Raw genomic sequence first — 72089 nt, 5'->3', positions numbered from 1 at the left:
CGACTCCTAAATCTCTCTGTAGCCATAGTCAAGACACCTCATTCTCTCTCTTAATCTCTCTCTCTCTCTCTGACAACTCTTATGTTTTCCCTCTCTGTCCTCATCCCACTCATTCTCTCTCTTAGTTTATCTGAACTCTCTCTTTCTCTCCCTCCCATGGCGGCTAAGATTTTTCATTCTCTCTCTTTATCTCTCTCTCTCTCCCTAGGATTTGTGATTATTTCTCTCTCTCTCTCTCTCTCCATCTCTCTCCTCTCTCTCTCTCTCTCCTCTTCTCTCTCTCTCCCTCTCTCTCTCTCTCTCTCTCTTACCCTCTCTACCTCCCTACCTCTATCCTCTTGGCCGCTAGGATTTGTCATTCTTTCCCTCTCTATGTCTCTCTCTCTCTCTCTCTGAATTCTCTTTCTTAATCTCTCTCAGCCTTCCTCCCTCCCTCCCTTGGCGGCCACGGCCGTGAGAAGTCTCTCTCTCTCTCTCTCTCTCTCTACCTCCCTCTCTTGGCGGCCCTCCCTCCCTCCCTCCCTCCCTTGGCAGCCACAGCCGTGAGAAGTCTCTCTCTCTCTCTCTCTCTCTCTCTCTCTCTCTCTCTACCTCCCTCTCTTGGCGGCCACGGCTGCTAGAAGTTTCATTCTCTCTCCCTCTCTCTTTATCTCTCTCTCCCTAAGTCTCCCTCCTCTCTTCTCTCTCATCTCTCTCTCTCTCTCTCTCTCTCTCTCTCTCTCTCTCTCTCTCTCTCTCTCCCTCTCTCCCTCTCTCTCTTTCTCTCTCCCTATGTCTCCCTCCTCTCTTCTCTCTCTTTCTCTCCCTCTCCCTCCCTACTCTCTCCCTCCCTCTAGCATAGAAGTTTCATTCCCTCTTTCTCCCTCTCTCTCTTTCTCTCTCTCTCTCTCTCTCTCTCTCTCTTTCTCTCTCTCTCTCTCTCCCTCTCTCTCTTTCTCTCTCCCTAAGTCTCCCTCTTCTCTTCTCTCTCTCTCTTTCCCTCTCCCTCCCTCTCTTTCTTTCCCTCCCTACTCTTCTAGCAGAGAAGTTTCATTCCCTCTATCTCCCTCTCTCTCTTTCTCTCTCTCTCTCTCTCTCCCTCTCTCTCTTTCTCTCTCCCTAAGTCTCCCTCTTCTCTTCTCTCTCTCTCTCCCCCTCTCCCTCCCTCTCTTACTTTCCCTCCCTACTCTTCTCTCTCATTGCCGCCAGGAGACTCTCTTCTCTCTCTCCCTCTCTCAGCTCTCTCTTTCTTTCCCTCCCTGCTCTTCTCTCTCATTGAAGGAGCCCCTCTTCTCTCTCTTAATCTCTTGTCTCTCTCCCTCTCTCTCTTTCTCTCCCTCCCTACTCTTCTTTCTCATTTCTCATTCTCTCTCTCCCTTTGGCGGCCATGTCTCAGCTCTCTCTTTCTTTCCCTCCCTACTCTTCTCTCTCATTTAAGGAGCCCCTCTTCTCTCTCTTAATCTCTTGTCTCTCTCCCTCTCTCTCTTTCTCTCCCTCCCTACTCTTCTCTCTCATTTCTCATTCTCTCTCTCCCTTTGGTAGCCACGGCCCCGAAGAGCCCCTCTTCTCTCTCTTAATTTCTCTCTTTCCCTCTCTCCTCTCGCCACATTTCATTCTCTTAAACTTCTCTCTCTCTCCCTCTCTCTCCCTCTTAAACTTCTCTCTCTCTCCCTCTCTCTCCCTCTCTCTCTTTCTCTCTCTCTCCCTCTCTCTCTCTCCCTCTCTCTCTTTCTTTCTGTCTCCCTCTCTCTCCCTACTCTCTCCCTCCCTCAAGGGGAGGTAGCAAGCTAAGGGTGTCCACTTCCGGACCACTTTCGGGTGAGTGTGACACCCGCTCGAGTGAAAATACAAAGGTTTTGCTTCGGTCTCCTATACCTCGATCGAGGTATAAGCTCCAATGAAAATCACACACGAGCACAACCGAGCCTAGCCCATACCTCGATCGAGGTACGTATCTTTTTTGCCGAACCGAGCCTGTACCTCGATCGAGGTTTGCTGGCAAGCCAGCTACACATGCCACATCTACCTCGTCGAGGTATTGTGGCCATCCAGCTCAACCTCGATCGAGGTCACGTGGCATGTCCAGCATACCTCGATCGACGTATGTGCCATCCGAAAGGGCAGCCAACAGGGCGGATGACATACCTCGATCGAGGTAAACAATATTGTGGACACATGACTTGGCATCCCGTTTCTGCCAACACACCACGATCGAGGTATCGTGGCATGTCAAAACCTCCATCGACATGGATGTACCGAGATGTATGGGCATGTCACAATACCTCGATCGAGGTATCGTGGCATGGCCATACCTCGCTCGAGGTATTTGTGCCGGGGTGTATGCGCATGGAAAGAATACCTCGATCGAGGTATTGTGGCATGCCAACGAGATGCATGGTTATGTCAAGAGTACCTCGATCGAGGTATCGTGGCATGCCAATACCTCGATCGAGGTATATGCGTCGGGATGTATGCGCATGGAAAGAATACCTCGATCGAGGTAGGTAAACCCTAATTTTTATTATAAAAGGAGAGCGACCCCCCTCATTCCGCATACCTCGATCGAGCTCTGCCTCATTCACCGATTTCGGATTTGTCGGACTTCGACGGAAGAGCGCGAGCGACGGAGAGCGACGAACGGACTTCGACGGAGATGGACGCGGGAGAGTCCAGGTTGGCATTTTCTTTTGTGTAGCATTTTCTTTTATGTAGCATTTTCTTTTATGTAGAATTTGATTTAATTTTAGTTTAAAAGAAAAATTATAAAATGCATTTTAATGTTTTTCTGAAATTTTAATGTTTTTCTGAAATTTATGAATTACGGGATTTTTTATTTAAAATGTGAAAATTAAATTTTTTTTTTAAATAGAGCTTTTTTTAGTAAATAAAAAAACGTTGATATTATTAATTATAAAATATTTATAAATTTGAAATGTAGTTGAAATTTTTTTTTTTAATTTTTAAATTACGACATTTATAATTTAAAATGTGAAAATTTTAATTTTAAAAAACGTAATTTAAAATTTTAGTTTATAAGAAAAATTATAAAATGCATTATAAATTTAGTTTTTCTTAAATTTATAAATTACGAGATTTTTTATTTAAAATGTGAAAATTAATTATTTTTTCTTTAAATTGAGCTTTTTTTAGTAAATAAAAAAACGTTGATATTATTAATTATAGACTAAGCATGCATGATAAGGCTATAGCTTGGAAATGCCTAGATAGTGGCTTAGTCCAAATCTTCAATATCCCTTAAGAAGACATGAAATAGTGGCTTAGACCTTAAGAAGACATGGAGTTGCAAATGTCTAATTCTTCTAAGTTTTATGCATAGACTCTAGCATAACTGAAAAAAGAATATTACAAGATTGAGAATATTTGGATGGGTCTTCAAGAACTCGAATATTATGGTCTGTGCCTATAAACTGTTTGAGATTCTTATGCTATCACTATGGCATGCTTTAGATCTAGCACTTTGATCATGTTTGTTGTCTAGTTCCATAATTCATCTACTTCTCTTATATGTATAAGAAGAAAGAAATACGCCATAGAGAAACTGAAAGTTTAACTAGAATACCTAACATTCATTGCACATGGGACTCTAGTGGATCTATATTCATTCCACATTCATGCTAATATATGCAAGTGTTTTGATCAACTATAGACCTAAGTTCAAATAGAGCCTGTTAATGACTGAATCTCTCCTAATCATCCCTTAATGATCATAGATAAGAGACTTAAGAGAGAGAGAACTCCATAACCTTCAAGAGTCGACATTTGAAGCATCCCATTCCATGTTGTTTGCTACATGGCAGCTCGCCATGTGGCACACATACATCCCTTTTTGCACCGTAGGGAAACCTATGACTAATGTTAACAACATTTATCTTGTCTTTTACAAACGACTAAGATGTTTTCCCAAAAAGACTTTGTATCAATAATCACGTGAACCACCTCATAACCAAAATAGTGCGGATGCTACATATCTCCTTTCCCTCGTTGAAACTATGTCACACATGGAATGTCAACCACATGCTCAAGGAATTATATGCTAGTTTCATTGTAAGCAAGGGTGGTCTCTTTCTTGCTAGTCCAACCATAGGCAACGGTGACGCTTATTACTTGAGCTCAACCAAAATTAACATTAGTTATCGTATGCAACCCTTCCCATTGCATAGGGACATCCAAGGATTTAATTTTCAAAGTTTTTGAATCCTCTTCTAGGGATCTTGTGCCCTTTGTTGTTGCTACGTATGTGGATGATCTCATTCCAAAACTATTTTTACAACTAGAAGTCGAGTGAGTCTTATACAAAATGTCTTGAACCAAGTGATGATCTATAGGAATGGCCAGTAGTTGAGGTGGATTGCCCAACCAAAATAGATAATATTGAGAAGGCTTAATTATTTTCTCAAAGTTCTCGCTTTAAAAGGTCTGTAGTGTGAACCCGCTCTCATTTTTAATGTGTAGTCCGAGAAATACTAGATGCGCCTTGCTTGTGTATCGTTCAAAGTAATGTATTAGGTATCCTTCTATCTCCTCCATATCTATTGCAAACCCAAGGCAGTAAAGCATTCAAAGAAGGTCTTATTAACCAAACCTCTCCACTATCTGTCCTTAGTATAGGGGCCATTAGTGGACAATGTGGTCCTTACACCACATGTGGAAAAGTTTTATATTGGATAAAAAGTGAAAAAAGGGAAACATATAAGGAGAAAATATTTGAGACATCTAAGTTTTAAAATGCAACGACTAGAGTGAAAAAATTCTAATCAAAATTAAGAATTATTAATAATATTGATTAATATTGAGCCACACATTTGGCCCATCTACCGGTCGGTAGGTGCATAGGATCTACCTCATCAAGGAGTACGTACAAATAGTTTTCATTGCGTAAATAGATTATAAGTCATATTGAATAGAATATTATTTTCATTACCCAAATAGAATATTAATTTCCATGTGTTTTTTTTGTGCATGCGCCAGCCAGCGCACAGGTTCTAGCACCACTATTCGTATGCAGATAGAGATGCTGAGAGCTGAGATGAGGGCACTGCAGGATGCTAGGGCACCCCCTCACTTGGTTGCGAGCCTGGATTCAGTTATTGAGGCTCTGAGTCGATTGGAGACAGTTGAGGATGTTGTGGATAGCTTTCAGGCACAGGCCGAGGCGGAGATCACTGGTGGTGGCTTGGATTGGAGAGCGATTCGACAGTTGTTTGAGCGGGAGTCACATCACAGGGAGGCCTTGGACGACATGTTTTGGGATGGTCACACCGAGGGCCAGCGACCACGATCAGGGCTCCCCTTGCATATTTTACGGTGTAGGCACCCCATCATAGCAGCACACATTTATCCGAGATATCTTGCTGCGAATGGTGGTCGGTTGCCTCACAACCGTCAGATAGCGAGGTCGTTTGCCATGCAGCTTTATGCTGAGTTTGTCCTTGGTCATCGGGTGGACTACCTCAGTACCCGTCCAGGATCAGGAGCGAGACGTGGTAGGATGGGGCGCCAGGAGCGGCAGATTCGGCGTCGACGCGAGGGACCAGAGTTGCACACCATCCCTGAACCGGCATTGCGAGCGGTGGGAGGACAGATTAGGGGGGATGTTCATTCAGTGGCATCATCCTTGTAGCACATGGTCTCAGCCCTATCGAGATCTATTGCGATTCCACCTCCCCCACCTCGATCATCGATGGAGCGTCCCACATCTACACCACCTCCCACATCTACGGCGCCTCAGCACGAGTTGGAGGCTCGAGACAGACGGATTGCAGAGTTGGAGGCTGTGTTGGCCGAGTCTAGGGACGAGGTTAGTTATTTTGATTATGTTAGTTTATTTTTTTGTAGCGTGTTTTGAACTGAAGTTTTTTGGTTAATTCTCACCATGTACGCGACATGTTTGCATTGCAGGCACATCTATTGCGTCAGGAGATGGAGTCTCGCGTGTACGACTCTTGCGTCAGGAGATGGAGTCTCGCGTACGACTCTTGCAGACAGATTTGGAGGAGCAGAGGATTCGGACACGCATAGCATACCATCGCGCAGAGCACTATATCTTGCAGTTGAGGCATATCAGTCGTGATCCGTCGCGCCATAGGATCGACCCCAGTGTGGCCCTATACCCTGCTCCTCCTGTAGATGTGCCGACTAGGACACCGATAGACGCAGCAGTCGTAGCGAGGCTTCCTACCTCCACTTGTGTCCTCTGCCACGAGGACTTTGACACCGTAGGGTGGTTTGGACTAGGGTGCGGCCACATCGCACATCTCCACTGCATGACCCGCCACATGGTGGCACGTTCAGTGTGCCCGGTATGCTTTGCCGACATTGATGTGGCGACATACAGAGGACTGGGCATGGATGATCTATATCCTGGTCATCGTCAGGCTGTTGATCCATTTGCCCGTGTAGTCCTGACAGAGCACTACAGGGAGGAGGCACAGAGAGCATTGCTGATGCAGGAGCGTGCGGATACATCAGTGGTTGCATCATGCGTTCCACGCCGCTTTTCGTACGGTGACTTCATGCCAGGTGACGAGGCACGAGCGGAGGAGGCACGCCGGATTGAGCGAGAGGCAGAGCTGCAGACATCATTGCAGCAGTGGGTGGAGCAGCAGCTAGGGCGGGGCCGAGACCAGCGTATTTCACATGTAGAGACGATTACTCGCGTTGGATTTGAGGCACGAGTATTCGCAGATGCACGGCTATGGGAGCTGAGACGCGCGTACATAGAGGAGGCGAGGGATGCAGAGATGGCAGCAGTGGCGCGTGCAGCATGCCCTCCTCCTCATCAGGATGAGGCTGGCCCATCTCATGCAGATGATGAGGCTTGCCCATCTGAGCCGGCATTGCCTGAGGGCACACAGCAGACGGTTGGGCAGCGAGTCATACAGGAGCCACGTCAGCGTTCCACTAGAGGATCATATGTAGAGTTATCAGATTCAGATTCAGATTGATTGTTTAGGCTTCACACGTTTCTTGTATAGGGATGCACTTTTGCAGCATGATGATGATGATGTACAGATTCATTTTGGTACTTTCATGATATTGTTCCCACTTTTATGATGTATGAGCATTTTCGTACTTTCATGATGTTCTTCACACTTTGTTTATCTCAGTTTATCTCAGTTTATAGTTTGTTTAATACATAAGGTATTTAAAAAAGAATGCCATGTGAAGTAATTGTAAACATTAAACATTAATTGCAAACATTAAACATTAAACATATCAAAATTCATCTTATTTTGGATGAAAATTTTATTTTGCGGATAAAAGTTTTTCATTTTTTAAACAAAAATTTTATTCTATTCATGTTTGTCAATAAAGTGTGTTTCAAAATCCAAATTTTCATCAATTTTTCAAAAAGACAACTATTGTCATATTCATGCTTCCAAATCTAGCCTTCCGATCTTGAAATCAAAATATGTTGAAATTCAACCATTTGATAAACTAATTTGTATAAAAAGAAAATTACTTTTTTTAGACAATGCCATAGCCCAATGTAAAATTGTTTCATCAAATGAAATTAGATATTAAAGTAACATCAATTTTACCAACTTTCAATTTGATATGGGCACTTGCATAGAAAACGATTGGTATTTCAAAGAAAAAGCTCTAGCAACTCTCTTAGTTGAATGAAGCAGTTTCTTCTCCTTTGCAATTTGTCATGTTTTTTAAATTAAAGGAGAGAATACTTTTTGCAAATGGTAATACTAGACATTTTTAGGTTCTGCAATAAAATATAAGTAATATTTTATGCATTCTTTTTTCACAATTCTAGTTTTTTAATATTATTGACATGAAGCGTATATTTTGTCCCTACAATTTTTAAAAAATATAAATTTTTAGGGGATTTTTTTCAAAAATGGAGTTAGACTTGTCCTCTGCATGATTTTGCTGTTATTTATTATGACTCAGTGTTTAATTTGTCTGTTATTGTTAACAATACTTGTGCTAATTGGTGATCAAAGAAAACAAGACCTAATTATTTGTCATATTCGAACCACAATCACATGTGCCTTCCAAATCACAATCGCATATGCCTTCCAAGTTTCTAAGGACTATTTCAATTTCCTTAATATGACATTTGCCAATGCACCAATCTAATTATTATGCATGTATAAAAGATAATGAACATAAAGAAGAGAAATCAACACAATTGGCAATTAATGCATGTATACGGGAATACAAGGAAGGTGTAGCATGCTAGCCCACCATTTTATTTCACTATTTTCTTTTGCATTTAGTGGTTTATGTACAAGAGAAAGGATTGGCGGTTGGTATAAGGAAAAGTGTTGGTATTTGGTTTATGTAAAAAGAAAGGGTTAATGCACAGGCTATGCACCAAAAAAATATATACATATTAACAATCCCACTTCTCCCTTTTAAACTCCACTCATGTATGGGAGTACAAGGAAGGTGTGACATGTTAGGCCACAATTTAATTTTACTATTTTCTTTTGACTTTGGTGGTACGCTAACGTGTAGTCGTGCTAGTAGGGATTGCTTCTACGTCGTGCAAACCAAATCAGTTGGAGACCAAATCTTGCGTCGATGTACGTCTAGGGTAGCCTAAGAGGCGTGTGAAGTTTCGTCCCCAACAGGGTTTAGGATTTAGGGTCCAGGGTTTAGGGTTTAGGGTTTGGGGTTTAGCCGTGCTAGTAGGGATTGCTTCTACGTGGCACAAACCAAATCAGTTGGAGACCAAATCTTGCATGGATGTACGTCTAGGGTAGCCTAATAGGCGTGTGAAGTTTCGTCCCCAACAGGGTTTAGGATTTAGGGTCCAGGGTTTAGGGTTTAGGGTTTAGCCGTGCTAGTAGGGATTGCTTCTACGTGGCGCAAACTAAATCAGTTGGAGACCAAATCTTGTGTGGATGTACGTCTAGGGTAGCCTAAGAGGCGTGTGAAGTTTCGTCCCCAACAGGGTTTAGGATTTAGGGTCCAGGGTTTAGGGTTTAGGGTTTAGGCTTTAGCCGTGCTAGTAGGGATTGCTTCTACATGGCGCAAACAAAATCAGTTGGAGACCAAATCTTGCGTGGATGTACGTCTAGGGTAGCCTAAGAGGCATGTGAAGTTTCATCCCCAACAGGGTTTAGGATTTAGGGTCCAGGGTTTAGGGTTTAGGGTTTAGGGTTTAGCCGTGCTAGTAGGGATTGCTTCTACGTGGCGCAAACCAAATCAGTTGGAGACCAAATCTTGCGTCGATGTACGTCTAGGGTAGCCTAAGAGGCGTGTGAAGTTTCGTCCCCAACAGGGTTTAGGATTTAGGGTCCAGGGTTTAGGGTTTAGGGTTTAGGGTTTAGCCGTGCTAGTAGGGATTGCTTCTACATGGCGCAAACAAAATCAGTTGGAGACCAAATCTTGCGTGGATGTACGTCTAGGGTAGCCTAAGAGGCGTATGAAGTTTCATGCCCAACAGGGTTTAGGATTTAGGGTCCAGGGTTTAGGGTTTAGGGTTTAGTCGTGCTAGTAGAAATTGTAAAAATGTATGCATTTGTCCTTCCACGTGGCGCATACCAAATCAGTTGGAGACCAAATCTTGCGTGGATGTACATCTAGGGTAGCTTAAGAGGCGTGTGAAGTTTCGTCCCCAACAGATAAGTCCACGTGTGTATTTCATTAGTACGTGCGCCATTTTTCATACGTAGTCACGAGTGCTAGTAGGGATTGTAAAAATGTACTCAACTGTCCTTCCATGTGGTGCATACCAAATCAGTTGGGCACCAAATCTTGCGTGGATGTACGCCTACGGTAGCCTAAGAGTCGTGCGAAGTTTCATTTCCAACAGATAAGTCCACACGCGTATTTCCTCAGTACATGCGCCATAGCTCATACGTAGTCGTGCTAATAGGGATTGCAAAAATGTATGCATTGTACCTTCCACGTGGCGCATACCAAATCAGTTGGGCACCAAATCTTGCGTGGATGTACGTCTACGGTAACCTAAGAGCCGTGCAAAGTTTAATCTCCAACAGATAAGTCCACATGCATATTTGGTTAGTACGTGCGCCATTTCTCACACGTAGTCGTGCTAGTAGGGATTGTAAAAATGTACGCATTATACCTTCCACGTGGCGCATACCAAATAAGTTGGAGAACAAATCTTGCGTGGATGTATGTCTAGGGTGGCCTAAGAGTTGTGCGAAGTTTCATTCCCAACAGATAAGTCCACACGCGCATTTCGTTAGTACATGCGCCATAGCTCATACGTAGTCACGAGTGCTAGTAGGGATTGTAAAAATGTACGCATTGTACCTTCCACGTGGCGCACACCAAATCAATTCAAACCAAATCTCACGTGGACTATTGGCTAGGGTGGCCTAAGAGTCGTGCGAAGTTTCATCCCCAACAAGCAAGTCCACACGCGTATTTCGTTAGTACGTGCGCTATTTTCTTAGTCACGTTTTTAAAATGTCCTAATGCACAAAACAAATTACAACATTACTACTAATAAATAATTTTTTGTATTACAAACACAACAAATCCCATTGAGAAGACATCGGACATCATGTTAAAAATAGAATCTAATACAATGATGTGTATGAACGTGTATACAGCCATCATAGTGAAATACAAAATATGAGTCCATGAAAATTACAATGGTACGGTCACACAGTGAGCCTATACATATCGAATACAAAAAAGTGTAATCAACTAGTGATACCCAATAAAAATCAATCTGATCAACTAATGATCCCAAAAAATAAGATATGTAATGTGCTACTCCTCAGGATCAGCTCTCATGCCAATAGTTGCAAGTATGCTCTCGTGATCCGCCACTGCAAGGCGCCATCGTGGAGTGGACGTCGCCTTGCGAGTGCGAACACGACTCAAAGTAATCTTGATCCCAACAACAAGATGAGAATACATGTATGCCTCCCGATCCGCCATGTACTCCTGGAACTCAATATAGCGACCACGCCTCTGTATCTGCTGAAAATAGTGGCCACCGACGATCATGCTATGAGCATTGAAGTGCATCCCATGCCCATCCACTGTATCCTCATTCAGCACACTCTTCAGCATAGAGCATCGCAACAAGTAATAATCCACACCCTCCTCATTGCCCTCCGAAGCAATAACCGCGAAGATATCACCAATACGCAAAATATCTGTAAGCTGGTCATAATCTCTAGAGGAACTGAATCCCGCATCCTGATCATCATGTATCTCCTCCCAAGGCTGGAAGGGAGAAAGCACTCGCCGTACCCATGGATCGGCCCATGGTATCATGGAGCACCCTCCCCAATCATCATCAATGCATGCAGAGCAAAAACATGCAAACCGTCGAGAAAAGATCGCGGGGTGAGACTCACCTACGCTCCTGATGGAATGGAAATCAAGAGTGCCAGGCACAGAACGACAATCAAAAGGCCGCGACCGATCAAGACTCCCAATGTCCACGCACCAAAAATACCGGCTCACCACCCTATCGTCACGCGATTGAAACGAGGACGTAGCACTAGTGGATAAGTGCTGGCTGCACCACCGCACCACATCATGTGCATCCTTGAAGCGATCGGCACTGTGACGCAACTGGTATCGACGCAAAGCACGCTTCACACAAGCACCTGCACCATCGTGCTCTCCCTTACCGTGCCCTGTCTCGAAGTAGCTCCATGTGATCGGAATGCCTGTCTCACGGTGCCATCTGCAGAACCAATAAAACTGTCTAGCGGATTTGAACTGACCACCGCAACCGCGTCTGACCAGATCCAGCGCCACTGCCATGTGACACCATGATCCCTCAAGAAACTATCATGCAAAGTGAAGCAATGAAAATGGGCATCATGCGATCGATCATCACTAATGTAGAAGTGATACTCTCGCACAATGATGCGTGAGTCCATGGTGCTATCAATGCCATCCACATGAGCCTGTGCATGACGATAGCTAATGTGCACAAATATAGCAACCTGCAATATGGCATTGAAAAAAAATTATGACTATTGAAATAATTCAATATAATGAGGCGGGGAAAAAATCAATACTCAATCACACGTCACCTGTTCGGAGAAATAATACTCCGATTGGATCTCATGCTGTGGTGCAAAGGTGTAATTCTCCGCAAAGTCCACCACTGAGACAACCACCCCTATAGGAAATGTCATCAAACATGCACGAAACTGACGATCCTCCCATTTCGCAGTGTGCGAGTGGCGTATGTAGCGGTACAGCTTCCCTCGAAAACAGTCGATGAATACAACACGTGGTGTCTCCTTCCCCACAAGCTGCAACCTCCTCGACTGTGCACCACCATCTAATGTCAAGGTACAGTACTCATACTGCTGCCAACGAACCATCTGCACATCACAAGTATCTAGTGCAACTCGTGGCACTCTGGCAAAGTCACCACACAAAGTACACGTGCCTTCCACACAATCAAGGGAGTGGAATAAAGCATCACCATCTCGTGTACACAATATGGAATGAATGAAGTCGCGAGGGCTAGTAGGAACCACTCCCCTATGACCATCAAGGGAACGGAATACGTCATACATCAATCCAAAATCCACATGGTAGCGACAACAGCATGTGTCACGCTCCTGAGAGCATCGCACAAACCATGGCCTGCATCGCTCAAATGACCTCTACCCAATCTTGAACTCCGGGTGTGCCTCTACAAACTGAGTGTACAACTTAGTCTGGGTACACTCCAAAAAACATGCACCATGCTCAATGTACACACCGCGTGACACCCTCTTCCGCAATGCCTTCTTGAACACCGGGGATGCTCTGCAATGCTCCTCCCAAAACTGTTGTATGAAGGACCTAGCGGAATCATCCAACAATCGATCGCTGCGATGTGCACGACCACTCGAAGCCCAAAGAGCATCAGTCTCACTATCCTCTAGACTCTGCCTCCTAATGATGCCTGCTCGCAATGTGCGCGGTGCAATCTGAAGAAGACGTGAAGCGGTACGCACATGGCCTATCATATGAGGTCTACTAATGGCAGCCACAATAGCACGACGTGCTGCCAAGGCATCACTGGAGTTCCTATGCTTAATAGAAGCATAGGAACGTCGAACACTGCTAAGGACCTCGCTAGATACAACCCTATCTCTACGTGCACCAAGACCAGCAAGCCTCCTACACTCTACCAAGTCAGGGTGATCAATCAGGGACGTAAGAAGAGAAGACTGCGAAGCTGGCGTGAGGTCACAAAAAAAAGACTGCACGATCTTGCTAGTACGACGACGGATAGTGGACTTCGGCAAGTCACGTCGTGAAGCAACACTGCTGCTGCAAGGTGGGGCAACGGGATCAATGGGAGATGGTAGGGTGGACGAGGGAAGGGAGGCGCCAAGCGGAGCGGGGGGAGGGGGAGGGGGAGGGGGAGGGGGGAGGGTGGAGGGGGAAGAGGTAGAGGTGGAGGCCAAAATGTAGGTGGCTAGGGGAAGGGCGGAGGCTAGAGGTAGGGGAGTGGATGAGCATGGGGGGACAATGGAGGTGGGGGTGGGGGTGGAGGTGGGATGTAGAGGTAGAGCTGGAGGTGGATCAGTGGTGGCAGCGCGAGCTCGAGCTCTAGAGGCTCTCTTGCGCTCACGAGCCTTCCGCTTGCGCTCCTCGTCAATGAGATTTGGGGGGGGGTTCCTACATCTTTCACGTCTACTAGCTCTACGGCTTTGAGAACCCATTCTCAATGAAAGTAGGATGGAAGGTGTGACAAAGTGATGAGGAGGCAAGAATGGCTAAGAATGGGTGAAATGAACCAAAACGTGGTGTCTTATAGAGAGCCTCAACTCATCCACTAGATTGCTCTTAGATTGCTCTTCATTATTATTGGTGGAGAGGTGCTAAGATTGATACTAATTGGCTTAGTTTTGGTGGAGAGGTCTGCTATGCCGGAGCCGCGATCAGATCTTATACCTCGATCGAGGTATTAAGTGCATTGCGCATGCATGTATGTATGAACCTCGATCCTCGGTCACATACCTCGAACGAGGTATTCTATGCCTCCCCCATCATACATACCTCGATCGAGGTATTGTATGCATCCCCCATCATACATACCTCGATCGAGGTATTGTATGCATCGCACATCGTCATGTGTATACATCTTGCTGATGTGGCACCATGCATGGTCATGATGTGGTAATATAGTCTCTTCCTGCATGGTCATGATGTGGTAGTGGGCATGATGTGGCATGATGAGTTGGCATTCATGAGGTGGTAGATGACATGGCAAATTGAGGTGGAGGATTGGTGACGTGGCCAGGAGAGGAGGTATGCCAAGGTGGCATTGTGTGATCACATGGCTGATGATGTGGAATGATGAGGTGGCACATGTGGCAGCACGTGTGGCAATGTAAGGTGACATGGCAAGGAGTGATGTCACATCTGCTTGATGAGATGGCACCACGTGGTCTAACAACGTGGCATGGTTTTGATGACTCAGCCTTCCACATGGGCAGCATGCAAACTCCAAAGGCTTGCCACTAGGATCGGTGATGCTCCTAGCCTACATCACCAAGCCTAATACCAAGCCTACCTTGTCTTGGTATTAGGCTTGGGTGGCCCTTTTTCCCCCACAAAAGGGAGATTTAACTCTTGGAGGCCATATCGTACGTTTCCCTTACTCAAATTTAACCAAAATTTTTTCCCCTTATTCATCTTGCATAGGACTAAAAATATTGACATTTTTGAAATGTTTGGTTATGTTTGAGAATTACTAGATTTATTTTTAATATTCTTTGTTGATCCTCTGAGGAGTAAAAGTAAAAATTAAACTTCAATCTTCCTAAATCTAACCGTTGGATTTGGGATTTGATGATTCAACCACACACCCTTATGTGCCTACTAACCTTCCACCGAATTGGATTTGCTTAATTATTCAAAATACTAAAAAAATGTGGTGTGCTACTAAAATGCATGTATTTTATGACTTTATTTATTATAAATAATTATTTATAATTAGATAAATCATTCAAAAAATTACCAATAAATCAAGTTAAGCTCTACATAATGCAAAGAGACCACTTACAAAGTTTCAATAACATTTAATCTAAAATGAGTGAGAAATTTAGAATTTTATATGACACTCTTTGTTCGTGACAAACGTGTGACCACCCTGGAACCATGCCGTGTGACACAAATAAATTTTTTGTGTGTGCATCGAATTTTCGATCAGACTATACGATTGTGTGCACAATAGCAAGTGTGATGTTGTGTCAGAAGACTTCAAAGACTAGATCCATAGGGAAGTAGGTGAGATTTGCATTTTTGAGTGCTAAAAAGCTTGTTTTTCCACCTCCTTAGGATTGGGGAGTGAACAAAAAGTGGACACCCTTAGCTTGCTACCACCCCAAGCAGCCACGGCCGCCAGGAGACCCTCTTCTCTCTCTTAATCTCTCTCCCTCTCTCTCCTCTCTCTTTCTTTCCCTCCCTACTCTTCTCTCTCATTTAAGGATCCCCTCTTCTCTCTGTGAATCTCTCTCTCTCTCTCTCCCTCTCTCCTCTCTCTCTTTCTCTCCCTCCCTACTCCTCTCATTTCTCATTCTCTCTCTTCCTTTGGTGGCCACGGCCGCCAAGAGCCCCTCTTCTCTCTCTTAATTTCTCTCTTTCCCTAGAGCTCTCCTCTCTCTTTCTCTCCCTCCCTATTCTCTCTCATTTCTCAAATTTACAAACTCAAATATAAATAAGAAATTATCTTCTAGTATGCTCTACCATGCTCATCTCCCAGTGAAAACCACATGTTCTCTCTTTACCTTCCATGAAATTTTGTGGTCCACCATTATATACTGTTCTAACTCCAAGCCAATTCACTCCCACACCATCTGCCATGAACCCTCTGAATTCAGGCAAAGGGAATCCATTCTTCAACATTTGCTCATTCATGAGTTGCCAGAACTTTACTTGTGCACCAGCATCTTCAAGCTTAAATTCACATATTGCAATGGTGAGAAGCTCCCTAATGAAAGGGTCATACACATGGGCACCCATGGTGGACCATCCTTTCACCTGATGAACATGGTCAAAGTGCAACCATTGAGAACCCAAGTTACCACTTGGCCTCATCCTATTCACCAAGTCAAGCCCAGAACCTGGACCAATAGTTGACATCTTAAAGACATGAGGTTGTTGATTATCTGATAGTTGTCTCGAAAAAAGGACACTTTGCAAAAAAGGGTATCTACATCGACGTTTCAACTCCAATAGTGAATCCAGCGAAATCGTTCTGATCCATGTCTAGATGATTGCACAGCTCTTTGAAGCCTCCTCCTTTGTGACAATGGTGTTATTGTGTCAAGAACTTCATGGAAGCCAACTTCATCCATCTCCTCTACGGCTTCCTCTTTGCCACCAAGCATCATTTCCATAACAATATCTTTGGCAACATCCACCTCGATATTTTTGCAAGAGAGTGCAAGGTTCTTTCTAGCATGGTCAGATACCATTTCATCCACTTTTCTCCATTTACCTCGACTACTTCCCTCACTAATTGGATGCTCATGTACTCCCACATGAATGGCACATCTTGTAGTATGTTCACGATCATGTGGAATGCAGTAATATATATAAGCTTTACATTCTAAAACACAGTTAGGAATCTGACAACAATGAATGCAAAGCAAGGAACCACATTCCCTTTCAACTGGACCCACATGACATATTTTTCTTAGTTTTCCCCTCCATTGTGTCTCATTGTAGAAACCAGTCCATTCCATATATGGACAATCCAAATTGCAACACCTCAAGTAGCCTGTACACCTACTGATTCTAACCATCCCGTTGAATGACTCTTGCGAGCTAGTAGAGTACAATGTCCAAGCATGACCATCATTCTTTTGGTCCATTCCAAACATAGCAGACCCTCCAAGACAAGGTGGGAGCTCAAACAAAACATAACCATTATAGTTTTGTGGCAACTATGATACTTGCTCTATAGTCTGAGCAGAGGCAAAGGCAACATGCAAAGCACTACTAAGTGGGAGCTCTCTAAGCAAGGTCATCACACTTACAGTCTCCTTACATGTCAAAACAAGTGCATGCATTTGCTCTGTGACGATAGAAAAAACACATTCTGACTTTGCTTCTATCTTGAACGCAAGCTCTCCTGCCTCAAGCTCAATGGGTCGATGAATGACACCAACATCCTCTAGTCCAATCTCCTCTTGCAGAAGAAAGTTGTTGTCTTGCAGTTGAAAGAAATCTCTCAGGTCCAAAAGAGAAACCTCATAGATACTTGTGTCATATCTGATATCCAAAGTTTGAGCTCCATGCTTGATCACAAGGAAAGATGGCATAGTTAGATACGAGTATGGATAGCAAGCAAAAAGCAATCCAAGTTGTCTAAGAGCTAGGATGACTGGCAAGAAGGAGATTCAACTGAGCATCAAAGAAGGAGACATGAATGACTAGCTAGAAGGAGATTCAGCTGAGTATCCATGAAGGAGACCCAAATGACTTGAAAGAAGGAGACTCAGCTGAGTATCCAAGAAGGAGTTTCAACAGAGTATCCAAATCAATGACTCACAACTCAATGACGTAGCAGAGTATCCAAGGTTTGGTGGCCACCATCCAATAAATCTTTGAATAGGACACCACATAGCCGCCATCCAATAAATTTTGAACGGGAAACCACATAGCCGCTAAACATCTTATCATTACAATCTTATATTGAAAACATGGGAGGTGCAAAGATCACGTATAAATGCAAAGATCACATATATATTGAAAACATGGGACGTGCAATATCCATAAGGTGTTTTAATGACGGCAAGATGAGGTGTCAACAAATTTAGCCAGGAGTGGCCATTCAAAACTAACCCACTAGTTATAAAAACTAACACAAACCCAGATAATGCTAGTTCCCTAAACCCAAACCCAGATAGTCAACATCATCTTTGGACTCATTAGGTCGACGAGCTACTGAGGAAAGAGAGAGGAGAGAGAGAGAATGAGGGGAGGGAGAGAGAAAGAGAAGTGAGGAGGAATGAGGGGAGGAGAGAGAGAGAGAGAGAAAGTGAGGGGAGGAGAGGAGAGAGAGAGAATCCCCTGGCGGCTGCGGCCCCCAGGGATGAGAGGAGAGTGAGAGGAGTAAGGGACGGAGAGGAGTGAGAGCGAGGAGGGAAGGGGAGGGGAGGAGAGAGAGAGAAGCAAGAGAGAGAGAGAGAGAGAGGACTCCTGGGGGCCACGGCCCCCAGGTAAGAGAAGAGGGAAGGGAGTGGATCTTCAAAAAAACAAAAACACAAAAAAAACTCCCAACAAACCCGCGTGGTAACAAGCATCCGGGAAGCCAACTCCCAACCAAGGTGAGCTCAAGGTGAGTCGGGGGTGCATCTCATCGATACAGACCTTAGGAGCTGCTCAGTGTGGAGGCAATTCACTCAATGGCATTCATGAGAGAAAGTGGCACTCCATGGTAAACCACCTAAGGTAAACCAGTTCCCTCGAAGGACATGAAAAAATCCACAACCAATGAAACGGTAGTTACGAAGCTTGCACCTCTCTTTGAAGGTATTGGCAAACCATAAACAACATAAAGAACCCACAATCCATAAGGCGGTTGTAGGCGCGATAAGCTTGTGAGGACTAATGTCGACAGCAGACTTGAAGACTTTAACCCGATTAGCGTCAAACCATATAAATTAAGTTCGGAGTATTCCCGGATGCTTGTTACCACCTTCGACCCATTTTCGCGTGTGTTCATCTTTCTTCGTCCGTCCGCCATAGCCTTGCAGCTCCATCTCTTAGTTCCCCCTTCCTTCCCCGTTTTGCCATAGCCTCTCCCTTCAAGATCTGCACTTCCATTTCCCTCCCTGCCGCCTTCCCCATCTGAAGCTCCTCCTCCTTGCTCCAAATTCGCTCGACATTCGACTCAAGCTCGCACCTTCCGGTACCCCTACCTCCCTCCCTTGATCAATTTCCGTCCCCTTACTCTGTTGATCGCAGTGGAAAATCATTCCTATTTCTCTGTCACTCACAGCGGTTTCCTATTAGTCTCTTCATTAGTATCTTCAATCTTCCTCTCGTGTAAGGTTGACTAGTGCAAAACACCTATGGCCTGTCCTCTCCACAAAATATGGCTTCCTCCTCAAGCAGATAAAAGGGGCCAAAAGCGGTTCCCAGTAGCCCACGATATCGCGGGCTGATGGGAGCCGCATCTAGCCCAATTTTGGCACCTTTATCTGCCTTAAGGTTATCCAATGCAGCTTGTTTCAAAGCTTGAGAGGGGGAACAAAAAGGGCCAAACGAGCCTCCTAGGAGGCCGCGACAATGGCCTCTTGGGAGGCTCATTTGGCTCTCTTTTTTCCCGTCTAGGGCCATGTTGTAAGAGTGTCCTGCTTGTTGAACCCGAAAATTCTAAGGAAGATAGAAAACACATAATCTGCAATGTTTGATAAGGAACAACATTGATGTATCAAAACATACAGTCGACGTTCATAAACTTTATGACATGCCAGTGAAGGTGTAACTTTGCATGTGACAATCTGGACACCCTTTTGAGTTAAGCCCATCATATAATGAGAGTGAGTGAAGAGACTCCGGAGAGAAGAGAATTCGAGAACATCTTCATTATCTTGGTGTTCTTCTTGGTGGGGCTTATTACGGGGTACTATCTGAGTATATTACGGGGGGTAGTATATTACGGGACGAACACGTTCAACTAGCTAATAATCTTGAAGCAAGGAGGCTTTGAGAGCCCCTTGATTTTAGGCAGACATGGCTCTCAGGAGGCCGTGATATTCTGAGAGCCATGTCTGCCTAAAATCAAGGGGCTCTCAAAGCCTCCTTGCTTCAAGATTAGGAAGCGAAGGACGATATATTCCTACCTCTGAACGTGCTGTCTTGGCTGGTGATGGAGAGAGGAATGAAGGGATGCAATGGGAGGAGGAGGAAGATGGAACTGAAAAGAAGAGGGAGCAGGAAGAAGATGAAATGGAAAAAAAGCTCCTCCTCCAATTCTTACCTTTCGTATTTCCTAATCTTGAAGCAAGGAGGCTTTGAGAGCCCCTTCATTTTAGGCAGACATGGCTCCCAGGAGGCCACGATATCGGGCCTCCTGGGAGTCATGTTTGGCCGAAATCAAGGGGCTCCCAAAGGCCTAAAGCTTAACAAAATGCTAGGAAACAAATCTGCATGTAGAGGTCATAGTGGATGTCTGCCTTCATCCATCATGGTATCTTCTTCCTCTTCTGTTGCTTCTTCCATGTCTTTAATCTCGGTGTTTCCTTTACGTTTCCATTCCAATCCATGTAGTTTTTCGTGTATTCATAGTCCCTGGAGCATAGTCACATTGCATTGTGGGATACCATAGTCCCAAAGGGCTGCTCTTGAGAGCCCCATGAAATGGGGCAAAGTATGCTCCCAGGGGGCCACGATATCGTGGCCCCCTGGGAGCATACTTTGCCCCATTTCATGGGGCTCTCAAGTATCGTGGCCCCCTGGGAGCATACTTTGCCCCATTTCATGGGGCTCTCAAGAGCAGCCTATGTGGCTAGAAGCCACTTCAAAATCTCTTTCATTTGCTGATTTTTGGAATGGTTCCTCCCTCATATTGGTTGAATTGTTGAGCAAATTCCATCCACTTCAATTCCCTATAACTATAACTAGTTTCATCTTAGTACATTATAGCTACAACTAGTTATATGTTAGTAAACTTTAACTAGTCTATTAACTAGTCTGAGCTGTGTATATGTTAGTATATTTCTTATATGTAAGTATATTCTAGATGTTACTTATACGTTACTTATACGTTAGTGTACTATAACTGGTATATTAACTAGTTATACTTACATATGTAGTTTTGATTTATCAGATGTCACAATACTAACAAATCTACAATGACAAAATAGTGACTCACATATAGTTAGTATACTTACGAATTAACATGAATGTTACTCTGAGATGTTATTGGTATACTACCTAGTTATTATATTATGTGACTAACATAACAGAGCTTTGTGTGTGCAGATGGAAACAGGAGAAAGTGTGAGCTCTACCAGGATGAGAGGGAGGGGCAAAGAGAAATCTCGGACACCTCCCAAAAAAAAAGGGGGAAAGAGGACTAGAAAGGTCCAAGAGGAACTTGAGGCGGGAGATCAAGGTGGGGATAAATCAGAGATGGATGTTCCTGCTAGCACAGAAGACACGACTACTGATGTGCATGATGCAGATGTTGTGGGAGATGAGATGGACTCAGTGGTGGAAGATATTTCCTTGGATCTTGTTAGTGGGGGTGATGTTATTTCAAGATGCAGGATTCTCAGTTCAGATGAGTGTCCTAGGTTGCCTTTGTGTAGACTTCTTACATATGCCAGGGTTAGGGGTTTGAGAAGTGATGTGGCTGCACTTAAGAGTGCTTTCCAATATGAGGGGTATCTCCTTGAGAAGGGTGCATTTATAGTTTCTGTTTGCAGTGGGAGTGGAGAGGAGACAGAGGTTACATTAGAGATCAGGCAGACTTGGTCACCGATGTGGCGAGAAGTTGAAGAATTATTCGAGAAGGAACTTGCAACAAAGCCTGAATTGCTATACCTATCTAACAAGATGTTCTATGTGTGGGAAGGAAACCATAGAACCATGGCTTGGATGGCTATGATTGAGGAATCATATAGAGAGACCAAAGCACGGCATATTAGGGTGATGTGCGCCTTGATTGACCCACAAAAGACAACTGAAATTTCTCTTTTGGCAAGTTTGCAGCACATGAACTCATAAGATTTTTTTAATAGTACTATTTTTTTCTAGTCTTCATTCAATTTTGGGTAGAAGAACTCTTAAATTTTTTCTTTGTAGATTGAATGAGCATGCTGTGATCAAGCCTAGCTTGAGGGATGTGCTCATAAATGCCAACAACATTTGTGAGTGCGATGCCCAAGCTTTCATGAACTCCTTGTCCTCACAAGAGCGCAAGGCAATTAACAATGCCAGAACCAAGGAGGTTAAGGGGAATGCTGGTTGGTACCCTTTGAGCAGAGGGTATTTGGCACGGCTTGTATTCCAGGTGATACTAATATTTCTATCCACCCTAAGATTTTATTGTTATGAAAAGCCTCATTGATTGTCTATCAATGCTGTGCATTTTGGTTGCCTTCATTATGTCTTGCAGGTTGAATTTAACACTGATGTCAAGAGAGCTCTAGAGAGGATCAAATCTGTAGTTCTAATAGAGGAGAGAGCAGCGGTAGAGAAGAAGGAGATAGATGTAGTGCAAAGAAAAATATCCGATCGGATGGAACGAGTAACTTCACTCTTGGTTTATGGCTCAAGTACATTCGTCAATTTAAAAAGTTCCAGAAATCATGCCCAGTAATGTTTTGTAGGTGCTCAATTGTCTTGGACCCCAACTAGGGGATGTTTGGAAAGCCAAGTTATTTTCTTTGAACTTTGATGCTGCGGAGAAGGTTATCACTCTTGAAAAGATTAAGTGCATTGCCCTTGCACCATTGAAATTGGAGAAGAAAATTCAGTACCTGTCTTTGTTGGAGGCTAGCACAATCATGCGGAATATGTATCACATGCCTCCTTTAGATATTCCATACCGAGCGTAAGCCAATTAAGTCTCCTTTTTTTGCTCTTTTTTTGTGCTATTGATTTGGCAATCATAATATTACTTCTTGTGTTTTGTTATTCCAATGTGATGGCATATTGCTATTACAGGTGGCTGGCCCGAGAAATTTTCTTGGAGAAGATTGAAAATCATGCCATTGGTGTGCTTGAGGAGCTAAAAAGCATTGGGTGGTTGTTTGCCCTACCTTTTGATTACAATCTTGGTCAGCATTTTGACGACATCAAATTGGAGGGAAGAAAGTGTATGTTTACCTCTTTGAAAATTAGAGAGTCTAGTGAACTCAGTGGTGTTGGGAAGGGGAAGGTAGCTACCAAGATGATAGAACTAGATTAGGCAGCTCAGCCCGTCGTCTTTAGGTGAACACTTTGTTGATTCTTCCAACATGTATTCTTTTCCATTCATTGTTTGCCTCATAATTCTAACCATTATTACCATTGGGAAATATCTCACATGTTTGAAGAATGAGGGCGAGATCGATGAGCTTCCGAGACATTGCAAGGGTTGGACAGAGATGGCCAATCCAACTACTTGTATGTATCCTAAGTCCATGCATGGACACTCAGATTGAGAGCGTGTCAATTGCCCTTGGTGGTTAGATTTTTCAGGTGGTAATGTGCTTACACGAGAGCTTGATTTGTACAAGCAATATTCTACAACAAAAAAGACCATAGAAATAAGCAAGGATCAGGATAATCCAAGAAGAACAACACGAAAAATAGAGAAGAAAGACTGCAAGGAAGGTTGGTTTATTTGGTGTGTTTGAAACATGCTACAGGGGGGTAGGGTCAGTCAAACTAGTTGTAAATCAAAAGAATTTTAAGCTCGTTTGCCCTTTTTTTCTTGACAGCCAAGGATGTGGAGAGGACACCATCTCCACCGCCTACGGAGCCTTCTATTGATGTTGGTGATGGGATAGATGGTATTATTTCAATTCCTTCAATCGTTGAGTTTTTTTATTTGAAGTGCATAAGACTTGGGATGAGCTTCTTGCATATGTTCAGCAATGGATTGTTTTTGTCAACAGGAAAAAAGATAGTGAAAGTTGTCACTCCATTTATCTTCTGTCCACCATTATCGCTAGAACATGCTATGCATTATGGAGGGTTGGCTACGTATGGATGCTTTGTGGGAGACTACATTTTGATGGGCCAGGACTTTGCATGTGCTAGAAAAAATGATATGTATGCTAAGATCCATGAGTTCTTTTTGTCTGCACGTGACCCTTCTATGGAATACAAGAAAAAGGGGAGAAAAGTTAAATGGGCAGCAGATTTTATTTTCCTAGACTTTCCCACAGGACAGAACTTGGGTGTCAGTAATCCATTACCTCCTTGGAATATTCTTTCTGAGGACCATGTGAAGTATGGTTTGGCCACAGCTGGAGCCACCATAGGAGACAATGGATGGCTTGCCAAGCTTTGTCCCATTGCAGGTGGTGTGAGATGTTAGTAGGATTCTTGATATGTATATGTGCATTTGTTAAGCTTTCTACTATGATTTGAACTAATGCAACGAATTTCCAGGCCCTTGCTTGATATGGATGGAGAGGTATGTCAAAGTCGAAGACCTTCAGATAGCAAGAAGAGAGATGGTGTTGGACAAGAATGCGTACGGATTTGTTAAACAATCAGGGGAGGACATGCCGGTATATGCTTCATCTACTTTTTGGAAAGCCTTTCGCAATTGGAAAAGTGAACAATGAACCTGATTTAAGTATTTTTATGTAGATTCGTACTTCTATGCTGGTATTTGCATGTCGCAATGGAGCCTCCACACCCATTTTCAAGGCCAAGAGCCGTTCTCTGTTTGATATGCATGGGGTGCGAGTGAGCGATGACATGTGGACCCACTACATGCCTGAGATAGAGCAGACTCGTGGTGCCTCATCTTCCAGCTCGCAGCTTTAGGGCGCTAGGGGTGCTCTCGAACACTCCTCAGGATTTGTCTCTATGATTTTGGCTTTGCTATGTGTGCCAAGAGGTCTGGTTCTAGAGATGGGATGTGGCACAGGCCCTCTCATGAGGGCATGCCAAGCTAGTGGAAGATGTTGTTATTCATTTGATGTGGATACAATCATGGTGGATACATATGTGCTGCCACTAGTGTAGGCATCCCTAGCAAAGAGGCCTCATAGGGATGAGAAGGATATGGGGGAGGATGAATATTCTTCAAATCCCACTTATAATCCCTTTGATGACTAGTGAGACACTTTGCTTTCCTATTGTCATGCTTTACATTGGCTAGTGGCACACTTTTTATATTTTGTGCTTGAAAATTACATTTTCAGAGCTTATGTCATCCTTGAAGTTAGACGTTTGATTTTCGTTGGCATGGTGGAATGGTTGACTTGTCTTCGTTATCTTGTTACTCTGTGGTCAATGTTATGCAGTTCCAACTTACTCTTTATTAATTTTACCCCTGTAGTGCTTTGCCTACATATGCTGAAGGAATGGCTAGAGCCATGGCGAAGGACAACGGGTTTGATCAACTTGGAACACAATGTTCACACATTTGTAGTCCTTTTGTAGATGATGAGTGTGAAGATAGTGGTTGAAGTGTTTTGTGAATCTTTATGCCTTTTGGAGTATTGAGTATATTGTAGGCCCCAAAGCCATATGCATTGCATAATGTAGAATGACATGGATTGAATGAATGAATGGATTTATATTGTATTAAAAGCTACTCTTCATTTTGTGTTAAAGAGTATGTTGCTGTCTTGGACTCCATTGGGAAACCCACACTATAGAACACCATGGAGTTATAAACCCCAAATGCATATTGAGCCATTTGAGTGCATGGAAATAACCATTTGTCATGCTATGTGGTATCATTGAGATTTCTTGCTGGAATTATGTCCACCTCTCAATAAAATAAACTTCAAGAATGCAATCTGTTTCCATATGATCAATGTGTTAAAAGAATGAATTGGAACCATGGTCTTAAAAAAAGCAAAATTCCATTTTCATGCTTCCTTTCTAAAATCCTTTAACTTTCCCTCCTACAATTCGCCCTCCCCTCCTAAAATTCCCATTTCCCTTGTTAAAATTACATTTTGTTTTCATTAGCTCATCAAACCATAAGTCAAAATTCCTACAACTAGTGGGTCAAGGCCATTGAGGCAATAGGAGGTGATATGATAGATATAGTAGGAAATAACAAATAGAAGGTCAAAAGAGGCTTGTGATATTAATCTCTCAACTCCCTTAATGTGTCCTATGTCCCATAACATTGGGTGGAAGCAGTGTTAGGTGGCCTAGCTTTTGCGCTAAATAGCATCTTTAACTTAGCACCTCATGAGGTGCTGACACATGCTAAATATCATGACAAAATTAGCACTCTTCACGTACCACTGTTCATAGTCCCACCTCATGACTCCTCCTCTCCTTTTTTATCACAAGCATCGCTCGAACTCTGGACTAAACTCTGGACTCGCTTGAATGCGGTCGCTCAATGTTTTGACTTACCCAGGCCAGTATATACTGACATTGGTAAAGGATTTATATATATCAACCTTTAGTAGAACACCCAAAAAAAATTAGTGGGGCAAAACAGAGCTTGCTGTGGCGCCATTTTTCCCCACTAATGTTTATTTTTTTGCATTACAAAAGAATGTTTACAAGCAAACAGGCGAGATAAAACTCTCAAACCTTGTTTGTTACAAAATTTCCCTTGCAAAAAGGGTGATACAAAATCTCTCAAACAAGCCGACAGACAAAAGCATATACATGCCGAAGTATATGCAACCTTGTATGTTACAAAACTTTCCTTTCAAAAAGGGTGATACAAAATCGCTCAAATGAGATGACAGACAAAAGCATATACATGCTGAAGTATATAGAAACTACTACTACTACTGCTACTACTACTACTGCTACTACTACTACTACTACTACTACTCGTCGAATCAGTCGTCGTCTCATCATCACCATTGTCCTCGCCCTCGTGACCTCCACCTGATCCCTGGCCCTTGTTGACGTCTAAGCCAAATCCCCTGAGAACTAACTCCTCGTCATCACCGCTTGCCTCTGCTGATGGGACACTTGAGCTTGCACCCTAAGAGTGAAACCATTTTAATTTGAAATTAGATTGGAACTTAAAGAATAAAACAAATTAAAAAGTGATATTACAAGTTGGAGTATATTGAGTGAGTAGCCACCGCAGCAGCACAATTGACTGCCACTCCTTGCATTTCCATCTCAATAAACCACTTCTTCACTCCTATGTGGATTGCATGGTTCGTCTCTTTGTTTGTGGGATGGCGACCAAGCGTAGATTGTTGTGGACCCAAATTATGAGAGTTAGATAAATTGCATGCAATATGTAATAAAACAAATAGAACAATAAATTGAATGAGAGGTAGACTTACCATACATGCCTCGAACGCGGCCCATCTACCATTGCCGAGGTACGAAGCACCTATGGTGTCCATCTGTCTCCCCGCAACCCTCCTCTGATTGTCAAACTTTGTGGATGTGTCCCTCAGATCCTCCTTCAAAAAAATCATGATGGCGTCTTACAGTTCCAACCTGTGATGCTTCAAGACAACACACATGCGCTCTCGCATGTACGTGTCATCCCACTTAGGGGGTTAGGGAATTGTCTTCTCAATTCCTCGATGACTGCCTTCTTCTTTCTATCATCCTAGTTTTGTCAGTCAAGTGTTATGCCGCTCTTGAAATGGTGTCTCATCAACCACCCCATGGCGGCTAGCACTTGATTTCCCTTTTTATTTTCTATGATTTCTTTACCCATAGTGATCTCATAGTAAAGGTCCTTGGGCAGGGGAGTGGTAGTAGTAGAGCTAGAGTGAGGGTGGTATTGCGAGCACTTACGGAGTGAGGAGTAGCAGAGGGAGTGGGATCTGGGGTGCCTCTGCCTGTGAGTGGAGAGGGCAAGGGACCTAACTGGTACTGGGTCTCATGACAAAGTTTAGACATGTAGGGATGTGATTGTGATGACTTGTCTACATCCCTCCAGCCACCACAGTAGCCTCGACCCTTACCACTCTTCCTAGACCTATGATGTGTATGCCTAGGTGATGACCCCTCGGTCAAAGGGGCTACAAGGGATGGTTTAAAGTAGGTCAACCATTGATGGCCCTAATCTACCCCTGAGGGATGTAGGAGAGGGAATAGCTAAGGTCCTCTAGGATAGCAGAGAGAAGAATAGCACTGCATCCATATCACTCAAGGATGCAACAAACTCGTCGAGACTCCTGACAAAGACATGGGCTGCTAGCAAAGGAGTTTTCCGAGGGGTAGTCATAGTGCTAGGCCCGAGTGGAGTCGGCCCAAGGGTAGTCCTAGGGGTAGTCACAAGGGTAGGCCCCTGAGGAGTCGACTGAGTGCAATCAAAGTCCTCTCGAGGGTACAAATCATAATGTCTCCTCCTACGAGGGGTTCCATACCCTTTGGACGTGCGACGTGATGCCATGTCTAATTTGGGGAGTTTGGACAAACATAGACACAAACATGAAAACAAAAACAAACACAAGAGCGGCTAAGAAGCAAAAAGACAATTTACTTCAAAGACAATTTATTACTTGAAACTCAAATTCAATTTACTAAAACTATGAAAAGAGAAGGAAAGAGAGGAAAAGAGAGAAGGAAAGAGAGGAGCAAAAGAGAGAAGGAAAGAGAGGAAAAGAGAGAAGGAAAGATAGGTAGGGAAGAGATGAAAAGAGAGGAAAGGAGAGGAGAAAAGAGAGGAAAAGAGAAAATGAAATAGAGGAGGAAAAGAGAGAAGGAAAGAGAGGAGGAAAAGAGAGGAGGAAAGAGAGGAGGAAAAGAGAGAAGGAAAGAGAGAAGAGAAGAGAGGAAAAGAGAGGAAAAGAGAGGAGAAAAGAGAGGAGAAGAGAGAAGGAAAGAGAGGAAAAGAGAGGAAAGGAGAGAATGAAAGAGAGAAGGAAAAGAGAGAAGGAAAGAGAGGAGGAAAAGAGATGAGAAAAGAGAGGAAAAGAGAGAATGAAAGAGAGGAAGAAAAGAGAGGGAAAGAGAAGGAAAGAGAGGAAAAGAGAGAAGGAAAGAGAGCAGGAATTGAGAAGGCCTTGAAATCTCGTTGGTAGATGCAATCATCTCGACTGTGAAATTTTGGCAACAAACAGGCATGTGGTGGGATGTGCACACTTTCTGAGCAAAGACCTATGAGCAGAAAAGTCCGAGCGATAATTTTTCACACCAACCATGCTTGTATACTTCTCAAAGGAATATACAATTCTTTTCTAATTTCTCATTTATGGAACCATATACTTACTTATTTTTCATTATAATCCTCATTTTAGAGAACATCATCTATATATGAACAAATAGTGAACACTTTAGAAACTCCTATAAATACCTCCCTACCATACTCTCTTTTGAGGATTATGGTAATTAAATCAATTTAAAAGAGTTTCCCTAATCTTTAGCAATCCCATATTTAAAGCTCTCATATAACAATGTGTACCATATTCCTTGGATGAGTAGGAAAAAGATATTGGATACATCATACTTGAGGCCATCATAATCGATCATAAATTAATCTCTCATACATTATCAAATATGGGAAGGCAAGGAAGGGATTTTCAAAATATTCCCAACTCTCCAAACCTAAGTACTTTTAAGGAAATGTGGTCTCTACTGAACTCCTTCCTACCATAATATGAGTTAGGGAGAAGTTGTAACTCTCATATACATCTTGAAAATTTCAAATTTTCTCTTTTATACCGATAAAAAGTATAATTTTAAGCTACCATTGCATAGATCATGAAATTTTGAACATTTTTTTTTTAACAGCTCCTCAATCTGAGATAAGGAGAAAAAGTTATGACCCCTTCTGCGTAGGCTCTCCAAGAGTATTCTGTTGGCGGAATAGGGTTGGGGCAAGCTCTTCAAACCATATTCCTATGGAAAAATACACTTAGAGGGTAGATTTAAAAGGTATTATATTATTTTCTAAGTCATCCTGAGGAATTGCAAAGAGGATATTTGCTCAAAACTTCATGATCCAACCAATGGTGAAAGGAAAAGAAAGGATTTTTGAAAGTGATAAAATAAGTCACCACTTGGACATTATATATGTATATTATATAAAGGTATATTTACATCTATATCTATTTATCAGTATTTCATATTTACTTACATATTCCTTGAAATAATTTGGATTTTTTTGCTCCCCAAAAATGACTTGAGCCTATATATTTTGACCCCTCCTCCCTTTTGTCCGCTCGTCACTCGAGGGTTTTTGCTCGGAAAATGGAAACCCCCCATGTGGTGTCACTTGTCTCACATAAATCCGTCTCCTTGTCTGCCTTAATGCACCCCCCTCCAGCCGATTCTGTGGTTGGAAGTGACAATCAATCGAGAAATTTGGCAATCCATCAAAGTCATCACTAAGCTCTCCATGATCAGCAGGTGACGATGAGCAACACTCCCCTTCTCGATGCACAACACCACCAATCGTAACCCTTTGGATGCAAAAATTCAAGCTCACGAATCGATGACACCCCATGGATCCATGTCATTCAGCCCTCAGAATTCTCCAGGGCACAGCAGCACCTGTGATGACAGAGCCCATTTCTAAGAGAATGCATCGTGGCATTTGTGCATAGCATCGGCGAGCGGATGAAGAGCTTGCGTGCTGTGCCAAGATTTACAGAGCGAGGAGGGTCGAGTCATGCCATGGAGTCCTCCCGGAGGAGGGGCAGACATCGATGGCAAGCAACAATAGCATTAGGAGGAGTAGGAGATGCTGTTGATCGTGATGATCAACCGAGGGATCATCTCTGAGGGGGAAAATTCACAGGTTTGTTGCTGCAGGGGAGATTGGGTGCTGAAGGCAAGGTTGGCTGAAGGCAAGGCCATTTGCGCCGGGTGCAAATGGCTCAGCCCAGAGCAATTATTTATTTATTTATTATTATTATTATTATTTGCAGGGCTGGTCAAGCCGCCAAAAAACAAAGGGGACCAAGGGAGTACAAAAAAAAGGGGAGGGGGGTCGACCATGGGCTATGCCCTCGACCAATGCTAAGAGAGCAAAAACTAGTTAAAGCCAGGTACGCATCTCTTTTAAGGAAGAGCTCACCACCGAGGACCTCTCCACCCCAAGGTAGTTTCCTTCCTCTATGCTCCCTTCTTGCTAGACTTCATGTACTTTGGTGGATCAAGAGTACATTTGGAGGCAAGGATCATCACTTGGGTGGAGGCAACATAGTTACCCAACTATATCATGTCCGAAAGACATGTTCCGAAACCTTGTTGATTGTGTGGTGTTGGGTTCACAAACTCCATAGCTCATTCAAGCCCACCTCGGAGAGAAAGGAGCACACATACATGGCAGGAGGTGGAGATTCTATAGCTTGTTGCATGGAGAGTAACCCCCCATGGTGGGGAGAAGGCTTTCACTACTTGTGTTCGCAAAGAGTGTGACCGCTCGCCTATACAATACCCGCTCGCCTGGGTTCGCTTGCCTAAACTGTGGCCGCTCACCTGGGTCCCCTTGCCTAAAAATGTTACCCAAGAAAAGAGATGAAGGAGAGGAAATAAGAGAGGGGAGAAGAGAGGAGAAGAGAGAGGAGAAGCGAGGGGAAAACAAAGGAAGAGAGAGGAAAAGAGATAAGAGAAGAGAGGGTAAAGAGGGAGGAAAAAGAGAGGAGGAGAGAGAGAAAGGAGAGGAAATAAGAGAGGGGAGAAGAGAGGAAAAGAGAGAAGAGAAGAGAGGGGAAGAGAGGAAAGAAGAGAAGAGATAGGAGAAAAGAGAAGAGAGGAAATAAGAGAAGAGAGGGGAAGAGAGGGAAAGAGAGGAAAAGAGAAGAGAAGAGAGGGGAAAAGGAAAAGAGCAGAAGGAGAAAAAAGAGAATAGAGGAAAAAAGAGTGGGGAGAAGAGAGGATAAGAGTTCCTATGCCTAGCATTGCAGCAGGGAAAACATTAGGGGCGAATTTTAGCCCAAGGGCTAATTTAGAGGCTTTACCAAGTTGGTTGGGCTAATATTTAGACTATGAAATCGATTTCAGACGATTTAGTATTTTCATTCTTGATGTAAAATGGTTTAGAACTATTTACAACGATCCCCATGATACAATGAGGAAAGACAGTAGTGGTTTCTCTGCGACTGTAGACTCCACCAAGCTTTGGACCAATGAAAGTGATACTTTTGTTCTTCCTGAGCATTGTGAGTAGGTGCATACTAAAGATTTAATTAATCAAATGCTTTCATTTTTTAAGATCAATTGGTGATCGTACCTATTTAAGCATAAATTCATATAATTGATGGCATTTGACACCTATCTTCAATATAGGTGGTTTTTCATCCGGATCATTCTGATCCAAGATGGTGGTACATGATCCAAGTTGCACCACAAATAAACAGATTTTTGAAGATAGAGATGTGGATATGGAGATCATGCCACTACCAATGCCGGATCCAATTAATCCAGATGGATCTAGTGAAGAAGATGAAGATCACAATATGAGCCAAGAAAAAGATGCACATAATGACATCGTACGGGAGGAAGATGGAGATCATGATATTGAGGAAGAAGATGACGATCAAGAATCACCCGACTTTATTGAAGAAGGGGAATACAATATCAAGTCTTAGGTGAACGTACGATGCCAGAGTACAATGATGATATAGGAGATCAACTCGATATAGACTTGGAGATAGACTTGTTTGGCATGCAGGGCTTGGCTGACAATGAAGCCATTGATGTAAATGCTCTTGATTGATTTTTTTCATCTCAAACTTGGACATGAATATATGAGCTTCAAACTTGATATACATGCTCTTGTGTTTTTATTCTTTCAAAGGATCAAACATGTATGAAAAGAATTATTATTTTTCATTGGTAAACACTCTCTATTAAAGGTCGGTATAGGGAAAAACACTCTTTGTTAAAGGTCGGTATAGGAAAGTGTCTCAGAGTCGGTATATACCGACCTTTACACTTCTGTCAAAGGTCGGTATATACCAACCTTTGATAGACTTGTAAAGGTCGGTATATACCACCCTTTTTAATCCCGCCGTACATTTCGAGATGATTAGCACACTGCGCATGCTAAACATCGGCGCTTAATCATCGGAACAAGGCCCCTGTGTAGTAGTGTAGGATCCAAGAATCTCTCAATCACACCTACTGGAACCTTCTACCACCTAATCTAGTCACACCAACTAGAGACACACACACACACACATAGTGTGGCCACACACACATGCATACATAATCCCTGCGTAATCACATAACCTATGCAATGATAAATGACATGGAAAATAGGTTTTCCCAATAGTTCTTGCCTACTCATGATTCAACTATTGAGCTTGCCTCTTTGCAAAAGGACATGACATCTGCCTTGACATCTTAATATCTAATGCTCTAGTTTTATCATTGGAAGAAGTAATGGACAAAAGAATTGTATGTGAGGGAGGAGAACCATTCAAGGAGTGTTGAGTCTCCAAGGTGTCTCCACACACTTATTCATGGATAGATGCTACGAGATAGCCCCTTTTAAATGAACTATCAACCACTAATGGTCTCCCACAAATCTAGGGTGTTAGCGAGATTGGTTAGTAATAGTAATTATGGATTTTAATTATGGCAAGCCTCCAGTACGAAAATGTTTGGAAAGAAAGTTGAACCTGTCACAAGATTTCTCTCTTAGTGAAAACCTTTGTTTCTTTTCTTTGTTGGAAGTCAACTTTTGTAAGCATTCCATTCAACATGATGCCCTCAACTACTATATTTCATGGTCATGTGCCTTTTAAATTTCATAAGTTAAAATTGGCATATAGTTCCTTTTCCCAGAAAACTCATTTCCCCTAAGAAATTGTCTTAATATGCAAAAAATAGTTATTTTTGAAGATTATATGATTTTGTGTGTTTTGATTATCAAATGTAATGTCATATCTAGTGAGTGTCTTGGGTTGATATGTGAACATCTAGTAATGATATCAATATTATATGCTTTATAAAGAAAAATCGCCTCATGAATAGAAAACAACACAATTTTTTTTTTAAAAAGAAAAATAGAAAACATGCCATAAACAAATGGCTAAGTACTAGGGGCGCACTTCTTATACTATGTTATGAGCCAGTCAGGTTGAGAGCTATGGATAGATAGAGAACTCACATACAATAAAAACGCACAACTTGAGATCTGATCACATGCCTGAATAAGCTAGATCGCTTTAGAGATGCCTCAATCACTTGCTCTTTGTAGCTTTTACTCACATTTGTTTTTAACAAAACTTGTTTTTGAATGACCCAATTGCAATAAGCATAAAAATTCAGCGATAAGGCACCAAGTTGCAAACATAGAGAGTGGCATATGGTCTCATATGATATCTTCCCTCCACCTAATCCCCAACAAAAATCTACCATCATCCACACTTCTCAAATTTTCCCTTCCCATAATTTTGCCATGGGGAACCCAGTGTCACCACAAGAGATGAGGAATATCTTCCACCACCACATAATGGAAATTTATCATTCACCCCTAGCCATCTAAAGAAACTCTCATGAACTTGAAACCACATGTGAAGAGTTTTCATAGCAAGAAGCTATCGTTGTTGGAAAGCAAATCGAGTCCTCCACCACCTCAAGAACCTCTTCATATTCCACTTTGCTTTAAGAAGATGAGAAAAGATTTATTTTTTATTAACCCACTATAGATCAGCCTTGTAACATCTTGCATAGGCTTACTTTTCCAAGACACCCTTGATTTACGCACTAATAAGAAGAAGCTATATAATTGGGTGATCCAATTAGGAACCAATATACCATACTAGAAAACAGATCCATCTACATATGTGTGAGTATGAATTGATCCCAAACACCCATGAGTGACTTCAAAAAATCCTAGCTCACATCCCACAGTAGCAACTTGCAAGACCAAGGCCACCAAGGTGTAGGAAATGCCTCTGAATAGCACAAATGGTTGTCCTTCAGGATGTCATGCCCAACCTTGTAGATGCTATCCGATGGGTACATGATTCTTTGAATGGGCATTAAAGTGTGCAAGTTTAAGGCCTGTAAAAGATATCATAATGGTTGGAAATATCCATGGTGAAAAAAAGGAAAATATGCAAGCCCAACCATGCAAATGATATCCAATGGGTATGATACTTTGCAAGGTCCTTAGATTATGTAATTTAAGGTCCCCTTACTTCATCTACTTGAACTGATAAAAGAATCATATCCTTTCTCCACAATTGAACTTGATCTAGCCTCTCGCCACACAGAAGTAGTAGAACTTTGGCCCAATACACACACTATGTCAACTGTGCCTTTGAGCACCCTTCATATGTCACCCAAAAATGAAATGCGCCGTGCTCAAGCACACTTTGAACCAGAATATTGTCTTAGCTATGATACCATAGTGTTGATGCAAGAAGTCACAAAGGGAGAGGGTGATGCTCATGAAACTCCATTCTTTATTACATGGATGCCCAACTTCCTTACATTCCTTCTATGTCACATTCTCTCCTCACCAAACTTACAGGGATTCTCTCCTTCTTACAAAACTAATTTTAGATCATATCCTTTTTCCCTTATTCATGATGATGTGGAAAAAGAAACATTCCTAAGACCTACATTAAGTAGCCCCATAAAGTTGGGTGCTTTTAATGCCTCCCATGGAATATAGTGCATACAAAATTTGCCCCCCTCTTGTTCCCACAAGAAGGCTCATAGTTGTCACTATCTCCATCCAGTGGCCTCTCCTAAAGTTTTGTGATGAGGCAAAATGTGTTGTGGCTATTACCAAGACACAAAGTATTATGAGCACCCTAGCATTCCAACCCATGATAGTTGCATATTCTTTCTTGAATTTATTCTTAAACCAATCACTTGCCTCTTCCTTAAGGAAGGTCTCACCAACCCCAAGGGAGGACTTAGATAGCTAATTTTCTCCCCCATCCCAACCCGCTTCACCAAAAAATCATTCTTCTACCTCAAAGGTCGAGCAAAAAAGCTTTAGATCTAATATTCTCATCTAAACCTGAAAAACCCTTTGAAATCGTGAAACAAATTGGAGACATTATCTTGGGACTTTCTTGAGAAGGCCACAATAGCATCAACAACTATTGGAAACAAACTTGTTTTCTCAATGGTAGTGCTACTCCATTGATCAGCCCTCCCTCCACACCCTTTTTCATGAGGATTATTAGAGCACAGAGAATGATGTGAACAATAGAGGAGTCATCACTGTCTAACAAACCTATATAATGCAAAACAACCAACCATCCCATGATCCATTGTTGACACACAAGGATGCAAATAAAGAATTCACCACCTAGACAAAGGTAGAGCCAAACCCTCAAGTGATTTAGCGCTACCCCCAGGGGGGACTCTAGGTAAAAAACCCATATAGCATGTGTGATCAAGGGGTATTTTAAAAAACCCTACATATGGATTTTTATAACCTATATACACTACTTTTGTAAATTTATGATGACTAAAGGAGTATAAAGGTATCCCTTATATATTAAAATTTTCACTCTTTGAATTAAAAAACCCCTTATGTATGTATGTTTTATGTAACTCTACAAAGATATAAGACCCCTTCTCTTGATCACACGTGCTACATTACTTATTGCTTAGTGGCCCCCTCAGGATGCTACACTAATGAAGTCCCATTGGTCCTATCATAGGCCTTAACTAGATCAAACCCAAAGAAGACAAAGTATTGACCAAAATATCATGCATAACCCCAAGGTGCTTGTAACATTTAGGACATTTTTAAATTTGTCCCTCACTTGGATGAAGCCCTTCTACTCATGATCAACCATTTGCATGCAGATCTCCCTAATTTTGAGGGCCATTTTGTTTGCCATTACCTTGTAGGATGTATTCATCACTGTAATAGGCCACTCTCAGTCTTTTTTTCTACTTGCGAAATGGCTTCATTAGACTTGCATCCCAACTTGCATTAATGTCTTTTGTTAGGAAGTGGCTGTCTGGGGACTTGTCTTTCTCCATGACATTCAATGTTTTCCTTAAATCCTCTTGCATGATTTGTCTGGCTAGCCCTTGCCTATATAACTCCAAAAACTAAGCACCCATTGAATCAAGAACAAGCTACACCTTGTCTAAGATTAATTAGGGTCCATTTTCTTTCCTTGTCCCCAATGATCAATCCCATTTAGAAGACCTCCACAACATGCTAGAAATATTTAATAGCTTACCATGATTCTCAAGCACATGATCAATTGTATGTTTCCTTTGTCTTCTTTCTCTAATCACTTGAAAAATTATCTTTGAGATGTACTCCCCTATATAACAAGCCAAAATTTTCTTCTCTTAGTCCTCACCACTTGGCTCTTTTCAATCCACCAACCTAAATAGCCTCGTACACCTCCACCAACACGGTTTCCAAGATTAGATCCACAGGGTCCAAATGTATAGCACACCACAAACCTTCCCTAAGATGAGTGAGTTGTTCTCAAACCTTCTTCATATAGCTTTACCAATTCCGTTCTCTTGCTCAGCCAACGACCCATCATATAGTCACACTGCATCTGAAGCAATGGTCTTATAGATTTGCTCCACATTACCACCACTTGCACTGGATCATATAAAGAACCTTTTGGCATTGGAAAAATATTTTGGTTAAATTTAAATGGTACATATGATGACCTTCCCTCCCCTAGGGATAAGGAAAATCCCCAAACCAGATGCACATGATTAGAAATGCATGTGCAAAATTGGTATTTCCCTCCCATTGATGCATGCATCCACTAACCCTCCTCAAATAAATAGAATTTATATCTTCTATATGAATGAAATCCCTCACCTTTTGTTTTGATGTTCTAGGAAAACCCCCTTAACCTATTAGGATCTAGACCAACACAATTGACTAACCCCCAATGCCCCTAGCCACTCGAGCTACCTTTATGAGATCTATCTTCATCACTACCCTCCATCGCGTTCTAATCCCCACTCAATATCCACTTTCTCTCTAACATCAATAAATTTAGCATCTTGCATCACTCACCTTTCACTTAAGGGATATTTAGGCATAAACACTTATAACATCAAAGTCAAACCCTACAAACACGTAGCTACAGCAATCACAATGATGAAATAGGTCCTTAAAACTAAGAGAGCCCCAGACAAGGATAGCCAAGCCACCCTTCCCTTAATTTGGATAATTCACATACATGAATAAGCCCATTTCCCAAAAAGCAAACCAAAAACCATCTCCATCACCGCATTTGATCTTGTGTAGTAGCCTCGAGGGGTGCACACTACTAAGAAACCCTATGTATCTCGTGTGTTCAAAGAGTGTATTTAAAAAACCCCTCAACTAAAAAATTTCCCCCAATAAAAATGTGATTTTACTTATGACCTAAGTGATTTTACTCAAATTTACCCCTATTTACTTATGACCTAAGTGATTTTTTTCTAAATTGAATTAAAAAACCCCTCTTGTTGTTGTAATCCTCTTAAAATTTTAAAAAAATTTGAATTAAAATACCCCTCCTTCTGAATGCACGTGGTACACTGAAATTTTGTGAGGTGAACCCCCCGAGGTAGTAGCAAGACAACCTTTTAAATTAGTATTTCTCTCTCACCATATAGCACATCCTTTAGGCTTTAGCTTATCGCAACATCCACTAAGTTTCAAGGTAGAATAGAAACCATGGATGATTTTTTCAAGTTAGTTCCATTAAGAAGCTAAACTTTAATGTTGGTGTCAAAAGTTTGTATGCCCTAAGAAAATTAAATGATTGAAACATTCACCATGATTATATGCCAAAACTTTTAAAATTTCTCCATGATTTACATTATTTATTTCAAAATCCAAAAGAAAATGTACAATAGCATAGTACATTCTATCAATATTGTGAAACTAAAAAAATGAGTTTGATTTAGTTAAACTTTCTCTAAAATTTTATATTTATGCATAGCTTTGATCACACACACACACACACACACACACACACAAATCCATGATAAAAACACAGATATTGCTTCCTCCATCCCCTCATCTAGATTATGATTGGGTGAAAACTTTGCAAGCATCTCACAAAAAATGGAATCCATTCCCTTCGCCTCCACTCAAGCTCCTAATAGGCTAAGTGAACATCAGAAAATAATATGCACAATGAAGACAAACCTTGCTTGTCCAAAATTACACAAAATGTATGTGTGCACGTGAGCGAGTGCGAGCACACACACACACACGCACACACACACACACACACACACACATATGAACATGTACATATAGACATGGATGTGCACATATATGCACACATCCACACAAGCATAGACGGACACATGCACGTGTACACAACACACACATAGGTAGTGGGCGAGCAACATATACACACATGCATGCAAGCATGCATAAACTCATCCACATACACATGCCCATGCAATTGTGTGTCTAAACACACACACTATGTAACATGCAGATAGATGCATACATGTACGTGTGTGTGCACACACACATGCACGCATGCACATGCACATGCTTTTGAGGAATTTGGAAGTATCATGAGCCCTCGGGGGGGTCACTCATCATATGTAACCCTATCACGTGAGTTCAACAGAAGGATTTTTTTTATTTCTAAAATTTACAGAAATAAATATACATAAGGGACTATTTAAAATAGTTTTGGAAAAATTTTACAGATTTGTATAGAAAAGGGGTACATTTTATTAATGAAATTTTTTACAGATAAGGGACTTTAAATATAGGCCTTGAACGCACGTGATATAGAGGGTTTATACATAGTGACCCCCCCGAGCATGAGCCGTCCTGCGCATAACACTTCTTCATGCCCCAAAACCAAAATAGGGGAGGGAGGAGGCAACATCGTACTGACAAGGGTGAAGGAAAATAGAGAGGAGAGGGAGGAGGGCAAGGGATACTATGAACATCAAGGAATAAAGCATAATGGAAATGAAGGAAGAATTGGAGGGGGAATAGTATGGAAATCATGGGAGAGGGAGCATTTGGAGTGAAGAAGGAAGAAGAGGGAGAACATCATGGACATGAAGGAAGAAGTGGAGGGGGAATCGTATGGACATCATGGAAGAGGGAGCATTTGGAGTGAAGAAGGAAGTGAAGGGGAATAGTATGGGCATCATGGGAGAGAGGGAGAACATCATGGAAAGAGAAGTAATAGAAATATGGTTAAATAAATTTCAGCATGGTTGCTATGCAAGAATGAGGGTTTGCATCAAGCAATAGCCCACTCTTTTTTGCCTCCATGGGTAGGCCTTCGTGAAGGTTGTGGTTTTGAGATGGTAGAAATAAAATTATTGTTTTATTCATGCTCTCTTCTGAGGCTCTCTTACCTGTTAATTTGTGGTTGGTGTACTTTTTGGGTGGGTTTATTGTTATTTTGCTTTTGGAAGAGAGTATTTATGATTTGGGGTCCCCTTTTATGACTTTTTGGTTGGTGTACTTTTTGGGTGGGTTTATTGTTATTTTGCTTTTGGAAGAGAGTATTTATGATTTGGGGTGCCCTTTTATGACTTTTTTGCATTTACTCCTCTTTGTGCACTCTCAATCTCATTCTTCCTTTTCACCTTGTGACCTCTAGTTTTATGCTCTCTCTACTCATTTTACTGACTTTTGGGCTATTGGCATTTACTCCTCTTTGCACACTCTTAAGCTCCTTCTTCCTTTTCAACTTGGAACCTCCAGTTTAATGCTCTCTCTACGCATTTTACTCACGCACAGGCACAAGCAAGGCTACTGAATGGTAGATGTATCTTTGACCTTGTTATAACCAAGAGGAGTTGGGGCCACCTCAAGTTGCATTATGAGATTGAATGTAAGCGCATGTAAGGGATCATTTCAATGTCGTGTGCTGACTAATTTACCTTGGTTGCATTATTGGGAGTCGCATTCGAGGATCATATTCAATCTCTTTTGAGATTCTTGAAAGACTTTTCATGGATTACGCAAATAAACTATGTTCTTCAAGCTCACCTGCAAGCTCGCTTCCAGTCATCACTCGCTCTCATGGCGATCCTCCTCCTTCCACCTTGGCTTCCTCCTCGTTTTGTCCTCGCCTTTGCAATTCTTCTCCTCGCTCTTGCCTTCCTGGGTTCCCTTTCCCGCAAACAGCATCGCCTGCGCTTGCCTCCAGGACCGCCCTCATGGCCCTTTGTCGGGAACTTGCATCTGCTTGGTAAATTCCCCCACCATGACTTGCTGCGCCTGTCCAAGCTCTATGGTCCTATTATGCATCTCCGCCTCGGTTCCGTCGTTACCGTTGTTGTTTCCTCAGCGGATATGGCTCGAGAGTTCCTTAAAACCCACGACCTTGTGTTTGCTTCCCGCCCCAAGCTGGCTTTCAGTTCACTGGTGATGTACGAAGGTCGGGACCTTTCGTTTGCTCCCTATGGCCCTAAATGGCGAAACCTGCGTAGGCTCTGTATTGTCCAACTTTTTAGTCCCAACCGAATCAAAGATCTGAGCCCCATCCGAGAGAGTGAGACGGTATTAATGCTGTCTTCCATCTTAGAACATTCTGAACAGGGGAAGCCGGTGGACATAACCGAAAAGATGTCAACATTGTCAACAAACGCCATCACTCTGATGGCGTTCAGTGGAAAGTATTTTGAATCGGGAACCCTGGATGCTAAAGAGATTAGGTTTTTACTCGAAGAAGAGTCAGTCTTGGGTGGAGCCTTCAACCTTGGAGACTACATCCCATATCTCAGTTGGCTGGATTTACAAGGTTATGAACGAAGGATGAGATCTCTTTCCAGAAAATTAGATGGGTTTTTCCAGAAGATTATTGAAGAGCACCGTAAGAGACGAGAGGAAAACTCTAGAGATGCGTTGGACTTGTTGGACGTGCTACTGGAGAATCAAAGGAATAGCTCTGAAGAAATCGATGACAACACAATCAAGGCAATGATGTTGGTAAGTGTACGAAATCTCCCCTATGAATCTGCATACTACAAGCTCGCATAAGGAAGCTCAATCCTGTTGCGAAATTGTGCAGGACATGATCGCAGCGGGAACTGATACATCGGCCGCCAGCATTGAATGGGCAATGACTGAGCTCATGCGAAAGCCAGCTCTCTTGGAGAAAGCGCAGGTAGAGCTAGATGCAGTAGTCGGCCAAGGTCGACGCGTGCATGAATCTGACATCTCACGCCTCAAGTTTCTTCAAGCTATTGTGAAAGAAACGCTCCGGTTACACACAGTCGTGCCATTGCTGTTACCCCACGAATCCACAGAACCTTGCTGTGTTGCAGGTTACCATCTACCCAAGAATACGCGCTTGGTAGTGAATGCGTGGGCGATAGCAAGGGATCCCGATGTGTGGGAAGCGCCACTGGAGTTCAACCCGGAGAGATTCATGAGTGGTTCGGCCTGCAGCGTGGGGGTGCGTGGCCTTGATTTTCAGCTGATTCCATTTGGATCCGGAAGGAGGAGCTGCCCTGCGTATGCACTAGGCTTGAGCATGGTGCTTACAACACTGGCGACGCTGATTCAATGCTTCGATTGGGCATTGCCAGGTTCACCCGATCACCGTGAGGAATTGGATATGGCAGAAACATTCGGGCTGGCGCTCAGGAAAACAGTTTCATTGAGGCTCTTGGCCACCCCACGATTGCCCAAACACGTTGTAACTTGTCACAGCTGTACATGAATTGAGCAACTTTAACTGTGCCGAGTGCGAGTCATAAACACTCCTAGTCTCTTTACATCTATAACAATGTCTAAACCATTTGAAGTTACCACTTCACGTGATTAAGTGATCCTCTAACGAATATGAATCCGTCTTTATTAAACTAGTTGAGTGCAGGCAGCCGTCTACGACGGACTAGCGACCCGCTCCACCGGGTCTCAAGGCCGACTGTCTTCCTTTTGGGCATAACTCAAGATCATGGTAGTCTAGGAAACCACATCATAATGAGGTAGCTCATCAAAGCCATGACGTGCGTCCTCTATGCTCCCACATTTCACATAAGTATCCACTAAAGTGGTACCTAGAAATGAATATGACTCAAAGACAGTCGTTAGTAATTTGGTACCTATAGATCCAAAGCCGGCACACCATCTTCCTTCTAGGCATACAACGTATCATGATGCACCATTGCATCAAAAATATCTTGTGCATCCTCCATGCTCCCACATTTTACATACATGCCCAATAAAATGGTTCCAACAAATACATCTGACTCACATCCACGATTCAATACATGGGAGTCCATAGCTCTGCCTTTCTCTAAGCACCTTGTTTTCACATAGCTTCCATCCACTTGATCCCATTCTTGCAGTGTTACTGGGCTATTGTAAGAATTAAAGGCAACAACAAAAGTTCGATCATTTGGACCGTTTTCTTTGCATCATGTAAGCCAATATAGCCTCTTCTTACTCAGCATATCCCAAGATCATTGTAGCCCATGAAACCACATCACAATCAGATAACTGATTAAAGACATTGCATTTCTTCCATGCAAATCTTTATGCAAATATGCAATCAATGTGGTACCATATCCATCCACCAACATTGCATGTACAAAGGCATCTGAATCAAATCCAGTCTTCTACATATCTGTGAATAACCTCATTTAATATATTAAATATTCATTGCTTATTAGAAGATGGCACTACTTGTCTCTAAATACCCTAATTGAATATCTTTAACGTCAACTTGCTCCTACACTTCCAATGCCTTCAATTCTACAATGAAAGTTTGACAACTTGACCAAACACCTTCTAGAGAATTTGTGTATACAATTCCAAGGCCAGTCCATCCACTTCCCTCTAGGAATAACCTGAAAATCATGACACTCTAGGAAACCACATCTTGGTGAAACAACTCACCAAAGACATTTTGTACATCCTCCATGCTCCAACACTTGGCATATGTATTCAACAAAGTATTACCTACATCTAATTCCAAGCCACTTTACTTGCTTTCTATCTGTCAACTCTTTTGTCATGGACTCGCATTAGGGAAATTTGGAGCTCATTTTGGGGCCCTCTAAGGACTTCCCTTGAGAATATTCTCTCCAAAAAGGGGGGCATGGATAATGTTTTGCAGATTAGCTCAAAACTTGTCGGACTTGGCATTTCTAGAACCTACTCTTTGAGGGCTTTCCAATACTATCTTATCCCATCTTTCATAAGATTCACTCCTAGAAGAAAGGAATCTTCCCTACATCTTTCCATTCCCATGAAAGATGGGATAAGATTGTGAAAGATGGGATAAGATTCACTCCTAGAAGAAAGGAATCTTCCCTACATCTTTCCATTCCCATGTCCAAACCCATCATGGGATAAGATTCACTCCTAGAAGAAAGGAATCTTCCCTACATCTTTCCATTCCCATGTCCAAACCCCATCATTCCTTTCTTCTAGGAGTGAATCTTATCCCATCATGGTATAAGATTCACTCCCACCACCTCTAATCATTCATTACCATGCAAGTCAGTACTACCGCCTTAAATTAATCAAAATTTGGGCCAACCACCGTGATGGCTCTCACCTTGATAGTTTAGTTGGGCTACAACCACCGCGGTGGATCTCACTTTGACAGTGTAGTCGGGCTACAAACCGCTATTCTATTCCCTTAGGGCCGTTTTGTCTTCTATCCCTCTCGACCGTTTCGTTCTCCCTTGAAATCTCAAGCCTCCACTATTCCATTTCCTTCACTGCTTCATCTTCTCGACTGTTAAGTTCTCCCTTGCAATCGGACTACAAACTCAAGCCTCCACTATTCCATTTCCTTCACAGTTTCATCTTCTATCCCTCTTAACCATTTTTGTCTCCCTTGCACTCTTCCTGCAACTTGTATCCCTCTCGTAATGGACCCTAAATAGTCGAGGAGCTCCTCACACAATCTTTCCTCCCCCTTTGCAACACAATGCGAGAGCCCCTCCTCCCTTGATCTTGAAATCATGGCATATGGGAGCTCCTCTCTTGCTCTTCAAAAGCCCAATTTGGATGCTCTCCAAAACTTCACCAGGTTGGTAGAAGAGGTGAACATGAGGGAGGGGCAACTAGTCTGTCAAGGTCAGAAGATTACCATCAATGAAAGCATGATTGAAAATGCTCTAAGAATTTATGGAGTCAGTTTGCAAGCACAATGGAAGAGACAGGATATTCTACATTTATACCCCAATGCTCAGATTAGTAAAGATGGTGGAGTCAAGATTTCAAGCTTGCCAATAGACCTCCAAGATGTGCTGAAGAAACCATTCACTTCTTTCCTAATACGAGAGGAACCTACAAGTTCTGGCAGGTTCAAGCAATAGTAGAGCAACTGAAAGGACATGATGTATCTTTCTCAAGGGAGATCTCCAAGAGCATGTTAACTAACCATAAGAATTGCATGGATGGCCAATCCCAATTGTGATCTCAGCCCATGGAGTTTCAATGCACGTGATGGCATCTACCCTCAAAGGGATTTTTTAGCAATACGATAAGCATATGTCTCAGAAGGTGACTTTTCTACAAGAGAAAGCCACCGATGTAGCAAAGGTAGTGCAACTTGAGAAAAGTATTAGGGAAGGTACAAAAGCCAAGGTAGAGGAGGCACAGGGCCTTGCAGGCACAAGAGCAAGCTGAGGCCACTACAAAAATAATCGACATGGAAAGGCATAGAAGAAAAGAAACAGACAAGCACATGAAGGAGCTCTGAGATAGGCTCGAGGAAGTCAGAAATGATGGGACATGGCAGACAAGGAGCTAGAAAAGACGAGAAACTATCTTGAAGATCAAAGAGCCAAATACAAACGGCTTTCCAACATGCAAAACACATTGAACCATGAAAAAAACTAGATGATGGAGGAGCTAAAAAGGGAGAATGTAGAAACTAGAAATGTGATGCAAGAACTGCGAGAGAGCTTTAAGGCTACAAAAGATGAGGCAGAGAGGACCGGGGGTGGAGAAGACAACGAGGCAACTCCCTAGGCCAGGAAGGATGCAGAGAGCAACCACGGTGGAGAAAGTTGCAGAGGCCACCATGGAGCATTTTGTAGCAGCCATGGTGAGGGTTGTTTTTTCAAAACACTATTGGAAGTCCAAAGAGTAAGCTACAAGACCCTGCAAGAAGATCATGATAGATGTGTGCACGAGCTTGCTGTGGCTTTGAACAGTTATGAAAAGCAGTCCATCATCCTGAGAGATTTTCAAACTAGAGTGGAAGTCTTGGAAACAACCCATGAAGATCTTTTTGATCAATTTATGTAGCTTTAACAAATGATGAGGGATTCAGATGAAGCTGTTGTACAGAGTGAGCAAAAATTGGAGGAGAGAAAGGAGAACATCTGCAGCCTTAGGAAGAGGGAGGAAGGAATAAAGAAGCAACTTTGTCATGCATAGAGCGAGACTGTGGTATTGATGGCCTCATAATAGTTAAATCAGATGCCTATCCTGCTATGCAGCGGGGTATGTTATGGGTCTCAACAGTGACTCACTTGTCATAGGGATGTTGAAGATATGCTGATGGAGCCTCTACTCCTAGCTACTCCTTGTGGGAGCTGCATAGCACGAGTCATCCGCAAGTGTCACTTGAGTGGCCTCCGGATTGTTGTATGGAAGAGAAGAGGGAGCTTGTATTCAAACTTGTGCAAACAACAATGAAGACCAAAGTCAACACTTTGGCCTCTTATACAAGTCACCTTTTGAAGGGAGGGCCAACCCTTTTCCTTTTTAGCACTCTCCCTCTCTTTACAACCAAAGGCTCTTGGGCCCGTAGGGTGCCAAGGCATATTACTATTCATTCCATCTCTCCCTACTGCGGAAATAGCACTTGTGTTAACCATATTAAAGCACTTGGGACAAACCTACAATTAGGAGGTTGTCCTAACCAGTTCCCAAATAGCACTTATGTTAGCCTCGTGCCTCCTAATCTTAGGTGATTTGGGGATCAAACTCCCTCAGTTCCCTCACACCTTAACCCATTTACTCGAACCCGGCTCAAAACCTGGAGTGGTGATGCTTAACTTCCGCGACACACTCCACGACAACCCTACACGTTGCATGGAATCCTTTACTTTAGAATATTTGGGGATCAAACTCCCCGAGTTTGAGTTATACTCCTTCTTTCATGGCTATTTCCATTGGCATGGCTATTTTCGTGGATGTAGACCTGAAATGTGCACGTTTCTTGCACTCTTTGGTCTTGGTGTTAGCTGGAACATACAACCTATGCTTGGAATCCTTGAATCCTTGGACTTTGGGTATTTGGGGATCAAACTCCCTGAGTTTGAGCTATACTCCTTTCATGTGTACATTGCTTGTAATCACTCACCTTGGGGTATTTGGGGGTCAAACTCCCTGAGCTTGTCTATTGAAGTAGATCATGCGGGATTACCCTGCATTGAGCTGCTATACTCTTTGGATGTTAACATGGCCCCTTTCCTATTGGCTGATCCCAACCGTGCTAGAGGAGGTTGGTGGTGAGGAGTTGTGTCTATAGGATGGCGTAGCGGTCCAGTTGTTGTGAAGTGAGGTGAGTGAGGTACGAGCCGTACTTTTAAAAATGGGTGGCATGTATATCCTCATATGTGCGGAGGTGATGCCCGTGGAGATTGCGGACGCGGAGGTAGAGGCGGATGTCCTGGAATTGTGTCAGACCGATGTTAGGATTGAAGATAATCGGGTTGTTCAGATTGTGGAGGCGATCGTCGATGGGGCCACTGTGGGCGGGAAGACCATAGAGGAGTAAGAGGAGGAGGCGATTGAAATGTACCACTGTGATGACAGAAAGATTTGGCACTGAGCCGTATGTGTCATTGAATGATTGGAGGTGGAAGCAAAATCCCTCCTGAGTCATTTCTTTGGGGAAGTTGTACTTGGGAAAGTTGTACAACACATTTGGGTTCTTCTGCTGGGGGTCTCAAAATGCAGCCCAAGTCCATCATCGTTCCATGGGCATATAGAGTGGGTGGACTCGATGATCGATGGGTGCACTGCAATAGTAGCGCCAAAATTTCTCCAACTTTAAGAAGGGGAGCCGCCATTGTGGTTGCAAACCAGCATTGGCATCGATCGCAGGGACTGGAGAATCGGGAGCGAGGCTCTATCCTCCTCTCATGCACTTTGGATGCATGCGGTGCCAATCATCAAAGGACTACATGATGAACTGTGTGAGGGGGCGCACCTCTAGAGTTTGGTAGAGATGGAGGTGAGAGCCCTCAAGCTGGTGCTTCCAATGGTGCACTAGCACGCTATCTAGAAGTTCCTGAAAGGACTGTAAGTCCAGGTGCCAGTGGACATCTTCAAGTGGGGAAACTAGCAAGAATGGTGGAGCGTCATCATGTGCAAGTGGTATGGGCTCCGGATCTACTGTTCCTATAAGCGTTGATGTGTCACCTTCTTGTACAAAATTTGCTGCTTTGAGTAGCATGTTAAAGGCTTCGTCAAGAAGGTTGACCGAAGCATTGGAGGAGATGGACGGGGAGGGACCGTGCTGTGTAGTGGTGGTGTTAGAGGCATTAAATGAGTACTTGAGCAGTGTTGTCAGAGGAAGGGGAGGGTGGGCGGCTTGTTTGGTGGCTAGGGTGGGATCTAGAGGAGGCAGTAGTGGAATATTTGCAGGGGGGTTGGTAGTATTAAAGAGGATGATTGCATCATTTTCCTCTTCCTCGGTGACTTCCTCTAGGTAGGCTACGTGAATTGTTTCAAAATTTCTCACCAAGGAGTCAAGTGAGTCTTGGAGAGCTTGTAGCACACTATTGAGAGGATTATTATGCCAAGGGGGTGGTAGGTTGTGTATTGGTAGGCCACAAGATGCCCTTGAGATTGGACGGCTGAGGCTCGGCCATAGGTCTGCATCTAGTTGATGTCTACATGCAGACTTGCAGGTGTGCAGACCCACGGCGTGAGTTCCTCGGGCTTTGTTGAAAATTGAGGAGGATGGGCTAGGCGGATAATGTCTGGAGATCAGAGGGGTGAAGAAGAGATAGAGAAGTGGGTTGGAGATCAAGGGAGAAGTACGACATGGCTAAGATGGGGTGAAAGTGGTCGGGGTTATGGGGCGAAGGATAGTTTAGAGGGTGTTAGGAGGAAGGGGAGTAGTGAGGTCTAGGTGGAAGATGAGATTTTGTGTGCGGAGTGCATCAAAGTGCATTTGGAGGGTTTGGGGGATGGTGCATGGTGCAAGTGTGTATGTGGCTAATTGTGTGGAGACCTCCCTGTACATCCGGAACTCCTGTTGCTCTCAATCTTCCAATCCTGATTCCTCTGATTGGCTAGTGCTGCGCTAGCGTTCGTTTTCTTCTTGAGGGAGATCGTTAGGTTCCTCTCTTGTGCGAGGAGATCCTGTAAATATCAGATCTATTGTTTGTGGTACTCCGGTGATTGGGTATACTGCTGCTCTGCCTATGCCTGTTGTTCCAGCATTGTGCGCAGGTTCAACTCTGCCTTGTCAGCCTAGTCCATGAGCGTCTGGTGGACCAGGGATTCACTTGTGGTGAGGTCATCTTTGAGCCTTATAAGAGCGAGCTAAAGCTCCTTAACTTTGGCCTGGTATTCTTCGGCTCTATGTATTGTGCCATGGCCTGTTGCTTGGGCTGCAACCATTATCGATTGGCTTTCATGTGCATAGAGTTGGGACTGGTGGAGAGTTGTGAGGCTTGTTCCTGCCCCCTCTGTAAAATTGTGCGGGCAACCTGTGGGAGTTGTGCCATGGCTTCAAAGAGGTTTAGTTCCATCAGGTCCACACATGACAATTGCTCATGGCTATAGCCACATGATGCCCTATACTAGGGCACGCTACAAAATTGTAGTGCTTATGCTAGTCCTGCCCATGGAGCGGAAGAGGTGCCGGTAGTGAAGGATGTGGTCTCTCGAGGGGTTGTGGAGACAGAGACATAGGGCACAACAAGGGTGGTTGGTGTAGCTCTAACTCCTATATGGAGGCCGATTTCGATTGTTTCATCGCCCTGGAGGTCTTCGATGAGAATGGGCTCCTCTTGAACCCATTTGTCCTTGCCTTGAGGATCCGCCCGTTGGAGGCACTGTTGTTGGCGCATGAATTTGTGCAATTGGCGGTCCTCATATTGTCCGAGCAGCTCACTTGTGTCCGGTTGCACATGAACTGTCGGAATGACACTGGGCATTGTCCTTGCTCTCTTGGGCTTCACCTCTGTTTCTTCTGGCTTAATCTATACTGGGCCAGTGGTGGATATCTCTGCTAGGCCAAAGCCGATTGGTAGTTAAGTAGTAGAGGATTGGCATGTATAGCATTGGATTGCCGATAACATCCCCATGGGTGCCAAGATCGTCTCTCATTTGGCTGCAGAAGTAGTCAGCCTACTTGGTCTCCTGGAGCTCCACCATGCACAGCATGATATTTGGCACAACAGCCTGATGATGATCTGTTTGCTTGACTTGAATGAGCCATTGCAAGGCTCTTGCTGGTCGCTCCACCTCTTGCTTGTGGATGGCTGTGAACTGGAGGCGGCCCTTGCACTTGTGGCGATGATAGTGACAGACCATTTGAGGGTGTCGAGCTTTTTCTTTTTGGAGTATTTCTCGCCGACCATCGGCAGGTTGAAGGCTGCCTGTACCATGTCCTGATTGATTTGGTAGTGGTGGGGATTGCCTGTGGCATCTCATACGACACCAACGTTGGTGTTGCTATTGTACGCCTTGAGGAATTCTGCTAGCAGTGTCATGTTTAGGTGGCATGGGAGACAAGCGGACACTCTACTCAAGCCTGCAAAGCTAAGTGCCTCCTCCAGTACTGGGTCCCGAAAAGCTACGTATGTTGCTACTATTGTATGGTAGTGGAGGGTGTAGTCCTGGCCCTCGTATGCAAAGCGCGAGTGTATGACGCAAGCATCCAATTCTTAGAGCCATGCTTCTCCAAGTGGCGAGTGTGCTTGGGAGTGCACAACCTTGTATTCGCCTGCTGTTGGCATCAGGGTGCGCTTTCTTGACCTCGAGGGAAGCGTACGTGCTGCGCATCCTCTTGAGTGGCCTTCCTAGTACATGTTTCTTGGCCTTCCAAGTCTTCCAAGGGGATCTCAAAAGGCATGTGGATCATGGCAAACGAAGTGCTTTGGGAGTCCGATGGGCCAGTGGCCTCTAGGATAGGGCGAGGTTGGAGTCCCAGGTTTGTTTCAAACTCCAATAACTCTTTATGGGGATCCATCAGAAACAAGGATGGCAGTTGAGTGATGAGGGAGTTGGTGGATGAGAAAGAGCAGGAGGACATAAACAGGTTGTGTAGAAACTATCAGAATTCTGGGCAAATTTTGCAAGAGTTTGAGGGCATCTGCTATGGTGACAACTCGACGGGATAAGCCTATTTATATAGATCTCCTATCCCCCTGATCGGAGGGATATGGGTATGGCGACGGTCGGTGTGATAAATCAAGGGCGACGGTCGATGGGATGTGGCCAAGACTGCGATCGGCGGGGTTCAAGATGGCGACGTGGGGTGCGATCTAGAACGGCGATGGTTGGTGGTGTCTTTCCTTGGCATCGACTGGCGAGATGTTGGGATCGTGACGGGTAACGGGATAATTCATTGGCAATGATGGGCGTGATTTGTCGATGGCAATGGTAATGATCGGCGGGATGTTGGGATCGCCAACGGTCGACGGGATACCATTATGGCGAGCACAAGCGGGATACTGACTATGTAAGAAGAGTAAAAGAAAGAGGGAGTGGTGTGTGGGGGGGGGTGAGTGAGTAGAGTGCACTTGTGCGGTGCGGACGTGATAGTGAGGTCAACGTGCAAGATTATGAACAAATGCAAAAATGGATTCTAATCACCTGGTGCTGACCGTGTGTGTGTGTGGTGTGTTCGGAAGGGACTAGTGGGTTGCGAGTGTGTCGGGGGAGATGCCTACCATACTTACACACCTAGACCTGGACTTGATGATTATGATGAATGCGATGTAGGAAGATGCCATACTACGGCATGGCATGTAAGGAGCCATGTAGAGTACGTGTCCATCTTGTCTTTTACCTTGGATGCCAAGGGCACATTTGTGTTGGACTTCGTTGTTGCAGTGTGGTCTATCTTCTTGGGAGAAGTGAGATTTCGTGAGTCTGCCCATGGGGCCGACCCTTTCTTTCGTGAGGAAGGTACCATCGGAGGGGGTATGTTCTGCATTAATTTTGAGTGTTCATCTTTAGAGGGAGGTTCTTATGTAACTCTTTGTGGGGGGGAATTCGGTTCCTGCGGAGTTCCTCGCCTTGTTGTGGTGATACTTGTGTTGAGTCGGACCATCCGTGGCACTAGTGCATAGTTGGTACCTTGAGGTTGGCCTACTTCATTTGGTTCGTTGTGGCAGGTTCTTGTGGTGTTGTATATCGGGGAGACACAAGTACTTGTGGGACTCTACCTTTGACACCTTCAGGGTTTGCACGACTAACTTCTAGACCCAGGCGACTTTCTTGCCTTGGCCACCCAAGCGGGTGGTGTTGATCAAGCTGTTGATGGTATGTGGTAGTGGATGAGGTGGGGGCGAGGTGTGGCTATCTTCTTATAATGGATGGGTTTGGAAGAGGCTTTCTTGAGGCGACCAGAGCTTTCATTGCTACTTTAATGTTCTCTGGGAGTCGGGTCCGATCGAAGTGACATTGGGCACAAAGGATAGCATCTTGTACTTGTAGCTCAGGGATTTCGGATGGTGGCATTGGTCGAGCAGGAAGTGGCATTGATTTACCACTGTGGCTAGCTTTTTTTTTCTTTCAAGCTAGGATCTTAGGTGGGGTGCTAGTGGGGGCTAGGGCTTCCAGTATGCCCTCAGTATGCCCTACTGTGTAGCTTCATTATCATGGATCTGCGAGGTCAAAACTAAAGAGGAGGGGCTTGGTCCACACAGCAGAACTACCGCCCTTTGGCCACCATTGGTGAGTGAAGCAGTTTGGGCATGCCAGTCGATTTGACACTGTAGGAGTTGGCCATTTATAGCTCTTATTGAAGCGACAGTGAGGGTTAGGGGTATCTGTAGCTTTTCCAATATCTCTTGGGAGAGGAAGTTGTGGCTCGTCACTCCTAGATCCACGAGTGATTTGATGTGCATGCACGGGACATGTATTGAATAAGCAACCTGGCTGGCTCTACCATTAGCTTCTCTGTTAGTTGCACCTATTCAATCGTGGCCTTAAGCAATGTAATTTGCCTATGCTGTCGGAGCTTAGCATTATGGATTCTGGCTTCCTCGATGGCATGGTGTTTCATCCTTGCCACGTCAGCCTTGAGTTCTTTTTCTCTATGCACGGCTTGAAGGGTGGAGAGAGTGAGTGGTCCATAGTATCTTTTTAATTTGCTCCCATTAAGGTAGCCATCCATTTATGTCCCATCGAGGGTGGCTATTCGTGCTCCAAAAAGACCATTGCTCCGGAAGAAAAAGAGGAGGAAACTGAGGATAAAGAGGACCTACGGTAGGTACCAGCCCACTACAAGGCATATACTATTCAGGATCGTAAGATATTATACCAATAGGCCAAAAGGTCTCGGGAGGACGGTTGTCAAGGGTATGATGGGTCGGCCTCGATCAAAGAGGTAGACCTAGCCCCAAAAGGGTAGGACTCACAACCCATGTTCGTCGTCTTGCCGATGACCTCACCCCCAACAAGGAGAATGCTTTAATAGCTCTCCTATAGGAGTACAAGGACTACATGGCCATGAAGTACACTGATATGAAAGGGGTGCCTGCTGCAGTAGTGCAGCACACAATCCCCATGATGGATGATGCCAGGCCATTACGTCAATGCCCATACCCTATGAATCCTAAATACGCACTCATACTGAGGGAGGAAATCCAAAAACTCATAGATGCAGGATTCATCTATGAGATTGAGCATACGGACTGGGTATGACCCATCATGATAGTCCTAAAGAAAAATGGAAAAATTAGAGTATGCATGGATTTGAAAAAGGTTAATGTTGCCACGAGATGTGACCACTACCCCTTTCCATTCACGGAACATGTTCTAGAAAGGGTAGCCAGAAAGGAAGCGTATAGCTTCCTACACAGATTTTCAAGTTACAACCAAGTGTCAATCGCTCCATAAGATCAACATAAGACCGCCTTTGCAACCAAATGGGGTGTATATGCAGCTAGGGTGATGATATTCGAATTAACCAATGCCCCTGCTACCTTCCAATGTATGATGATTATGGTATTTATGGAATATTTGAGGAACTTTGTGGAAGTCTTCTTGGATGACATCTGCGTAAACTCGAAGTGGGATGACCACTTGAAGTACCTTGCCTTTGGATACAGGGAATTTGGGACCTGAAGGGGGCTCTTCCATTGTGCTTATAGAGCTGAGGAAGGTGGTTACCCTACTTACCCTGTTTCCCTAGTTTGATGAGAACTTGTGGTGAGCAGTCATGGGACCTACGTAGGATAGCCAGTGAAGATCTAATTTTACCCTCACAGCTCCCTTGCTTACCTCTCGAGGTTTGAGCATGTTAAACATTCTTGGGGCCAACAAGACCCTCGAGCTCTGGGGTGGTGATCTGAAACCCTAATCTTTTTGGGACATCTATATTGGCTAAGATGTGCATCCAATTCTGCAAGAATTCTGGCTTAGGGAGAGGTGCAGACTGGAAGTCATCATACTCCTTCTCATCCTCTTCCTTGTCATAGGGTTGGAATAGCTTTACGGTGGTGGTTGGAGCGGTGGTGTTGGACTCTGTGTGGCAAAGAGGTGTCCTGACAATAAGTGGGCCTCGTAGGTGTGCAGGTCCACTCTCATGGTTTGCTCCTCATGCCGCAAGTAGATGTTATCATTACGCTAGTCATGCATAAGTCTGGACATTTGCAAGAAGGGCCTGCCTAGGATAGCTTCATATCTTGGTTGGCGAGTGAAGTCCATGACCACGAACCACCTCCGTAACATGTTGGAGAACGTACCTCTAAGCTTGGATGCAACAGATGGTGTAGGAGCGTTGGGAGAGCCTACACTTGTGAATGGAGCTCCTGATGCCCTTGGATCCAAGGGTCTTGCATTACTTCTTCCAGACTCTCTATTTCTTCAAAACTAGATAGAGTTTCTGGTGAGGGACCTACTAAAGAGTGGAGGCTCGGGATCAATCTTTCAGATTTCCATCTAGGATGGAGGGTGGCTGAGCGTAGCTCAAAGCGCTCTCTTCCGGCATGGGATCCTTTGGCGAAATCCTTTCAAACCTCAAGTGCATTTGGGACGCCTCTCGTTGAGCACACTCATGCTGAATTGAGGTTCTGGAATTTTCTTTTAATTCTTTGGCTACCCTAGAGGTATTGCGACAATCGGCGGGATAACTCTATAGTGACAGTTGGAGGGATCCAATATCACACTGAGCGGTGGGATACGGATTTAGCGACAAGCAACGGTGGTGACGTAAGCATATAGCAACGACGACGAAGTAAGAGTAACCATGGGCGGTGGGATAGATGTATCGTGATGATCGACGGGAGAGATCTAGCCCCGTGGTTAGCGGGAACAACCACCAGTGCTATCCCTGCGGGCGTAGGGACATAGTTAAGATAGTGGGCGGAGGGATAGGGAGTCGGTGGGATCTTCCCAACGTGCCAGTTGGCAGTATAGTTATCGTTATGATGGGCATGGGGATCAAAATGGCGATGATCAGTAGACTAAGCGTATCACAACGATCGACGTGATAAAAAAGAGCGACGAGCAGTGTGATAAAAAAGAGCGAAAGGTGGCATGATAAAATAGAGCGGCGATCGGAGGACAACGACTATGGCCACAAGCATGGGGGCAAGTTCACTACATCGATGATGGAGTAGCAGGATAGAAACGGTTGGCGGGATCTCTATAAAGCCACGGGTCAATGGCTGTCAGGTCGGCGGGATAGTAACTCGAACATGCATTCAATTGGAGTGGCAGTTTAGGTTGTGGTTAGAAGTTAGGTAGGTGGGATAGCTCTATGGAACTGGGTCAACGTGGTTTGATCGGCGAGATACAGCTAATGCACTAGTCGGCGGGATATTTGGTCAGCGGGATAGCTCTATGGCGCCGACTCGGTAGGATAGGAAAACACAGTGTCGTTGACTGATTTTTGATGATTTCTGAAGATTTGGAAGTTTCAGTTCATGTTTTTTTGTGATGGGGGGATGCTAAACTACGTAATCTACCTATCAATGAAGAAAACTTGAGAAGAAAACACTCTCTTGTTGTTTTTGAGGTGTTTGGACCTCACACACACCTTAGCAATCACACCCACTAAGTTCCTATCAACTTGAAACACTAAAAAGCATCAAACACAAGCTTCAAATGCTCCCAAATGGCTTTCCCACAATAAAAGACAGTTTTTTGTCATCACTCTCTCTTTCTCCCTCTCTTTTCTCCTCCAACTCCACTAACAAGCTCCAAGTTAAGCTTGAAGGCTTGTGCGAAGGAAAATAAATGCAAATGCAAAAGCATATCTTTTCTCCCCAGCAGTGGTGCCAAAAATGTTGTGGGTCTCAATGGTGACTCACATGTCATAGGGATGTTGAAGATATGTGAGCCTCCACTCCTAGCTACTCCTTGTGGGAGCAATGCATAGCGCGAGTCATCCGCAAGTGTCACTCGAGCCACATCTGGATTGTTGCAATGTGTCTCTATGCGAGAAAGGAGGAAGAGGAAGAGGGGAGAGCAAAGGGAAGAATGGAAGGAGAGGGAGACGGAAGGAGGAAGAAGAAGAGGAGAGGAGAGTGAAGGGGGATGGAGTGGCAGACACAAGGGCACTACAATGGAAACAAGAGAACACCCAAAACACTCTCTTGGAAGAGAAGAGGGAGCTTGTATTCAAACTTGTGCAAACAACAATGAAGACCAAAGTCAACACTTTGGCCTCTTATACAAGTCATCTTTTGAAGGGAGGGCCAACCCTTTTCCTTTTTAGCACTCTCCCTCTCTTTACAATGAAAAGCTCTTAGGCCTATAGGTTGCCAAGGTATATTACTATTCATTCCATCTCTCCCTACTGGCAAAAGTAGCACTTGTGCTAACCATATTAAAGTGCTTGGGACAAACCTGGAATTAGGAGGTGGTCCTAACTAGTTCCCAAATAGCGCTTGTGTTTGCCTCGTGCCTCCTAGGCTTAGGTGATTTGGGGCTCAAACTCCTTGAGCGCCCTCACACATTAACCCATTTGGGGCTCGAACCCCATGCTTGAGGCTCAAAACCTGAAGTGGTGAGGCTTAACTTCCGCAACACACTCCACCGCAACCCTGCACATTGCCTGGAATCCTTTGCTTTTATATATTTGGGGATCAAACTCCCTGATTTTGAGCTATACTCCTTTCATGGCTATTTCCATTGGCGTGGCTATTTCCATGGACATAGACCTAAAATGTGTACGTTGCCTGCACTCTTTGGTCTTGGTGTTAGCTGGAACATACAACCTATGCCTAGAATCCTTGAATCCTTGGACTTTGGGGTGGACTTTGGGTATTTGGCGATCCAACTCCCTAAGTTTGAGCTATACTCCTTCTGTGTGCACATTGCTTGTAATCACAGGCCTTGGGGTATTTGGGGGTCAAACTCCCTGAGCTTGTCCATTGAAGTAGATCATGCGTACTATTAGTTTTCATGCTCCTTTAAGGTAGTTGTCAAGCTCATGATGTAGGTTTCTTTTGGCAGGATAGGATAGAGGCACGAAAATGTATAGAGCACAAAGACCAACATGAAGAGGACCCCCAACAAAAGGAGGAGTTACTATGGGTGTATAAGTCAACAGAGTGAAGGAGCAGTGTTAGAGTGTGTGAAGAGGTCTTCCATTGTGCATAAGACTCACCTAAAGAGCTAGGAGATGCTTGCAATAGAGCAAAAGTGTTGTCTCTTAAGGAATATATAATTTCAATGCAATCCTCTATAGAATTGACATCTTATTAAGAGTGGATGAGTTTAGTGGTACTATGAAGGAAAAAGTCTTCAAAAGCGATGTCTTATCTGAGGTCGATGAATTCATGCACATCGAGAAAGATAAAGATATCATCGGTGAGTTCAATGGTAGTATGAAGGGGCAAAAGACTTCAGAAGCGATGTCTTATTTGAAGTCGATGAATTCACGCACGTTGAGAAAGATAAAGCTATCATTTGTGTTGTCTCCTCAAACTTGGATGATTTCAATGCACTTAACTATAGAAATGATATCTTGTCAGGAGTGGATGAGTTCATTGGTACCACAATAAAGAAAAAGGTTTCAGAAGTGATGTCTCATCTAGAGTGGATGAATTCATACACATTGTCAAGGAGCAAAAAGGTTCAAAAGTGTTGGCTTATCAAACATGGACGACATGGATATTGACTCAAATGGTCTGAAGATTACTTTAAAGACAAGAATGAAATCAACAAAGGACTATTTAGTATTTGACTTTGACAGTGATAAGATAAACAATTCACCATCCAATGAAAACACGGTGACAAATAAATTCGATTGGGAGAAATGACTATTCGGTATTTGACTTTGACAGTGATGAGATAAACGATGCACCATCCCATGAAAACACGGTGACAAATAAATTCAATGGGGAGAAGTGTACAATTTCCAAAAAGGATGTACAAAAGAAACCAACAAAGGACTATTCGGTATTTGACTTTTATTGTAATAAGATGAAGGACGCAAGATCCCATGAAAATAAAGTGATAAATAAATTTGACAAGGAGAAGTGTACAAACGTACAGAAGAAACGAACATATGATTTGCATGAAAAGAAAGCCAGTCTAGGAAGATGTAGAAAAGCAACCAAAGAGAATAAGAGTAATGAATGAAGATGTTATGCTAAAAGCAATGCGATATACATGTTGGAAAGCTACTCCCACGTCCATATTGTGGACCAATGAAGAGAGAGTTTATGCCAGAAGTAGACATAGACATCCACTGTTTGTTCAAATATCGAGCTCCACTCGTGATATGCCAGGGTGACTGTTGTGCATTTATGTCACCGACTTGTTAGCTGCAGATGCGGTTGGTACACCGCCCATGAATAATAGCTGGATGAAAGCTACCTTTATGTACTCTAGTTAGTGGCTCAGTTAGTATGCCACCTAGGTTAGCTGAGTTTGGTTTGAGACCCACATATAGGGTTCATCTATTCCTTTTGTACTTAGGGGAGTTCTTCTGGCTTTCACAACTAAGAAGAGGAAAACTATTTTCAACCTCCACCTTTGTGTGTATTCCCCCATTGTGTATGTGAGAAAGCTGCAAGTGAGACTCCTTACTTCTCTCCCACTCTCTTCACATGGTATCAGAGCTCGGTTCGTGGTAAGGAGCTCAAGAAAGCAAACCAAGTTCGCGGTGTCTCGATAAGAGGATCCCTGTTGCTTTCCTTTTTCGAGTTTGGCAGCAAATCTCTGCGGGTAGCACAGCCAAAAAGTGCAAGAGTACACTGTCTCAGATTGGGATGCCCTTTGTGGTGAGGCGAGAGGGCATTATATGCTACGGGAGAGGGCCCGTTTTGGTGGTGGAAGTTTTCTGCAAGCACTCAGAAAAGTGCCCTGTTTTTGTTGTGCAACCACTGTTTTGCAGGTCGATGAAAAGTTGCCGTAGAAATTGCATCGTATGCCTATGCGCAAAGATATTGGGAGTGACAGAATCATTCTTATTGCCTATTGATGCAAAATAGTCACTAGGAAGTGACTGTGTGGTCAAATACCACTTTCGTCAATTTTGCAGATTTGCCCTTGTGAGGCAAAAGTTGTGTTTTTTTGTAGTGACATAATATTTTTGCAGCGTTCTGTAATAGCATCTGATGCTCTTTCACAGATAGTCACTGAAAAGCTTGACAAGAATAACTTCCAAGCATGGAAGTTTAGAATGACGAATTTCCTTAAGGGAAAAGGCTATAGGGAGTTCATTACTCGAGCTGAACAAGAACCAGTTATTCCTAATGTTCCCAATCAACAAGAGTTGCAAGAATTTAAAGGATGGCATGAGAGAGCCATAAAAGTTATGTACTAGCTGTTTATCATTATTTCAAATTCTACGATTGTGCATATTCAGGACGCAAGCATGCCGAAGGAGGCGTGGGATACTTTGACAAAAATGTATAGCACAAATACGCAAGCCAGGAAAATGCAACTCAAGCAGGAGTTGCATAATGTGTAGACAGAAAATATGAGCATCAATGACTACCACATGAAGGTGAAGAAGATTGCAGATGCACTTGCTTCTATTGGGTCGCCAGTGAAAGATGATGATTTAGTTTCTGTGACCTTGAATGGTCTAGGAAAGGATTATGCACAATTCCGGACATCCATTGCCATTCGTGAAAAATTTCCTGATTTTGAGGAGTTAATTGCTCTTCTAATTTCTGAAGAGCAGAGAAATGGTGGTGCATCTTCTTCAGGAGAAACTTCAAAAGAAACTGTTTTCTACTCAAATGCTGGAAGTGGTAGAGGCAGAGGTAGAGCAGGCCGATCTGGAGGCCGTGGGAGAAATTAGAATATGCAGCAAATTCAAGAAAACCAGTCCTATGGAGGAGGACGTGGTAAACTTAGAGGCAGGGGGAGCCAAAGAGGCCGTGGTGGATGGCAGAGATGCCAAAATGCAAACAGCAATGTTGAATGCTACTACAATGGTAAAATGCGTCACATATGGCTAAAGACTATCATCAAAAGCAGAATGACATCATGACTGGAAAATTGTAGCAAGGCAATTATGCATCCTCTAGTAGACAAGGTCATGACAGAAATGAGCATCTGTTTATGGTGCATCACATGACCAATTCTGTGACAAGTGCAGAAGAAAGCAATGATATGTGGTATGTTGACTCAAGTGCGTCAAACCACATGACAGGTCATGCAAAATGAATGCAAGATGCAAGGAAAATGGAAAGACTAGGATTTGTGGAGACACGTAATGATATTGCACATCCTATTGTGCAGATTGGTAAAATTAATTTGTCTATGCAGGATGGGAAAAAGAAATACTTGTTTGATGTATTTCATGTCCTGAATATCACCAAGAACCTGGTTTCTGTTGGTCAAATGGTTGAGCAGGGCTTGCAGGTCAGATTTAATCCTCATGGATGCTTTGTGGAGGATATGAAAAAGAAAGGTCGCTTGATAGAAAAAGGGAAGAAGAAGGGCAGGATGTTTACGTTGGATGCGGAAATGCCTGAATTGAGTGTAGCAATATTTGCACATGGGACCAGTGTAGTTGCAGATATTGATATCTGGCATAAACGCATTGGTCATGTTAATGTACAGTGACTTAAATTAATGCAGGCCCAAAATATTGTTGCAGGATTGCCTAAGTTCAAGGTTGCAAAAATGCATAAGGTATGTGAAGCCTGTCAATTTGGAAAACAGGCAAGGAAACCATTTCCTAGACATGCTCAAGAGAGTAAGAGGCCATTGGAATTAATCCACTCTGATGTGTGGAATACTAAAGCTGCATCTATTGGAGGCTGTCATTATTTTGTCACTTTTATTGATGACTACAGCAGAAAAGTTTGGGTGTATTTTATGAAAAAGAAAAGTGAAGTGTTTGGGCATTTCAAAGCTTTTAAAGCTATGGTTGAAAAAGAAATAGGCTTGCAAATAAAATGCATAAGGTTAGATGGAGGGGGAGAGTACCTCTCAAATGAGTTTGCAAGGTTCCTACAAGAGCATGGCATAAAGCAGCAATATTCATGTAGTCATACCCACAGCAAAATGGACTTACAGAAAGGAAAAACAAGCATATTGGAGAGGTATCTCGTGCCATGCTCAATGAAAAAGACCTGCTAGATTATTATTGGGCTGAAGTAGTTGCTACATCAATCTACATAATGAACAAGACTCCCACTACAGCAATACATGGCATGACGCCAGAGGAGAGCTATACTGGTAGGAAACAAGTTGAGAGCTATATTGGTTGCATTGCCTATGTTCATGTGCTAGATGAGTTGAGATCCAAGTTGGATCCAAAAGCTGAGAAGTGCATCTTTATTGGTTATTCTCTACAACAGAAAGGGTATAGATGCTATAACCCCTCTACTCGTAAGTTTACAGTGAGCAGAGATGTTGTTTTTTATGAGATGAGCAGTTGGTATAAACTAGTAAATGTGATTGATGATGTAGATGCACAAAATGGTAATGCTGCACAGAATTCACAGCAGCAATCACAAAATATTAGTGGACCTGTAGTGTCCTCTAGCAGTGGTTCACATACTTCGCCATGGACAGGTAGATTGAGATCAGGAGAATCTCCTCAAAGCAATGTAGATAGTGGTATGCAAGTATCACAAAAATGAAAAGAGAAAGTAGATCAGCCCATGGTTGATGTGAATGCATGTCACTCTTATGTGGATGGTGAATCCAGTGGCTCTAAACAGAGCCTTGATGATGAGTTGGGTATTCCTTTTGTTGCTACACCTAGAGTAAGGAAGACAAGGGATGTTTTGAGAGCACCTGGTAGTGAGCCTATTTTGCGTAGGTCTACCAGAGTTAAGTATCCGATGGATAGGCTGAAATATGATGGATTTATAGCCATTCACTATGCTTATATGGTCAAAGTGATACAAGAACCAGAACCCACTTCTTTTGAGCAAGCCATGGGAAAAGAAAAATGGGAGAAAGCCATGGATGAAGAAATGGATGCCTTGGAAGCAAATGCTAATGGGAACTGGTGCCTTTGCCTAAATACAAGAATGCAATTGGCTGCAAGTGGGTTTATAAGGTGAAGCACAATGCAAATGGTTCTGTGAACAGATACAAGGCAAGATTAGTTGTCAAGGGGTATGCACAGACATATGGCATTGATTATAAAGAAACATTCAGTCCGGTTGCAAGGATGGGAACTGTAAGAGCAGTCATTGCTATGGCGGCATCAAAGGGATCGTCTTTACATTAGATGGATGTAAAGAATGCCTTCTTGCATGGTGATTTGCAAGAAGAGGTCTATATGGAGCAGCCACTAGGTTATGTGCATGCTGTTCATCCTGAGTTTGTTTGCAGGTTGAAGAAAGCCTTGTATGGCTTGAAGCAAGCACCTAGAGCATGGTCTGACAAGATAGGAAAGTATCTTGTCACTATTGGCTTTCAGATTTCCAAGGCAGATTTCTCACTTTATGTGAGAAAAAAAGAGAAAGGTATTATGCTGCTTGTCATTTATGTTGATGATTTGATCATCACAGGTGATAGTGATGAAAATATCCTTCATGTGAAAATGCTATTAAAACAGAAGTTTGAGATGAAGGATTTGGGAGAGATGCATTATTTCTTGGGCATTGAGGTGATTAGATCCACAAGTGAGATATGGCTCTTGCAGAGGAAGTATGTATTGGACATGCTGTCCAAATATGGGATGACAGGCTATAAGCCTATTTTAGTTCCTTTGGAGTAGAATGTGAAGTTGAGCGAAGATGCAAGTGAGCTTCTGGAAGACCCTACTATGTACAGATGCATTATGCATTGTAGGAAGTTTGATTTATATGACTATTACCAGGTGAGATTTGAGCTATGCTGTTGGGTTGGTAAGTCAGTTTATGCTGGCTCAAAGGAAACTAGATTTGGATGCGGCTAGACGCATACTGAGGTATGTGAAGTCCACATTGCAGTATGGACTATTTTATGAGACTGAGGTTCAGATACAGTTGCATGGATACACTGATGTTGATTGGGCTAGTAGTATTTCTAATAGACGATCTACCAGTGGATATGTGTTCTCTTTTGGGAGTGCTACAGTCACTTGGAGCAGCAAGAAACAACCTACAGTTGCCTTGTCGAGCACAGAGGTTGAATATAGGGGTGCAACAATGGCTGCATGTGAGGCAGCTTGGTTGCATAAGCTACTTTATGATATGCATCAGTCTATAGATGGGCCAGTTGTCATTTATTGTGACAACATGAGCAGTATACACTTGGCAAATAACCCAGTCTATCATGCTAGAACAAAGCACATTGAGGTGCATTATCACTATGTGCAGGAGAAGGTTCTAGTAGGTTTTATTGATCTAGTTTATGTCAACATAGAGGATCAGGTAGCTGACATATTCACGAAGGCATTGGGTGCAGAGAAGCTGCGCAAGTTCAGAGACCTACTTGGTATTATGCAGGAATTGGGATTGAGCTCGAGGGGGAGTGTTGAGATATCGAGCTCCACTCGTGATATGCCAAGGTGACCATTGTGCATTTATGTCACCGACTTGGTAGCTACATATGCGGTTGGTACACCACCCATGAATAATAGCTAAATGGCAGCTATCTTTATGTACTCTAGTTAGTGGCTCAGTTAGTATGCCACCTAGGTTAGCTGAGTTTGGTTTGAGACCCACATATAGGGTTCATCTATTACTTTTGTACTTAGGGGAGTTCTTTTGGCTTTCACAAATAAGAAGAGGAAAACTATTTTCAGCCTCCACCTTTGTGTGTATTCCCCCATTGTGTATGTGAGAAAGCTGCAAGTGAGACTTCTTACTTCTCTCCCACTCTCTTCACACTGTTTTGTTGCAATTTAACCATCGGACGATGAGCATGAGAATGTTAAGTTATGGGATGCAAAAGTGGTGGACGTGAGCATGGATGACAAGAGAAAAGTTGCAACATTTACAGCACTATGGTATGAGCCAAGGGGTATGAAGGAGAGCCAGGATAACAATACACTATATATTGACTATTTGAAAAAGGAATGGGTTCCAAACCATGAAGTAGTTTCATAGATTTCCACAGAGACAATCATAGTATCCTGGAAATCAAGGACAAAGAAAACTAGGAAGCACATGGGATATGATGTAGAATTAAAAAAAATAAGAATACTACTACCCATTATTTTGCACATTACAGAGTTTTTAAAGATGCTCACTACGGAGGAAGTATAAGGAGATAGCGTAAATGAAGAATGCCCATGAAAATACCATTGAAGCATCAATAAAGACTCTAGATGACGGTCTTCATACAAGATTGAATGAGGATGCATCCAAGAAACAAGTCACGATGAATTGGACATTCAAACAAACTAGTTGCCCATTTGTACTTAACACATTTATAAAGGTAGAATTGAGTTATTGAAAAGGTTGCGTGTCGGACTGCTTTGTGCAAAGACTCATGGAGAGCAATATTTCTTGTAAACATATGACAATGTAAAATTGCAAGCATAGCTATTACTATTTTTGGAGCACATTTAAAGAGTCTTCCATGCCTCTTGTCTATTTTAACCTTTAAATTTTTTGGGACTTCAAGAGTGTTATAGTTTTCTACATCAAATTTTAAGTGAATTCTTTTGGATTAAATTATATTAATAAGTCTTTATTTTGAATGTGATTTTTTATGGATTTAAATTAGTAACTCATGATTATTTTAAAACGTGAATAGGATTGTTAAAAACAAGAAGTACAAAAGTAGGATTTAATCAAAGTTTTTGCATTAGTAGTGCACCATTGTAGAGACAGATTGTGAAATTTATTATGTGGAAATGATAGTGCCAAAAAGTGAACTTTTGATTCTCGAATGAGATTTTCATAAAGTAAACTTTTCATTTGGCAAGGACTTTTTGGATTAAGTAGACATATCAGTCCAAAATTAATGAAAGTGTTCACATACATGACTATAAAACTTATTTTTCATCTTGCTTCATTAGATAGAGGTTAGCATTAGAAGCAGTTCTTTAAAAATCGTAGTTTAGGAGAAAGTTATCTATCCTTTGATACTATGCTTGTGGGGCATGTTTCAACCCATACAATGTCTTCTTTAAGCTGGACACTTTATTCTGTGAATGGGGCAACTCAAAACCTAGTGGCTGAGAAACATACACCTCCTCCTTTGAGATGCCCATTCAAGAATGTAGGCTTAGCATCCATTTGAAAAGCTACCCATTTGTTATGAGCAGTGATATCAAGTACCGTATGGATAGTGGTCCTTCTAGCTATGGATGCAAAAGTTTCAGTTACATAAAAACCTTCCACCTATGATAAGCCATGTGCAACAAGACGAGCTTTATACTTGTATTGACTAGCATCAACTTTATATTTGTCTTTCTATACCCACTTTGTACCAATTACCTTTCTCTTTGCAGATCAACTTACAAGCTTCCAAGTGTTGTTTTTCATTATGCTGTCATATTCTAACTGCATATTCTAACTGCATTGCCTCCTTCCATTTTAGATCTACCCCTTAACTATCTCTATAATCTCATCCATCAAGGCCATATTAAATATGTAATCAGTTGATCAGAGTTGCTCCTCTATTCTCTTTGAGCTTGGAGGTTCATCAACTTGTTGATTTTCTTGCACAGATTTTGGGTTTTGATAATCAAAGGGCTGCTACACCCACCATGGTTGTGGCTTTTTTTGTGGTGTGATTCAAGGTGCAATAGGCTAGATTTCTTGGTCCTCACTCTCAAAGAACCTCCTTCTTGATAGTTTCTTCATACTTTTGGTCGAAAAATGGTGAGTTATTTCTTCGGTTGATGATGAAGTGGCTGGAACTGTATCCACCATTGAGTGTGGTCACTCAACGAATACCACATCTTGGCATATGATGCTCTTCTTTGCTTCTACATCATAGAGTAGATAGGCCTTTGACTCAATGATATATCCCAAGAAGATACATTTCATGCTCTTGGCATCTAGTTTGGTCACTGCATCTAAAATGTGTGCATAACAATCACATCCAAATATACAAAAATGAGAAATTGCACGTTTCTTACCCCAGTAGGCCTCTTGTGGAGTCATCCCTTTGAGAGATTTTGTATAGCACCGATTGAGAATATAGATTGCCAAATTTATTGCCTCGGCCTAGAATGTGTTGGGCAGTGCCTTTGCCTTCAACATGCATCGTCCCATCTCAACGATTTTTTGGTTTCGATGTTCTACAATAGTATTTTATTAAGGTGTATGGGGAGCAGTAGTGCTGCTTAATGCCATGCTCATTTTTCAATACTTTTACATGAACTCTCCTCCTTGATGCCATGCTCATTGCCAGCTTATTACTTTGACATGAACTCTCCTCCTCAATCGGTGTGACACTTTTTAACCTTTTGTCCTATTTGATTTTTCTACAAGATTGTGCCACAATTTAAAAATTTCAAGAGATTGATCCTTACCCCAAAGGAAATATACCCACATCATTCTACTATAATTTTCCACTATCTGTATAAAGTATAGAGATCCACCCAAAGTAGTAGTAGACATCATACCATAGACATCAGCATGTACCAGCTCTAGAGGTGCCTTTGCTTGATTTCTAGTCTCATTTGGAAATGGTTTCTTGGCTGGCTTTCCCATCAAACAAGCTTTTTTGTGAGTGTAGGAAAATATACAACCATCCCTTTCTTTTGCATTTCCTTCAGCACATCATAGCCTATGTGGCCAAAATGCTTGTGCCAAAGCTGTCTTGTCTCCAAATCTGAAGTGACTAAAAGTGTAGTGAGCTCATACAAGTTGTTCTTGCTAGAACCTGTACCCATAACATTGCCATTTGCATTTAACATTTGGGCTTCATATTTTTGGAAGAGAACTTCAAGATCTTGATCAAATTATTGCAACAACAAGAAGTAGATTTATTTTGATTTGTGGAAGAAAAAGTACACCAGGTAGCTTCTTAGATAGAGATGGTACCAGTCCCTTGAACTACATATTTTGCATCATTCCCAACCACGAGATTTGTGGGTTCTTGTAGAGGCTAAAGAGAACTATACCATTCTTTCATACCTATCATGTGTGGGGTGGCACTACTATCCAATTCCCATGAAGTGTTGCTTTGTGAAGATTGAGTCGTGGAGCACATCTCCTCAATAGCCACAAATAGCTTGAGCTCAACTTCAGCATTGTTGATAGTGTCCTTACTCTTCCATGAAGCTTTCAAGGTCTCATTCATCTTATCGTATTGCTTCTTTCTGCAATCCTTTGCAGCATGACCTTTCTTGCTACAATAGTAGCACTAACCTTGAAACTTCTTTTCTGAAGTATTGGCACTTCTCCCTTTGGTAATAGTAGGTAAAAGCAGCATTGCTCCCACCATCATGACTCTTCAATCGCATCTTCTCCTCAAGTAGTAAAATTCTTTAAAATTAAGTGCAGGAGTTCAAACTTGAGTGCTAAGTGCAGTTACCAGACCGTCAAATTTCTCTGGAAGAATTCAAATGCACCTCCGAGCTAGCTCTTTGCTAGTCTTTGCAATGCCCATAGTAGCCATCTGATCACACAAATTCTTGATCCTCATGATGAATGTCTCAACATTCTCCCCTTCTAAAAGCTCTTCGGCAGCAAGTTGATTTTCCATATTTTGAATCTGAGTCTTGATTGTGGGTCTCATAATGATTCTTCAAGATGTTCCAAGCCTCGGATGCATTGGACGTGTGTTGAATCAATGTGAGCACTGAATCCTATACACTTGTGATGACGATAGTGCAAATTGCATCAGCATTGTGATGATATCACAAAGTAGCATCAGGAGGAACTATGTTGTTGGGATTTGTAGGATTGGTAGTGCCAACTAGTTCTAGATCACTCCCGATAATGGTTTCCAGCAGCTCATATGAGTCTAGAATTGCACTTATCTTAAACTTACAAAGATTGTAGCTTGTACCATCAAGTTTTCCTTTCATGAGGGTAGGTGGTCGAATGCGAATCATTGGAGTAGGAGCAGCACCAAAAGCAATAGTAGCGCATACTCTACAAGTTCCACAAGGAGCATGTAGCAGTAGTAGTAGGGTGGTAGCACGATTGGCTGGACTAAAAAGCAGTGTCCATGGACTAAAAAATAATGTCCATGGACACTGCTTTTTCAGTGCTTGTAAAAGCATCTTTCAAACTGACTGTGAGACTGGTCAGGAGTGTAAATTAAAAAATAAAAACCACGTCCAACATCCATGATGTGTAAATTTAAAAATAAAAACCACATCCCACGTCCATGATGTGTAACTAACAAAGACACTGTAACTGTAAAACCTGCTTCTCTTTCTGAAACCTCACTCTATGAAACCTCCCGCTTTGAATATACAACCTAGAATCTCTCTCTCTCTCTCTCTCTCTCTCTCTCTCGTCACTCGTGGTTCTTTCTTTGCATTCTATCTTTCGAAAACAGCCTTAGAGTAGCAGCACTTCAAACAAATGCTGGAAGAGCTGAGATCCTGAGTGAAGTGGAGTTTGTGAATTCCACTACCAGTGAGGAATAAATCAACCTGATACTAGAGCAGAGTAGCAACACTTCAAACCAATGAAATATTTGCAAACACTCATGCTAAATTAAAAACGTCCCCAGGACCATTAAATTCCATAATCATATCTATTGAAGAAAAATGGTGCGTGCCTCTGGAGGAAACACGTTTGCTTTTCTATTTCTAAAATGACATTGCAAATGAGGGTAGGTGGTGATTCTTTATGCTACTTTTTACAGGTGTGTCTAGTTTATTTGTCTCTAGGACTTGAGGATGTCAATGTAGAGACATTGATGCAATAGACCCATCAAGAAAAAGAGGTAGACGCTATCAGAGAGTACGAGGATGCAAAGAAAAGAAAGCAACGATAGAAAGCAAGGGCGAAGTGAGCTATGGTAGATCGAGAAAACGTAGTATCTGACATGGACAAGAGATTAAAGATAGCAAAGGATGTTGTTTACTTATTTGAAGAACAAACAAAAGGAATGGACTCAGAAACCAGAAAGGAAATCTTCATGCAAATCTTGTTTCATCCCAATATCAAGCATTTGCACAGTGCCAACGAAGAAGTTCAGTTGTTGCAGGAAGCAATCGTAACCAATACACGCAACACCTTAACCCATGTCAAACAACCACAGAGCCATGAGGAAGTTTTCTTCAAAAGGTCTACTATGATGATGTTGATGAATTATGATGGGCAAGAATGCCAAGATTTCAACATTGAAAAGGATTCCAAGCTTTTGGGTGTCCTCCACAGGATAAACCTCTACTCTGCAAAATCTCATTTGCCCATCGAAGAACAAGGAATGCCATCGCTATCCTCCTGCCAAAGACAACAATAATGATGTAGAAGCATTACACAAGAGGTTGAAGATATTGTGTCTGCATTTGGGACTCAGGAAACACGAGTGTCCCCCAATAAGAAAGATATTTGTAAAAAGAGGATAAGTAGAAAAAATCTATGTGAAGCACCCTATCCATATGCTTGAGGAACCTCCGGTCTAGATTCGGCTCCCCATGATTCCTTGTCTGAGTCATATTGAATTGCAACTAGATTGGTTTTTGCCATGATGCACTACTTCTAGACTAGTTTTTGCCATGATGAACTACTTCTAGACTCGTTTCTTCTTTAGACTGGCAGCTTGATTTTTTGACCGGTTGTTAGTGTTTTAGCAATGCTTTGTGATTGCTTTTCTAGTGCTTTGCATGTGCTTGTTACTACTTTGGCAATGCTTTATGTCTGCTTGTCCTTTTCTTATCTACTTTATGAGTGCTTTTCCACGGCTTTCTACTTGTAATATGCTTTTTCTAAAATTTACAAGTTCTTTGTATGTGCTTTGTGACTGCTTTAAAAGTGATTTAACATTGATTTGTGGCAACTTGTCCACTGCTTTCTATTGGAGGAGTGCTTTATATGTGCTTTTTTGTGCTATAACAATGCTTTAGTGCTGCTTTGTCACTGCTTGCCTTTGTGATTGGTTTGGTAGTGTTTTATCAAAGCTCTATATGTGGTTTGGCATCATTTATTTGCATGTGCTTTTCACTTCTTAGATTCTTCTAAGAATTGCTCACAGTGAATGATTTACCACTGCTTTTTTTTTAAAAGCTATTTTTTGACAGCTTGATTTTTTGACTGTTTGCTAGTGCTTTGGCACTACTTTTGGAGTTCTTTGCATGTGCTTGTTACTGCTTTGGTAGTGCTTCATGACTGCTTGTCCTTTTCTTGACTGCTTTATGAGTGCTTTTCCAATACTTTCTACTTATAATGTTCTTTGCATAAAATTTATAAAATCTCTGTATGTGCTTTGTGACTGCTTTGAAAGTGCCCTAACATTGATTTGTAGCAGCTTGTCCACTGCTTTCTATTTCAAGAGTTCTTTACATGTGCTTTGAATGTGGTTTGGTAGAGCTTTACATGTGCTTTGGCAGTGCTTTGCATGTGCTTTACATGTGCTTTGCATGTGCTTGTTATTGCTTTGGAAGTGCTTTATGACTTCTTGTTCTTTTCTTGATTGCTTTATGAGTTCTTTAACATTGGTTTGCGGATTTTTTCCCACTGCTTTCTATTTTAGGAGTGTTTTACATGTGCTTTTCAGTGCTATGATAATGCTTTAGTGGTGCTTTGTCACTCTTGCTTTTGTGATTGGCTTGGTAGTGTTTTAGCAAAGCTCTGTATGTGTTTTGGCATGTTATTTTCATGTGCTTTTTACTTCTTAGATTCTTATCTTTTAAGCACAAAAAGCATACCGACCAAAAGTGCAACCACCCACATAGAATATTCCATTACTCATTGTCTTGAAGTCTTTGTCTCCTTTTCACTATGTTGGGGGCATCTTCATCTTTGTCTCCTCACTTGCCCTATTGTCTAGAGTCCCAATCCTCATGGCACATGAAAAGAAACCCCCAATCTAGCCATAATGGAAAATTTCTTGTGTTGTGTGCTAGATTTTGATGAAATTATATATCTTTCCAAGTATAATTCAACAACCAAGGGAACAAGATGTCCCCGGGGAAGGCAGAGCAGGAACAGCCAACCTTCGGCATCGTTCTTCCTCCGGTAGTTTCGTAACAAGAGGAAGAGAGGATTACTATCTCCTAAGTGTACAGGATATCTATAATTTCATGGAAGCCTGTGTTGTGTGCTAGCCTTTGATGAAATTATAGGTATTTCCAAGTACACTTCGATAGCCAGTCGATATCAAGAGGAAGAGAGGATAACAAAGAATATTACTATCTCCTAAGATAGTATGGGAGATATCTATAGTTTTGTGGAAGGCTATATAGTGGGTTTCTTTTCATGTGTTGAAGATGTGGAATGTCATATGCTAGTTAATGCTAGTTTTAGGACCTGAAGTATGATTCTAGGGACTTGCTTTTGAAGTCCTTGAAAACAATCGTCATATCAAAAGAATTTTGCCCAAGTCCTTTACATGTGCTTCAGCAGTGCTTTGCATGTGCTTGTTACTGCTTTTGTAGTGCTTTATGACTGCATGTCCTTTTCTTGACTGCTTTATGAGTGCTTTTCCACTTCTTTCTACTTGTAATGTGATTTTCATGAAATTTACAAGTTCTCTATATGTGCTTTGTGAGACTGCTTTACAAGTTCTTTGTATGTCCATGGAGTGATTTACATATGTGCTATGATTTCTATCCAGTTGTGCTCCCTTTGTTTTGTGCACCGGCATAGGTTGAGTTCTTCCAACGATTCAAGGAAAATTTTCCAAAGATCAGGATTTAGCAATGCTCATTTCAGTGCTCATTTGAGTTCTTGAAGCCCTATTTCGTTCAAAATATAAAGGATAGGTAGACACCCTACTGCATTTATCATGTGCAAATGTGTTTTTTGAGGATGCGAGGACTAAGAGTTTTGGGATTCATGGAGCATGCTGCAACTATGACTGTAAGGTATGTGAAAATAGTGAAGGGGAGTGTGGTTGCAAAGCTATTCAACATGCTAACATGGGTGTCACTAGTCTTTGGAATTCTGTGTTGTGCCCTAAGCCTCTTGAAGCCTGCAACCACCATCATGGGTGTCTTTTGGGTGACTGCAAAAAATGTCGCCAACACCTATGAAGGAAAGGGTTAGATGCTCTCATGATAACCCTAAATGGGTTTGGTTATATTCTACATTTT

General features: G+C 42.8%; 4 protein-coding genes across 4 annotated transcripts; all 4 read left to right on the top strand.

Annotated features, from left to right (window-relative positions):
- The first annotated feature begins 18785 nt into the window (after nucleotides 1-18785).
- LOC147883315 (uncharacterized) lies at nucleotides 18786-21657 on the top strand. The gene is made up of 2 exons (XM_087399467.1): nucleotides 18786-18832; nucleotides 20911-21657. Exon 2 carries the CDS (start codon nucleotides 20911-20913, stop codon nucleotides 21655-21657), a length of 747 nt encoding a protein of 248 aa, XP_087255593.1. The 5' UTR covers nucleotides 18786-18832.
- Nucleotides 21658-21694: 37 nt separating this feature from the next.
- On the top strand, nucleotides 21695-22843 carry LOC147883314 (uncharacterized). The gene is made up of 4 exons (XM_087399466.1): nucleotides 21695-21943; nucleotides 22049-22180; nucleotides 22263-22486; nucleotides 22600-22843. Exons 1-4 carry the CDS (start codon nucleotides 21824-21826, stop codon nucleotides 22841-22843), a joined length of 720 nt encoding a protein of 239 aa, XP_087255592.1. The 5' UTR covers nucleotides 21695-21823.
- A 143-nt stretch (nucleotides 22844-22986) lies between these two features.
- LOC147883313 (uncharacterized) lies at nucleotides 22987-24417 on the top strand. Its single transcript, XM_087399465.1, has 6 exons — nucleotides 22987-23010; nucleotides 23082-23250; nucleotides 23358-23429; nucleotides 23535-23942; nucleotides 24034-24155; nucleotides 24238-24417. Exons 1-6 carry the CDS (start codon nucleotides 22987-22989, stop codon nucleotides 24415-24417), a joined length of 975 nt encoding a protein of 324 aa, XP_087255591.1.
- Nucleotides 24418-40407: 15990 nt separating this feature from the next.
- On the top strand, nucleotides 40408-42180 carry LOC147883312 (flavonoid 3',5'-hydroxylase 1-like). The gene is made up of 2 exons (XM_087399580.1): nucleotides 40408-41374; nucleotides 41457-42180. Exons 1-2 carry the CDS (start codon nucleotides 40466-40468, stop codon nucleotides 42108-42110), a joined length of 1563 nt encoding a protein of 520 aa, XP_087255706.1. The 5' UTR covers nucleotides 40408-40465; the 3' UTR covers nucleotides 42111-42180.
- The last annotated feature ends 29909 nt before the right edge of the window (nucleotides 42181-72089 follow it).

The sequence above is a fragment of the Dipteris shenzhenensis genome, chromosome 28 (assembly GCF_047967505.1).
Source record: "Dipteris shenzhenensis isolate YYH24624 ecotype China chromosome 28, Dip_SZ_1.0, whole genome shotgun sequence".
In the NCBI taxonomy this organism is placed as follows: domain Eukaryota; kingdom Viridiplantae; phylum Streptophyta; class Polypodiopsida; order Gleicheniales; family Dipteridaceae; genus Dipteris; species Dipteris shenzhenensis.
Note: the sequence above shows the minus strand (reverse complement) of the source record. Positions and strands in the feature narration are given on the sequence as shown.

Coding starts and splice junctions, on each gene's coding strand:
- LOC147883312 (XM_087399580.1), top strand. CDS start 40,466: ATGGCGATCCTCCTCCTTCCACCTTGGCTTCCTCCTCGTTTTGTCCTC. Junction 41,375..41,456: donor CAATCAAGGCAATGATGTTG/GTAAGTGTACGA, acceptor GAAATTGTGCAG/GACATGATCGCAGCGGGAAC.
- LOC147883315 (XM_087399467.1), top strand. CDS start 20,911: ATGGAAACAGGAGAAAGTGTGAGCTCTACCAGGATGAGAGGGAGGGGC.
- LOC147883313 (XM_087399465.1), top strand. CDS start 22,987: ATGAGCTTCCGAGACATTGCAAGG. Junction 23,251..23,357: donor GAAGAAAGACTGCAAGGAAG/GTTGGTTTATTT, acceptor TTTTCTTGACAG/CCAAGGATGTGGAGAGGACA. Junction 23,430..23,534: donor TGTTGGTGATGGGATAGATG/GTATTATTTCAA, acceptor TTTTGTCAACAG/GAAAAAAGATAGTGAAAGTT.
- LOC147883314 (XM_087399466.1), top strand. CDS start 21,824: ATGAACTCCTTGTCCTCACAAGAGCGCAAGGCAATTAACAATGCCAGA. Junction 22,181..22,262: donor TATCCGATCGGATGGAACGA/GTAACTTCACTC, acceptor AATGTTTTGTAG/GTGCTCAATTGTCTTGGACC. Junction 22,487..22,599: donor TTAGATATTCCATACCGAGC/GTAAGCCAATTA, acceptor TTGCTATTACAG/GTGGCTGGCCCGAGAAATTT.